This window comes from Salvia splendens, chromosome 15 (assembly GCF_004379255.2).
Source record: "Salvia splendens isolate huo1 chromosome 15, SspV2, whole genome shotgun sequence".
Taxonomy (NCBI): domain Eukaryota; kingdom Viridiplantae; phylum Streptophyta; class Magnoliopsida; order Lamiales; family Lamiaceae; genus Salvia; species Salvia splendens.
Window position 1 is genome coordinate 26,274,805 of NC_056046.1, and position 72,089 is coordinate 26,346,893.

The 72,089-nt window shown below is 39.6% G+C and overlaps 1 protein-coding gene across 1 annotated transcript; it reads left to right on the top strand.

Moving 5' to 3' along the window:
• Window positions 1-31,539: 31,539 nt before the first annotated feature.
• LOC121766928 (activity-regulated cytoskeleton associated protein 2-like) lies at window positions 31,540-32,007 on the top strand. The gene has a single exon (XM_042163156.1). The coding sequence runs from the start codon at window positions 31,540-31,542 to the stop codon at window positions 32,005-32,007; it is 468 nt and encodes a 155-aa protein (XP_042019090.1).
• Window positions 32,008-72,089: the final 40,082 nt, after the last annotated feature.

The window sequence follows — 72,089 nt, forward strand, 5'->3', positions numbered from 1 at the left end:
GAAAATTATGACATGGTAAGTCATAATGAGATATACATTACAGAACAATATACCTATATTTTTTAAAATGACATTTGTATATAATGTTTTGAAAATTAGATATTCTTTCTGATCTGGGCTTACGAATATTTTTATATCATCTGTTTCAATCTCAAAATGCAAATGATGGATGTGATTGACAATGCTCTGATTAGTGAAGAGTTGATTGAGAAGAAATATGGAGATGCACCAAGTATTCTGGTATGTTTAGTTAAATGCATTCAATATTTATTAGTTAAAATGCATTGAATATCATTTAGTATGGAACATAATATCATTTTTACCAGTAATAAATATCATTTTTAATCAACCTCATGTATGTTTTGTGTTATTTGAATAGAAACATTTCTTCCAAATTTATCTTGGAAATGGAGTTAATCCATCAATGGGGAGAATTGTCAAACTGTCAAAAATCAGACACATGAATATGCCATGACAGAACGATACAAATAAAGTTGACTGTGGAGTTTATGTTATGCGCTATTTGGAGACTTACATGGGTGGTACTGTTCATAACTGGAATTCGTGTTTAACGAAGAAGGGGACAGAGTCTTTCACAAAACTCCGTGCCAAATATACTGAAGCATTGCTTATTGGAGATACTAAGAAGAAGGCTTTTGAGACATTTACAATGATACAAAAGAAGTTTCAGAATGATAGCAAAAAAGGGGAAATCGATGTTGAAAAGATGACTAGAGAATTTGAACCCCCTAAAGAGAGCTAGTAGTTGTAATAGTAACTTGTATGACTTGATACTAGTGTTTTGTAATAGTGGTTTTGAATATAATCACCCAAGATTATCATTTTATCAGTAAGAAGTATCATTTTATCTGCTGCAAGTATCATTTTGTCATTTTATAGGTCAGAAGTATCATTTTATCTGCTGCGAGTATCATTTTATCATTTAATCATTTTATCATTTTATCTGCTGCGAGTATCATTTTATCATTTAATCATTTTATCATTTTATAAAGTTATTGGCATATTATCTGCTGCGAGAATCATTTTATCAACTTATATATCACTTTTTCAGGTTAAAGTATCATTTTATCAGTTTATATGTCATTTTGTCAGGTTAAAGTATCATTTTATCAACTTATATGCCATTTCTTCAGCTTATATATCATTTTATAAGGTTGCTGTCATTTTATCCGCTTAGAGTACCATTTTATCAGGTTAAAGTGTCATTTTATGACCAATGTATCATTTTATAAACAAAAGTATCATTTTATGCGCTGAAAGTAACATTTTGTTAACAAAAAGAGTATCATGTTATCAGCCAAAGTGTCATTTTATAAGCCCAATGTATCATTTTATTAAACAAAAATATCATTTTATACACCAAAAATACCTATCATTTTATCTGCTGCGAGTATCATTTTATCAGCTGAAAGTGCCATTTTATATCAAATGGCTTCAATCTGCCTTCTCATTGACTCTACCACAATTTCTTTAATCATGACGACCCATCTCATGACATTTACCACACCGTCGTAGAGGCTTATTTTCTTTCTTTATTGCACTCTCCCTCTTTGATACCCTGTCACTAGCTGATCCTTTGGTACTAACAACGTCTGGAGGATGTACATCAATTACATCAGGTACTGTCATTCCATAAAAATCCTCAACCATCTTTTTCTTTTCAATGACTGAAGGTGTTGCACAATTTCTAAATATATGCTCTTCCAAATCATTAAGACCAGCACATAACAAAGACAGACGATCCATACTTCCCTCAGACTTTTGGACTAATCGATAAAAGTTGGAGAACAACTTTTTCTTAACTTCCTGCTTTTCATCCAAATGTGCAAGGTAAAAGATAACATTATTACAATAAATATTATCATTTCTCTGACTGAAAAATAGAGTTTTTACAAATAAGGTTAAAAATGGAACACACGTTCAAATGGTTGTTGCTCCTCAGATGGTAGACCATGGGCTGACTTTAGTAAAGAGTTCTTCAACCACCTTCGACCAAAATATTTCTCAGGAATGAGATTAGCAGACTTATTCTTCAACAAACAAAATATATGACAATATAATAAACCAATTCTGGAAAACTTCTTACAACTACAGTCGAATGTGTCTTGCTTACAATCATACTTAACATCCCATGTTCTACCATATTGGTCCTTGACCTTATTCATCTTGATGTTATCCTTAACAGTTATAGAAACAACCTCACATACCACACTTATTTCCTGTTGTACATGTTTGAATATAGAATCAGTGTAGATTGTAGATGCATGCTTCTCAATAGGCAATAGGGTTGACGAATCAGGAATAGTTGAGTAATCCAAGTAGTTCAATCGTGAATTGGCATTCCTTTGATCTCCCACAGCACAGTTAAAGTAATTGATGAAATGTACAAGATTTGCACGAGGATTTGTGAGTTTTTTAAAAAGTTATTCTCTGATTCAGACATCGATGTAGTCCTAAGAAGCGACCCCATGGGAAAATCTTGAAAATAAGCAGGAACCCAAAATTCTCTATCTTCAAACATTGATCCAAACCAGTGCACGTCTTCTAATCCATACCCTTCCATTATATCATTTCATATTATATCAAACTCATCAGGCTCAAAGAAATCAGACCAAACACATGCATTCAACTCTTTTTTGAAATCTTCATTACTAAGCAAGGATTTGGGCAACTTATTTGACACCTTAACCATAATATGCCACATGCACCATCGGTGCCTTGTTTGTAAAAGTACTTGTTGAACAACAAGTTTGATCCCCCAATCTTGATCAGTGAAAATCAATTTGGGTGCTACCCCCATACATCGAACAAAACAGCCAAACAACCAAGAATATGAGTCTCTACCTTCACTTGATAGCAAGCTAGCTCCAAATGCAACTGCTCTGGAATGGTTATCTTTTCCAGTGAATGGAGCAAAAATCATGCAATACCTTCAGAACATAACATAAAAATGAATTATATTTTCATACATATAGAATATTATCACTTTATCAGCTATGAATATCATTTTATCAGCCAACAGTATCATTTATCCACTGAAATATAATTTAATCAGCAAAAGTATCATTTTATGTCTTTTAGCAACAAAAGTAATATACCTGTTAGTGTTGTAATGAACCAAATCGGAAGAAAATCTGGAGCCTATGGAAAATAAAATAGCCGAGAAATATGGAAACAAAATCGCTGAAAAGAAGAGAGAATCGTACTGAGATAGAGTGAAAGAATGGAGCGATAACCTTTTGAGAACGCATATAATCAAAAATCATTTGAGCATCTGAACCATCAATATTGGACATAATATCACGATAACCATTTCTAATATCAATAATATCACATCCAACATTTTCAGGTCCACCCATTAGCTCCTTCAAAAGTTTGAATGTGAGAGTGGGACCAATATTACACCTGTCACAATCCTCCATAAACCTCCGATGGATAGGATCCAGACTGTGATTGGGCGTCATAAAATGCCTATGCTAATCCGCAACCATTAAGTGATTATGATACTCAACAAACTGATAAACCTCATACCCTTTGCTCATGCCATCTGAAAAATATCTCAAGTTAAGCTTAGCAAGACATTCACACCTAAATGACCGACACCTACGCTTCTTAACAGACACTTCAGTTGATTGGGATGCATCACCAGGTATAAAATTCTTAGAGCCTTGTCTGCTGCAAGCCAAATAGTGCCACTTAATAATACCATGAACTGATTTGTTGCCCAGTTTACGAATACCAAAACCAACTGAACGAGCATAATGTTCATAGAAATCAGTTGCTTCTACTAATGTATTGAATTTCATACCAATCATTGGCTTCAAAGCATCATCACAAACAGGAATGTACATACCTACAAATCAGTTAAAGTATCATTTTATCAACTCAGAGTATCATTCTACCCGGTAAAACTATCATTTTATGCAGTAAACCTAACATTTATAAGCCAAAAGTATCATATTAACACATAATCGGCAATACATAATATAATTAAATAAGAAGTTCAGTACATCAAAAATATAAACCAATCGACAACTAATATTAATCTAAAATCAAATTCAATACATGAAGCAAAACAATCAATAAATTAAAATATGAACACAATAAATAAGCTAAATAATAGATAATGATTGTTACCTTCGTTATATGCTACAGACTCCATCGAAGCAAATTCTGACAGCAATTGAACAGGTAATCAATGAAAATAAGAACGCAAAATTGAAAACATCTTCCCGGTCACAATTATGCGAGAAATATGGAAACAAAATCTGAAGATTATGGAATAACGAACCAAATCGGAAGAAAATCTGGATCCTATGGAAATAAAATCGCTGAGAAGAAGAGAGAATCGAACTGAGAGAGAATGAAAGAATGGAGCGATAACCTTTTGAGAACGCATATAATCAAAAATCATTTGAGCATCTAAACCATCAATATTGGACATAATATCACGATTACCATTTCTAATATCAATAATATCACATCCAACATTTTCAGGTCCACCCACTATCTCCTTCAAAAGTTTGAATGTAGGAGTGGGACCAATAATACACCTGCCACAATCCTCCATAAACCTCCGATGGATAGGATCCAGACTGCGATTGGCCGTCATAAAATGCCTATGCTCATCCGCAACCATTAAGTGATTATGATACTCAACAAACTGATAAACCACATACCCTTTGCTCATGCCATCTGAAAAATATCTCAAGTTGACCTTAGCAAGACATTCACACCTAAATGGCCGACACCTACGCTTCTTAACAGACACTTCAATTGATTGAGATGCATCACCAGGTATAAAATTCTTAGAGGCTTGTCTGATGCAAGTCAAATACTGCCACTTAAGAATACCATGAACTGATTTGTTGCCCAATTTACGAATACCAAAACCAACTGAGCGAGCATAATGTTCATAGAAATCAGCTGCTTCTACTAATGTATTGAATTTCATACCAATCATTGGCTTCAAAGCATCATCACAAACAGGAATGTACATACCTACAAATCAGTAAAAGTATCATTTTATCAACTCAGAGTGTCATTCTATCCAGTAAAACTATCATTTTATGCAGCAAACCTAACATTTATTAGCCAAAAGTATCATCTTAACACATAATCAGCAATACATAATATAATTAAATAAGAAGTTCAGTACATCAGAAACATAAACCAATCGACAACTAATATTAATCTAAAATCAAATTCAATACATGAAGCAAAACAATCAATAAATTAAAATATGAACACAATAAATAAGCTAAATAATAGATAATGATTGTTACCTTTGTTATTTGCTACAGATTCCATCGAAGCAAATTCTGACTGCAATTGAACAGGTAATCAATGAAAATAAGAACGCAAAATTGAAAACATCTTCCCGGTCACAATTATGCAAGAAATATGGAAACAAAATCTGGAGATTATGGAATAATGAACCAAATCGGAAGAAAATCTGGAGCCTATGGAAATAAAATATCCGAGAAATATGGAAACAAAATCACTGAGAAGAAGAGAGAATCGAACTAAGAGAGAGTGAAAGAATGGAGCGATAACCTTTTGAGAACGCGTATAATCAAAAATCATTTGAGCATCTGAACCATCAATATTGGACATAATATCACGATAACCATTTATAATATCAATAATATCACATCCAACATTTTCAGGTCCACCCACTATCTCCTTCAAAAGTTTGAATGTGAGAGTGGGACCAATAATACACCTGCCACAATCCTCCATAAACCTCCGATGGATAGGATCCAGACTGCGATTGGCCGTCATAAAAAGCCTATGCTCATCCGCAACCATTAAGTGATTATGATACTCAACAAACTGATAAACCTCATACCCTTTGCTCATGCCATCTGAAAAATATCTCAAGTTGAGCTTAGCAAGACATTCACACCTAAATGACCGACACCTACGCTTCTTAACAGACACTTCAGTTGATTGGGATGCATCACCAGGTATAAAATTCTTAGAGGCTTGTCTTCGCAAGCCAAATACTGCCACTTAATAATACCATAAACTGATTTGTTGCCTAGTTTACGAATACCAAAACCACTGAACGAGCATAATGTTCATAGAAATCAACTGCTTCTACTAATGTATTGAATTTCATACCAATCATTGGCTTCAAAGCATCATCACAAACAGGAATGTACATACCTACAAATCAATAAAAGTATCATTTTATCAACTCAGAGTGTCATTCTATCCGGTAAAACTATCATTTTATGCAGTAAACCTAACATTTATTAGCCAAAAGTATCATCTTAACACATAATCGGCAATACATAGTATAATTAAATAAGAAGTTCAGTACATCAGAAATATAAACCAATCGACAACTAATATTAATCTAAAATCAAATTCAATACATGAAGCAAAACAATCAATAAATTAAAATATGAACACAATAAATAAGCTAAATAATAGATAATGATTGATACCTTTGTTATTTGCTACAGACTCCATCGAAGCAAATTCTGACTGCAATTGAACAGGTAATCAATGAAAATAAGAACGCAAAATTGAAAACATATTCCCGGTCACAATTATGCGAGAAATATGGAAACAAAATCTGGAGATTATGGAATAATGAACCAAATCAGAAGAAAATCTGGAGCCTACGGAAATAAAATAGCCGAGAAATATAGAAACAAATTCGCTGAGAAGAAGAGAGAATCGAACTGAGAGAGAATGAAAGAATGGAGCGATAACCTTTTGAGAACGCATATAATCAAAAATCATTTGAGCATCTAAACCATCAATATTGGACATAATATCACGATAACCATTTCTAATATCAATAATATCACATCCAACATTTTCAGGTCCACCCACTATCTCCTTCAAAAGTTTGAATGTGAGAGTGGGACCAATAATACACCTGCCACAATCCTCCATAAACCTCCGATGGATAGGATCCAGACTGCGATTGGCCGTCATAAAATGTCTATGCTCATCCGCGACCATTAAGTGATTATGATACTCAACAAACTGATAAACCTCATACCCTTTGCTCATGCCATCTGAAAAATATCTCAAGTTGAGCTTAGCAAGACATTCACACCTAAATGACCGACACCTACGCTTCTTAACAGACACTTCAGTTGATTGGGATGCATCACCAGGTATAAAATTCTTAGAGGCTTGTCTTCGCAAGCCAAATAATACCATAAACTGATTTGTTGCCTAGTTTACGAATACCAAAACCACTGAACGAGCATAATGTTCATAGAAATCAACTGCTTCTACTAATGTATTGAATTTCATACCAATCATTGGCTTCAAAGCATCATCACAAACAGGAATGTACATACCTACAAATCAATAAAAGTATCATTTTATCAACTCAGAGTGTCATTCTATCCGGTAAAACTATCATTTTATGCAGTAAACCTAACATTTATTAGCCAAAATTATCATCTTAACACATAATCGGCAATACATAGTATAATTAAATAAGAAGTTCAGTACATCAGAAATATAAACCAATCGACAACTAATATTAATCTAAAATCAAATTCAATACATGAAGCAAAACAATCAATAAATTAAAATATGAACACAATAAATAAGCTAAATAATAGATAATGATTGTTACCTTCGTTATTTGCTACAGACTCCATCGAAGCAAATTCTGACAGCAATTGAACAGGTAATCAATGAAAATAAGAACGCAAAATTGAAAACATCTTCCCGGTCACAATTATGCGAGAAATATGGAAACAAAATCTGAAGATTATGGAATAACGAACCAAATCAGAAGAAAATCTGGAGCCTATGGAAATAAAATAGCCGAGAAATATGGAAACAAAATCGCTGAGAAGAAGAGAGAATCGAACTGAGAGAGAGTGAAAGAATGGAGCGATAACCTTTTGAGAACGCATATAATCAAAAATCATTTGAGCATCTGAACCATCAATATTGGACATAATATCACGATAACCATTTCTAATATCAATAATATCACATCCAACATTTTCAGGTCCACCCACTATCTCCTTCAAAAGTTTGAATGTGAGAGTGGGACCAATAATACACCTGCCACAATCCTCCATAAACCTCCTATGGATAGGATCCAGACTGCGATTGGCCGTCATAAAATGCCTCTGCTCATCCGCAACCATTAAGTGATTATGATACTCAACAAACTGATAAACCTCATACCCTTTGCTCATGCCATCTGAAAAATATCTCAAGTTGAGCTTAGCAAGACATTCACACCTAAATGACCGACACCTACGCTTCTTAACAGACACTTCAGTTGATTGGGATGCATCACCAGGTATAAAATTCTTAGAGGCTTGTCTTCGCAAGCCAAATAATACCATAAACTGATTTGTTGCCTAGTTTACGAATACCAAAACCAACTGAACGAGCATAATGTTCATAGAAATCAGCTGCTTCTACTAATGTATTGAATTTCATACCAATCATTGGCTTCAAAGCATCATCACAAACAAGAATGTACATACCTACAAATCAATAAAAGTATCATTTTATCAACTCAGAGTGTCATTCTATCCGGTAAAACTATCATTTTATGCAGTAAACCTAACATTTATTAGCCAAAAGTATCATCTTAACACATAATCGGCAATACATAATATAATTAAATAAAAGTTCAGTACATCAGAAACATAAACCAATCGACAACTAATATTAATCTAAAATCAAATTCAATACATGAAGCAAAACAATCAATAAATTAAAATATGAACACAATAAATAAGCTAAATAATAGATAATGATTGATACCTTTGTTATTTGCTACAGACTCCATCGAAGCAAATTCTGACTGCAATTGAACAGGTAATCAATGAAAATAAGAACGCAAAATTGAAAACATATTCCCGGTCACAATTATGCGAGAAATATGGAAACAAAATCTGGAGATTATGGAATAATAATGAACCAAATCAGAAGAAAATCTGGAGCCTACGGAAATAAAATAGCCGAGAAATATAGAAACAAAATCGCTGAGAAGAAGAGAGAATCGAACTGAGAGAGAGTGAAAGAATGAAGCGATAACATTTCGAGAACGCATATAATCAAAAATCATTTGAGCATCTGAACCATCAATATTGGACATAATATCACGATAACCATTTCTAATATTAATAATATCACATCCAACATTTTCAGGTCCACCCACTATCTCCTTCTAAAGTTTGAATGTGAGAATGAGACCAATATTACACCTTCCACAATCCTCCATAAACCTCCGCTGGATAGGATCCAGACTGCGATTGGCCGTCATAAAATGCCTATGCTCATCCGCAACCATTAAGTGATTATGATACTCAACAAACTGATAAACTCATACCCTTTGCTCATGCCATCTGAAAAATATCTCAAGTTGAGCTTAGCAAGACATTCACACCTAAATGACCGACACCTACGCTTCTTAACAGACACTTCAGTTGATTGGGATGCATCACCAGGTATAAAATTCTTAGAGGCTTGTCTTCGCAAGCCAAATAATACCATAAACTGATTTGTTGCCTAGTTTACGAATACCAAAACCAACTGAACGAGCATAATGTTCAAGAAATCAGCTGCTTCTACTAATGTGTTGAATTTCATACCAATCATTGGCTTCAAAGCATCATCACAAACAGGAATGTACATACCTACAAATCAATAAAAGTATCATTTTATCAACTCAGAGTGTCATTATATCCGGTAAAACTATCATTTTATGCAGTAAACCTAACATTTATTAGCCAAAAGTATCATCTTAACACATAATCGGCAATACATAATATAATTAAATAAAAGTTCAGTACATCAGAAACATAAACCAATCGACAACTAATATTAATCTAAAATCAAATTCAATACATGAAGCAAAACAATCAATAAATTAAAATATGAACACAATAAATAAGCTAAATAATAGATAATGATTGTTACCTTCGTTATTTGCTACAGACTCCATCGAAGCAAATTCTGACTGCAATTGAACAGGTAATCAATGAAAATAAGAACGCAAAATTGAAAACATCTTCCCGGTCACAATTATGCGAGAAATATGGAAACAAAATCTGAAGATTATGGAATAACGAACCAAATCGGAAGAAAATCTGGAGCCTATGGAAATAAAATAGCCGAGAAATATGGAAACAAAATCGCTGAGAAGAAGAGAGAATCGAACTGAGAGAGAGTGAAAGAATGGAGCAATAACCTTTTGAGAACGCATATAATCAAAAATCATTTGAGCATCTGAACCATCAATATTGGACATAATATCACGATAACCATTTCTAATATCAATAATATCGCATCCAACATTTTCAGGTCCACCCACTATCTCCTTCAAAAGTTTGAATGTGAGAGTGGGACCAATAATACACCTGCCACAATCCTCCATAAACCTCCGATGGATAGGATCCAGACTGCGATTGGCCGTCATAAAAAGCCTATGCTCATCCGCAACCATTAAGTGATTATGATACTCAACAAACTGATAAACTCATACCCTTTGCTCATGCCATCTGAAAAATATCTCAAGTTGAGCTTAGCAAGACATACACACCTAAATGACCGACACCTACGCTTCTTAACAGACACTTCAGTTGATTGGGATGCATCACCAGGTATAAAATTCTTAGAGGCTTGTCTTCGCAAGCCAAATAATACCATAAACAGATTTGTTGCCTAGTTTACGAATACCAAAACCAACTGAACGAGCATAATGTTCATAGAAATCAGCTGCTTCTACTAATGTATTGAATTTCATACCAATCATTGGCTTCAAAGCATCATCACAAACAGGAATGTACATACCTACAAATCAATAAAAGTATCATTTTATCAACTCAGAGTGTCATTATATCCGGTAAAACTATCATTTTATGCACTAAACCTAACATTTATTAGCCAAAAGTATCATCTTAACACATAATCGGCAATACATAATATAATTAAATAAAAGTTCAGTACATCAGAAACATAAACCAATCGACAACTAATATTAATCTAAAATCAAATTCAATACATGAAGCAAAACAATCAATAAATTAAAATATGAACACAATAAATAAGCTAAATAATAGATAATGATTGTTACCTTCGTTATTTGCTACAGACTCCATCGAAGCAAATTCTGACTGCAATTGAACAGGTAATCAATGAAAATAAGAACGCAAAATTGAAAACATCTTCCCGGTCACAATTATGCGAGAAATATGGAAACAAAATCTGAAGATTATGGAATAACGAACCAAATCGGAAGAAAATCTGGAGCCTATGGAAATAAAATAGCCGAGAAATATGGAAACAAAATCGCTGAGAAGAAGAGAGAATCGAACTGAGAGAGAGTGAAAGAATGGAGCAATAACCTTTTGAGAACGCATATAATCAAAAATCATTTGAGCATCTGAACCATCAATATTGGACATAATATCACGATAACCATTTCTAATATCAATAATATCGCATCCAACATTTTCAGGTCCACCCACTATCTCCTTCAAAAGTTTGAATGTGAGAGTGGGACCAATAATACACCTGCCACAATCCTCCATAAACCTCCGATGGATAGGATCCAGACTGCGATTGGCCGTCATAAAAAGCCTATGCTCATCCGCAACCATTAAGTGATTATGATACTCAACAAACTGATAAACTCATACCCTTTGCTCATGCCATCTGAAAAATATCTCAAGTTGAGCTTAGCAAGACATACACACCTAAATGACCGACACCTACGCTTCTTAACAGACACTTCAGTTGATTGGGATGCATCACCAGGTATAAAATTCTTAGAGGCTTGTCTTCGCAAGCCAAATAATACCATAAACTGATTTGTTGCCTAGTTTACGAATACCAAAACCAACTGAACGAGCATAATGTTCATAGAAATCAGCTGCTTCTACTAATGTATTGAATTTCATACCAATCATTGGCTTCAAAGCATCATCACAAACAGGAATGTACATACCTACAAATCAATAAAAGTATCATTTTATCAACTCAGAGTGTCATTATATCCGGTAAAACTATCATTTTATGCACTAAACCTAACATTTATTAGCCAAAAGTATCATCTTAACACATAATCGGCAATACATAATATAATTAAATAAAAGTTCAGTACATCAGAAACATAAACCAATTGACAACTAATATTAATCTAAAATCAAATTCAATACATGAAGCAAAACAATCAATAAATTAAAATATGAACACAATAAATAAGCTAAATAATAGATAATGATTGTTACCTTCGTTATTTGCTACAGACTCCATCGAAGCAAATTCTGACTGCAATTGAACAGGTAATCAATGAAAATAAGAACGCAAAATTGAAAACATCTTCCCGGTCACAATTATTCGAGAAATATGGAAACAAAATCTGAAGATTATGGAATAACGAACCAAATCGGAAGAAAATCTGGAGCCTATGGAAATAAAATAGCCGAGAAATATGGAAACAAAATCGCTGAGAAGAAGAGAGAATCGAACTGAGAGAGAGTGAAAGAATGGAGCAATAACCTTTTGAGAACGCATATAATCAAAAATCATTTGAGCATCTGAACCATCAATATTGGACATAATATCACGATAACCATTTCTAATATCAATAATATCACATCCAACATTTTCAGGTCCACCCACTATCTCCTTCAAAAGTTTGAATGTGAGAGTGGGACCAATAATACACCTGCCACAATCCTCCATAAACCTCCGATGGATAGGATCCAGACTGCGATTGGCCGTCATAAAAAGCCTATGCTCATCCGCAACCATTAAGTGATTATGATACTCAACAAACTGATAAACCTCATACCCTTTGCTCATGCCATCTGAAAAATATCTCAAGTTGAGCTTAGCAAGACATTCACACCTAAATGACCGACACCTACGCTTCTTAACAGACACTTCAGTTGATTAGGGTGCATCACCAGGTATAAAATTCTTAGAGGCTTGTCTTCGCAAGCCAAATACTGCCACTTAATAATACCATAAACTGATTTGTTGCCTAGTTTACGAATACCAAAACCAACTGAACGAGCATAATGTTCATAGAAATCAGCTGCTTCAACTAATGTATTGAATTTCATACCAATCATTGGCTTCAAAGCATCATCATAAACAGGAATGTACATACCTACAAATCAATAAAAGTATCATTTTATCAACTCAGAGTGTCATTCTATCCGGTAAAACTATCATTTTATGCAGTAAACCTAACATTTATTAGCCAAAAGTATCAACTTAACACATAATCGGCAATACATAATATAATTAAATAAGAAGTTCAGTACATCAGAAACATAAACCAATCGACAACTAATAATAATCTAAAATCAAATTCAATACATGAAGCAAAACAATCAATAAATTAAAATATGAACACAATAAATACGCTAAATAATAGATAATGATTGTTACCTTCGTTATTTGCTACTGACTCCATCGAAGCAAATTCTGACAGCAATTGAACAGGTAATCAATGAAAATAAGAACGCAAAATTGAAAACATCTTCCCGGTCACAATTATTCGATAAATATGGAAACAAAATCTGAAGATTATGGAATAACGAACCAAATCGGAAGAAAATCTAGAGCCTATGGAAATAAAATAGCCGAGAAATATAGAAACAAAATCGCTGAGAAGAAGAGAGAATCGAACTGAGAGAGAGTGAAAGAATGGAGCGATAACCTTTTGAGAACTCATATAATAAAAAATCATTTGAGCATCTAAACCATCAATATTGGACATAATATCACGATAACCATTTCTAATATCAATAATATCACATCCAACATTTTCAGGTCCACCCACTATCTCCTTCAAAAGTTTGAATGTGAGAATAAAACCAATAATACACCTGCCACAATCCTCCATAAACCTCCGATGGATAGGATCCAGACTGCGATTAGCCGTCATAAAATGCCTATGCTCATCCGCAACCATTAAGTGATTATGATACTCAACAAACTGATAAACCTCATACCCTTTGCTCATGCCATCTGAAAAATATCTCAAGTTGAGCTTAGCAAGACATTCACACCTAAATGACCGACACCTACGCTTCTTAACAGACACTTCAGTTGATTGGGATGCATCACCAGGTATAAAATTCTTAGAGGCTTGTCTTCGCAAGCCAAATACTGCCACTTAATAATATCATGAACTGATTTGTTGCCTAGTTTACGAATACCAAAACAACTGAACGAGCATAATGTTCATAGAAATCAGCTGCTTCTACTAATGTATTGAATTTCATACCAATCATTGGCTTCAAAGCATCATCACAAACAGGAATGTACATACCTACAAATCAATAAAAGTATCATTTTATCAACTCAGAGTGTCATTCTATCCGGTAAAACTATCATTTTATGCAGTAAACCTAACTTTTATTAGCCAAAAGTATCATCTTAACACATAATCGGCAATACATAATATAATTAAATAAGAAGTTCAGTACATCAGAAACATAAACCAATCGACAACTAATATTAATCTAAAATCAAATTCAATACATGAAGCAAAACAATCAATAAATTAAAATATGAACACAATAAATAAGCTAAATAATAGATAATGATTGTTACCTTCGTTATTCGCTACAGACTCCATCGAAGCAAATTCTGACAGCAATTGAACAGGTAATCAATGAAAATAAGAACGCAAAATTGAAAACATCTTCCCGGTCACAATTATGCGAGAAATATGGAAACAAAATCTGAAGATTATGGAATAACGAACCAAATCGGAAGAAAATCTGGAGCCTATGCAAATAAAATAGCCGAGAAATATGGAAACAAAATCGCTGAGAAGAAGAGAGAATCGAACTGAGAGAGAGTGAAAGAATGGAGAGATAACCTTTTGAGAACGCATATAATCAAAAATCATTTGAGCATCTAAACCATCAATATTGGACATAATATCACGATAACCATTTCTAATATCAATAATATCACATCCAACATTTTCAGGTCCACCCACTATCTCCTTCAAATGTTTGAATGTGAGAATAAAACCAATATTACACCTGCCACAATCCTCCATAAACCTCCGATGGATAGGATCCAGACTGCGATTGGCCGTCATAAAATGTCTATGCTCATCCGCGACCATTAATTGATTATGATACTCAACAAACTGATAAACCTCATACCCTTTGCTCATGCCATCTGAAAAATATCTCAAGTTGGCTTGGCAAGACATTCACACCTAAATGACCGACACCTACGCTTCTTAACAGACACTTCAGTTGATTGGGATGCATCACCAGGTATAAAATTCTTAGAGGCTTGTCTGATGCAAGCCAAATACTGCCACTTAATAATACCATGAACTGATTTGTTGCCCAATTTACGAATACCAAAACCAACTGAGCGAGCATAATGTTCATAGAAATCAGCTGCTTCTACTAATGTATTGAATTTCTTACCAATCATTGGCTTCAAAGCATCATCACAAACAGGAATGTACATACCTACAAATCAGTAAAAGTATCATTTTATCAACTCAGAGTGTCAATCTATCCAGTAAAACTATCATTCTATGCAGTAAACCTAACATTTATTAGCCAAAAGTATCATCTTAACACATAATCGGCAATACATAATATAATTAAATAAGAAGTTTAGTACATCAGAAACATAAACCAATCGACAACTAATATTAATCTAAAATCAAATTCAATACATGAAGCAAAACAATCAATAAATTAAAATATGAACACAATAAATAAGCTAAATAATAGATAATGATTGATACCTTTGTTATTTGCTACAGACTCCATCGAAGCAAATTCTGACTGCAATTGAACAGGTAATCAATGAAAATAAGAACGCAAAATTGAAAACATCTTCCCGGTCACAATTATGCGAGAAATATGGAAACAAAATCTGGAGATTATGGAATAATGAACCAAATCAGAAGAAAATCTGGAGCCTACGGAAATAAAATAGCCGAGAAATATAGAAACAAATTCGCTGAGAAGAAGAGAGAATCGAACTGAGAGAGAATAAAAGAATGGAGCGATAACCTTTTGAGAACGCATATAATCAAAAATCATTTGAGCATCTAAACCATCAATATTGGACATAATATCACGATAACCATTTCTAATATCAATAATATCACATCCAACATTTTCAGGTCCACCCACTATCTCCTTCAAAAGTTTGAATGTGAGAGTGGGACCAATAATACACCTGCCACAATCCTCCATAAACCTCCGATGGATAGGATCCAGACTGCGATTGGCCGTCATAAAATGTCTATGCTCATCCGCGACCATTAATTGATTATGATACTCAACAAACTGATAAACCTCATACCCTTTGCTCATGCCATCTGAAAAATATCTCAAGTTGGCTTGGCAAGACATTCACACCTAAATGACCGACACCTACGCTTCTTAACAGACACTTCAGTTGATTGGGATGCATCACCAGGTATAAAATTCTTAGAGGCTTGTCTGATGCAAGCCAAATACTGCCACTTAATAATACCATGAACTGAATTGTTGCCCAATTTACGAATACCAAAACCAACTGAGCGAGCATAATGTTCATAGAAATCAGCTGCTTCTACTAATGTATTGAATTTCTTACCAATCATTGGCTTCAAAGCATCATCACAAACAGGAATGTACATACCTACAAATCAGTAAAAGTATCATTTTATCAACTCAGAGTGTCAATCTATCCAGTAAAACTATCATTCTATGCAGTAAACCTAACATTTATTAGCCAAAAGTATCATCTTAACACATAATCGGCAATACATAATATAATTAAATAAGAAGTTTAGTACATCAGAAACATAAACCAATCGACAACTAATATTAATCTAAAATCAAATTCAATACATGAAGCAAAACAATCAATAAATTAAAATATGAACACAATAAATAAGCTAAATAATAGATAATGATTGATACCTTTGTTATTTGCTACAGACTCCATCGAAGCAAATTCTGACTGCAATTGAACAGGTAATCAATGAAAATAAGAACGCAAAATTGAAAACATCTTCCCGGTCACAATTATGCGAGAAATATGGAAACAAAATCTGGAGATTATGGAATAATGAACCAAATCAGAAGAAAATCTGGAGCCTACGGAAATAAAATAGCCGAGAAATATAGAAACAAATTCGCTGAGAAGAAGAGAGAATCGAACTGAGAGAGAATGAAAGAATGGAGCGATAACCTTTTGAGAACGCATATAATCAAAAATCATTTGAGCATCTAAACCATCAATATTGGACATAATATCACGATAACCATTTCTAATATCAATAATATCACATCCAACATTTTCAGGTCCACCCACTATCTCCTTTAAAAGTTTGAATGTGAGAGTGGGACCAATAATACACCTGCCACAATCCTCCATAAACCTCCGATGGATAGGATCCAGACTGCGATTGGCCGTCATAAAATGCCTATGCTCATCCGCAACCATTAGGTGATTATGATACTCAACAAACTGATAAACCACATACCCTTTGCTCATGCCATCTGAAAAATATCTCAAGTTGAGCTTAGCAAGACATTCACACCTAAATGACCGACACCTACGCTTCTTAACAGACACTTCAGTTGATTAGGGTGCATCACCAGGTATAAAATTCTTAGAGGCTTGTCTTCGCAAGCCAAATACTGCCACTTAATAATATCATGAACTGATTTGTTGCCTAGTTTACGAATACCAAAACCAACTGAACGAGCATAATGTTCATAGAAATCAGCTGCTTCTACTAATGTATTGAATTTCATACCAATCATTGGCTTCAAAGCATCATCACAAACAGGAATGTACATACTTACAAATCAATAAAAGTATCATTTTATCAACTCAGAGTGTCATTCTATCTGGTAAAACTATCATTTTATGCAGTAAACCTAACATTTATAAGCCAAAAGTATCATCTTAACACATAATCGGCAATACATAATATAATTAAATAAGAAGTTCAGTACATCAGAAACATAAACAATCGACAACTAATATTAATCTAAAATCAAATTCAATACATGAAGCAAAACAATCAATAATTTAAAAATAAACACACTCAATAAGCTAAATAATAGATAATGATTGTTACCTTCGTTATTTGGTACAGACTCCATCGAAGCAAATTCTGACAGCAATTGAACAGGTAATCAATGAAAATAAGAATGCAAAATTGAAAACATCTTCCCGGTCACAATTATGCGAGAAATATGGAAACAAAATCTGGAGATTATGGAATAATGAACCAAATCGGAATCAAATCTGGAGCATATGGAAATAAAATAGCCGAGAAATAAGGAAACAAAATCGCTGAGAAGAAGAGAGAATCGAACTGAGAGAGAGTGAAAGAATGGAACGATAACCTTTTGAGAACGCATATAATCAAAAATCATATGAGCATCTGAACCATCAATATTGGACATAATAACATGATAACCATTTCTAATATCAATAATATCGCATCCAACATTTTCAGGTCCACCCACTATCTCCTTCAAAAGTTTGAATGTGAGAGTGGAACCAATATAACACCTGCCACAAACCTCCATAAACCTCCGATGGATAGGATCCAGACTGTGATTGGCCCTCATAAAATGCCTATGCTCATCCGCAACCATTAAGTGATTATGATACTCAACAAACTGATAAACCTCATACCCTTTGCTCATGCCATCTGAAAAATATCTCAAGTTGAGATTAGCAAGACATTCACACCTAAATGACCGACATCTACGCTTCTTAACAGATACTTCAGTTGATTGGGATGCATCACAAGGTATGAAATTCTTAGAGCCTTGTCTGCTGCAAGCCAAATACTGCCACTTAATAATACCATGAACTGATTTGTTGCCCAGTTTAAGAATACCAAAACCAACTAAACGAGCATAATGTTCATAGAAATTAGTTGCTTCTACTAATGTATTGAATTTCATACCAATCATTGGCTTCAAAGCATCATCACAAACAGGAATGTACATATCTACAAATCAGTAAAAGTATCATTTTATCAACTCAGAGTATCATTCTATCAGGCAAAACTATCATTTTATGCAGTAAACCTAACATTTATAAGCCAAAAGTATCATCTTAACACATAATCGGCAATACATAATATAATTAAATAAGAAGTTCAGTACATCAGAAACATAAACCAATCGACAACTAATATTAATCTAAAATCAAATTCAATACATGAAGCAAAACAATCAATAAATTAAAAATGAACACAATCAATAAGCTAAATAATAGATAATTATTATTACCTTCGTTATTTGCTACAGCCTCCATCGAAGCAAATTCTTACAGTAATTGAACATGTAATCAATGAAAAGAAGAACGCAAAATTGAAAACATCTTACCAGTCACAATTATGCGACAAATATGGAAACAAAATCTGGAGATTATGGAATAATGAACCAAATCGGAAGAAAATCTGGAGCCTATGGAAATAAAATATCCGAGAAATATGGAAACAAAATTGCTGAGAAGAAGAGAGAATCGAACTGAGCGAGAGTGAAAGAATGGAGCGAAATTCAAAAATTAAACGAGGGAAATGACATATTTACCCTCTGTGCCTTTTTTATAAAGTAAATCTAAGTTTGAATCTCATCCACAAGATTAGAAAATATGTGTGGTTCATATTTGGTTATAGGGTTATTATGTGATTTGGGGGTTATCATATGATTACAACTCTATATATATTGATAGGGCTAATTTCATGCATTGGTTAAAGGGTAAAATTCATGTGTTTGCGGGGTCTAACGCATATTTTAAGCCAGGTGTGTAGAAGGTTTTCGCCAAATCCAGGAAAGAAGATGACAATTATATGGTCCAAGGAACTGGCGAATAAGTGAGCAATAAGGAGGGAAAACGACTAGACGGAGGAGATAACGAAGCTGAATGGTAGAATGGAGATTTCTACGAAGGCTTCTAGAAGATCAACTCCGCACCTATATAAGGAGGAGAGCATGCAAAAAGAAAAAAAACTTCGGAGGGTGGAGGACTTTTGACCAGATTGTGGCTCGTAGCTCACTCACTTTTACACACTTGGGGGGGAAATGTTCGGGAGATCGTAGGGTAGTTTTCGGGTTACTTTATGCTATTTCGTAGTTGGGCAACACCGTCCTCACAGAGGGCGAAGAAACAATTTAATCGCTTTCATTTTAATTTCCGTCGTGAATTTCACCGAGCTTCGCTGTTCGAAGCTCGGCTTTGTTTTCGGTTGAATTTCTGTTGGTTTATGAAGTTTCTGTTTCCGTATTTGAGTTATTGTTAATTTCGAGCATGGATGCAATTGGTTTTAAGTTTGTCGAGGTACTTTGATTTTTGCGCTGTTCTACTGAGTTTGCGCAGAATTGTTGAAGGCTTGTGTTGTCGGGATAGATCGGTTGAATCAGAAGTTATGGAGTTGAATTTGTTGATTGATGGGTTCAGAATGCTTGGATCCAGAGTGGATTAAGCATCCGACGTTTGGATCTGAAACAGGGTGATCAGAGTTGATGCCGGATTTTCGTGTTTTCATTTCATTCCGTCTAAAGTATGTAGATCTGTTTTATTTCCGGCTAATTGCAAGTTTCCGACGTCCACACTTTTACTTTCTGTTTGAATATGGGTTTGTGCTCTGTTTCTACATGTTCGCATTTTATACAGGTAATGAGATGTGCGACAGTGTTGGTTAATCCTTTAGTTGTTATTTGCAGCTTTAATACCATACTTTCAGTTTACGGAAAATAGTCTCCACCGTTTTCCTGTTTTCTGTGTAGTCAAATTAGGAAGTTTATTGCTCAGTCTAAGAAGTTAGTTTAATGTCTAGCAGTTATGAGAAAGTTTAATGTCGGCACGATGTTTTCAGTTTCCTAGGTCCGGTGTTTACTTCGTTTCTAGGTCTAGTAGTAGTTACACCTCAACCCAAATTTGCGTGGCAGCAGCCGTTTTCTAATCCAGAATCTTATAAATGCTTTCTTACGCATCCATCTTCGTGGGATCGACCCCTTGCTTCTCTATACTAGTCTATAGTATAACGGGTTGAAGGATCTTTGAAATGCGAGAGTTGTGTGTCTGATAAGGCTCATTTCATGCATCGTTTTAAGGGTGAAATACATGCTACTTGATCAGTTTATCGCGCAAAATAAGTGTGTAATGTGCAGAAATACCACTTAACCAAGGCAGCAAGGTCGAACTGATCAAGCAAGTACAAAAGGCGATAAAAGGCCAAGAATCGGGGGAGTTGATCAAGGGGGAGCGATCAAGCAGTTAGGTGGGGACCTTTGGCTTTTAGAAGAAGAAGACGTGAGGAAATGAGCTGGACGTACCGCACCATTCGGTTATCAAGGACGACGTTCTAGAAGGGGACACGTGCTGGAATATGACACGCAAGGACGAAGCTGAGTTACGAATCTGTTACCAAAAAGCGTCGTCATTCTAGAAGAACAGCACGTAGCAATCAATGAGTCGCTCACTCTCAGAATGAGCGAATATTCCCTGTCAAGATCGTTATCCAGCTGGCGGACGAATCGAGCTTATAAATAGAGGTTGTGCCACCACAAGAAGGCATCGGAGACTTTACTTTCTATCTAGTTTAGCTTAGCTTAGTTATTTAGCGTAGTTCAGCTCTCTAGCTTAGTTTAGTTCAGCTCTCTAGCTTAGTTTAGTTCAGTTCTCTAGCTTAGTTAGATAGCTTAGTTTAAAGGGCGACCAAAAGGGAGCGCTGCAGAATACACATTTCTGTTAGCGTTATCTTAAGTTTCCTGCTGAGATTTTTCTCAGTTTTTACCGTTTTCTTAGATTCCAAAGTGTTAGCTTAGTTTAAATTTCACGTTGTACTCAGCTTTTAGTTTAATCAAAGTTATTTTCGCTTTTAATCCATGCATTTACTTTTCTGTTATTACCTGCAATTCACTTGATCCAGTAGTTAAATTTCCATTGATCAAGCTAGCTAGTTTAATTCTGTCTAGATTAAAACAGTAGTTAAAAACTCCCAAGTTAAAGCGTGGCAGCAGCCAACCCCCCTGTTCACTACTCACACACTCGACACACCAACTTCTCTGTGGGATCGACCCCGAACTTGCCGCTTTACTGTTAAAGTTGTGCAAAATTGGGAGTTATAATTTACTTTGGCAAGGCGGAAAGGGCGAGAGGTAGATTGCATTGATTAAGTGGCAACGACATTTACTAACTGATCCAATCGGTTCGGTTATCATTCCATATAACTTGATCTGTATTCTATTCGTGTTTTCGACCTCTTTCCAAGTCCTTCCAAAATGGCGCCGTTGCCGGGGAAGCATGGTGTTACTTTATGTTTGTGCGTAGTGTGTAGGTGTATATAATTTTGTTTCTCATTTTTTTTGTTTTTTCCTGCTGTTGATGAGAAGGTACCACCAAGGCGATTACTGGAATCATCCCTTGATATACAAAAGAACTAACACTCAGTGGAGAGTCTAGGAAGCCGGCGTTGTCATCACTCGTCCCAGAGCCGCATTAGAAGCAGCAGCAGCCACCTAGCAGAAAACACAACCACCACCACTAGAACGAACGGAAGCAGAGATGGCTGTTGTCGCTGACGACTCGGGAATCGGTTCTCTACACGCTCATGATGAGAGAAAGCCCACACATGCCATCGCCGCTACTCCTGGAATGCGGACCATCGCAATCAAATCAGGAATACTGGTCGTTTTGTCCCATTTCTATGGCTTTTCGAAGGAATGTCCGTATGCTTTCCTGGAAGAATTCTACAGATACTGTGATATTCAGCCCGTGCCAGCTTGATCCACATCCGAAGATTACATGCTTAAGGCTATTCCCTTCATTTTGAAGGGCGATGCGGGTGTCTGGCTGTCAAGGCGGCCGGAAGGATCCATCAGGATGTGGGCTGAGTTCCGTATGATATTCCTCGATCGTTTCTTTCCAACATAAAAAACAAGTGCCCTAAAAAGGGAAATTACAGAAGCTAGACAGGAGTATGACGAGCCCCTCAGCCAGTACTGGGATAGGTTCCAAGGGCTGCTTCAAGCATGCCCTAACCACAGGCTGGGAGAGAAGGAAATCTACTCGATCTTCTATGGCGGACTCACGGTGGACAGCAAGAACGACCTCAACCTCGCAGCACAAGGGGATTTCCTAAAAACCCTTTTTAGCCAAGCTAAGAATATTTTGGAGAGGCTGATTGAGGCTAAGCGGTCGTACGAAACATCTCGAGGGCAGTACAGAAGAGGAGCAGTGCACGCAGCTGAGGCGCGCAACGATGAAAAGCTGGAGGCTCGATTTGAGCAGATGGAGAAGAAACTGCAGGAAGCAGTAGAAAAAACGAGACCGCCGCCACCGCCTGCACTGAAGGAGACACAGTATGTGCTGCCGCCGCCACCGCCACCTCCAGAAGAGCATCATTACTATTACTGCGAGTTTCCCCCTGAGGTAGAGTAAGTAAACGCCGTAGGCCACTGGAACACAAATGGCAACTGGATCCAGGGGAAGCAGAGAGATGCTCCGTGGAGGGACCACCCCAACTTCAGATGGACTTATCAGAATCAAAGCCAACCACAACAGGTACAGCCCTCTGACGGGCAGTCCAACTGGCCAGCTCGAATCTTGGATAGACTAAACACTGGAGGGAATAGAATGCAAGGAGGTCAGGCAGGTTGGTCAAGTGGACCTCAAGGGAACTGGTCAAGTGGAGGACCTCAAGGGAACTGGTCAAGTGGAGAACAGCCTAACTGGTCAAGCCGACAACAGGAAGGAGAATGGGGGTACCAACACCAAGCCCCTCAGTATAGCAACCATGGTAGGCAACCAAGTAATCAAATGGTAAGTTATGTCCCGCAGTACCACAGGGGAAACCAGCAATCCCAAGGGAACCAACATTACTTCCAAGGAAACCAACAAATCATTTGTCCCAGAACCAACCAGAGCAGTATGGGTCTTCCGGTTTTTACCAGCAAGGCCATGGAGGAGGCCGATTTAATCAGAGAAATAACAGGCAGCAAAATGAAGGTCCAGGGGATATGATTCCACACCAATCCCATGATGTTGTGCGAGAAATGCAGGAAGCCTAGAGAGAACAGAAAGCTGCAATAGAAATGCTTACGAAACAGTTATCTCAGGTCGCCATGTCACTGGGCGAGCTAAGAGGTAATGAAGGAAAGATTCCGGCTACAGTGCAACCTCCAGCAGGGCGAGAGAATGTCAACACAGTCTCTCTGAAATCAGAAGGAGTTTATCAGAGCTCAACTGCAAGTTTTCCAGCATCCAGGACAAGTCTTAATAAAAGCCTTGAATCCAGAGCCCTTGATCAAGTCATAGCGAAAGAAGAGTCAAACATCTGTGAACAGGGTGCTGAAAAGAGGAGGAAGGTCGAAGTAGAGGAAACCTAGTGATCTTCCCTCCAAGAGAACTGACCCAGGGGTATTTACGCTCCCAATTTCCATCAGAAACGTTCAAATGGAGCACGCAATGTGCGACCTAGGGGCTTCCATCAATATTATGCCATATTCTATATACAAGAGGCTGGAGAATGCTAAGCTCATCAAAACCAATATGGAAATACAGCTAGCAGACGGGTCTTGCATTTACCCCGAGGGAGTTCTGGAAGATGAAATCGTCAACGTGAACAGATTCATGTATCCCGCCGACTTCTTTGTTTTGAAAATGACGGAACCAGGAGCAGAGGAATCTATTGGGATCCTTTTGGGGAGACCTTTCTTATCCACCGCCAACATAGTCATTGACGTCCGCCATGGGACAATTAATCTGGAGTTTAAAGGAGAGCGACTTACGGTCGGCATTAATGAAGCGGCAAAAAAGCCACAGGGCAGAGAGAGCATACAAACAGTAAACGCTATCAGCCCTCGAAAACAGGAGTATTCGAAAAATGAATCCTTTGAAGAGCCATCCTCTGGTTACACTGAAGATGAACAGCTGAAGAGATAGGCAGCAGAATGGTTTGATACAACAGTGAATGGAGCAATGGATGATCAAGCCATTAGAAGGGCAATTATGGAATTTTGCCAGCCGTCACAACCAGCCGAGGCAAGAGAGATTACTCAACCAAGAAGGGTCGAGAGACCACCTGACCAAGCCGCTCCATTAAAAGGAATGCTGAAGAAGGAATCCTCGTTTACAAGGCAACTACCTGAATCGCCAAATGCCATCAAGGACATGCCCGACCAGGCGTATCACAGTTCAGTTGAACCAAGTCTACATGGACAGGAGGTACAATCAAGAAAAAAACTGAGGCTGGGTGAAGAAGGCGCCAAGTTGAAATCAGCAAACCCGATGGAAATAAATCCGAATTTATGGATGCACCCAGCCACGAAAATAAAGGAAGTGACCAACTTCTCCTCGAGAAAGGAAGAACTCGTCGGTAAACAGAGAAAGCTACCATTCCAGAGTCAAATCAAACTAATGACAGGGAAGCGGAATTCAGAATGGGCAGATCCTGAAACCATCAAGGCGAGCACGCACCAAGGAGACACCCCCAGTTCGTTCTTTTTCGAGGTGAATGGTCCTCGTGTTGAGCCCTACAGAGACAGACCAAAGTGGGAGTGGTGGAAGAAATTCCACTAACCTTCCCCAATCTCAACCATTGACCAGGTATAAGGAGTGATCGGGTACTCCTGGGCAGTCTGCTTGATCAAACAACACATTTCAAATTCATTGAAATGATCAAGTGACAACCTAGGGGAACCTGGTCAAGTCCTTATAGTTAGTGTAATTAGTTTTTCTTGTGTTAGTTTTTTTTTTATTTCAATTCTTAAAGGGTTAAAGGACAGAAATAAAGGCGAGAAACTGATTAAGTGGAATTATTGAGTTTTCATCTGGATATAATGGACCACTTGATCAGTGCAACAAGGGCTAACCGATGGCCACATTGATTTAATTAATCATGGACAGGTGGCAAAATGACATATGCAGCCATTGGAGGGGTGTCAGATAGTGCCAACTGTTGTAGTGAAAAGATGTCCTGAAGAGAAGCGTGTAGGAGAAGCTAAGCCAGCTGGCATTCTGAAAAGATGCGCATGTACGCAAAGAGTCGCATAGATTTGAACAGTCACGGAGATCCCAACAGCCGCGATATCAGTATAAAAGGACGCTTTATGACCCGTACCCTACTTTTTACCAACTACCTACAGCACTCCTTTGTTTGCTCTCGCCTATTTATCAAAACCTTTCTCAAATCGCCATTCACTCCACGGAAATCACCTACGACTTTCAAATGGACTCTCCTTCAACCGAACAAGATGAGAGAACGCTGAGGAGAACGGTCCGCCGTAGTATTCCGGTATACACACCGGTGGAAAGTAGCGAATCAGAAGAGGTGTAGTACTTGCGCTATCATTCTGAGCGCAGACGAAAAGGAAAGCAAGTGGCTAAAACTCCTACAAAAAAAACCAAGGACGGCCTTCCCTACTGCGGAGATCAGGGAACCTATTAGGGTACCGTTCACCGAAGGAGAAGAGGTAGCTGGAGAAGACAGTGGAGAAGAAGCGGAGGTCGACAGGTGAGGAGAACCTACCTACGAGAGGACGGAGGTGTTGGTCACGGAAAAACTCATGAAGGAAATGGCTAGAAAAAGATTTATGCGGAACGCGGGGCAAAAGGGAAACATACTAAGTCAGGAAAGCGCTACCACCCGGAATCTCTTCAGGAGATAGAATCAGATGACAATTTCCTGTCTTACATACGCACAATCGGGTTCAACTGGTTGCTCAATCACAACACAGCAAAGGTAACGGTTGCCCTGGCGAAAGAGTTTTTCACTTCTTTCACGTTCGAACAAACGGCAGACATATCTGTTGAGTCTATCTCTTTCCGGTTATTTAACAAGGAGGTATCAATGAGCATTCGAGAATGGTCGATGAGGATGGGGCTCCTCACAATGGATGAGGATATCCACGGCATTTGGGAAAAAAGACAGATTGGGCCACCCGGGGACATGCCGGGATTCACCCTGCAAGCGGCTTGGGACTTGCTTACTGAGAGGCATGGTGGACGTTTCAAACCCAGTGTCTCAAAGGGAGTCCACATTGCCGACCGACTCCTTCGTTTTGCCCAAACCTTCATCGCCTACAACTTACTGGGACAGGTAACTGCCACTCTCACCACAACTGAACTCTATTTCCGCTGGTGCATGTTCAAGGGGGTGAAGGTCCACTTGGGGTACTGGCTGGCCCAAGCCTGCCATTCACTGACCACCCATACATCCCGCCATCTATATCTCTGCCATCTGCTGGGTGCCTATCTACAGAGGAATATAATCATGAAAATACCTAAGCCCGCCCCCATCCTCCTAATGTGCAATCCCCCAGAGCTATTCAACTTGATTTTCTTTTTCAACAAGGGACTCTTGTACATGAAGGACGATGCCGTCCACTTCTACGATGTAGAGGATGAAAGGACTGAGGTAACCGTCAGAACTGGGAAAAGGAGCAAGGCCGACGCAAGTACAGAAGTTGCAGAACAGGGCAACCCAGAAGCGACAGCAAAAACTGACGGAGATAGCAGGGCTAAGGGCCACTTGGACACAGAGGGAATAGTTCCGACAGAAACGGCAATGCCAGAATAGAAAGAAGACATGGCAGCGCTATGGAGCGCCTTGAAGGACGAAATGACTGCCATAAGGAGCACCATAACAGAGAAGACGACGACCACGGGGACCAATGTAGCGCAGGCGCTGGCGACTATAAGAGGCGACATTGCAGAGGAAATGGCCGCTATAAGGAGCAACATCCAGGAGATTCAAACAGGTATCGCGTCCCTACATTCTGCAATTCACAGCTTTAAGGAACGGCTAGTAATCAATGTCTAAAGGATGGTTGAGGCTCTGCTGCTGATGATTAAAATGGTAAAGTTTGTCTAGCAACAAACGTTTCAAACCCAGTTGAGCACTCCTACATAGATCCCTGGAGCAACTGCCCATGGAACTCAATCGGTTTTTCCTTCCCCATCGGCCCCTCCAAGTAGCAGCATGCAGCACTCCCCTACCGAAACTGCACAGACGACAATGTCTGATGATCCCCCACTTCTACCCTCCAAGCGCCCAAAGGCGTTACCAAGGAAGTCAGGTCCATGAGGGACCGGAAAAAACAGTTGAAGTACCCCTCACCCCATTTCAGCTCACGTTAATTTCAAAACAATTCAGTTTTATTTTGTTTATGGTATTTATAACTGTCATTCTATTCCGTATCACACTTAGATCTATGTTGGGTCTAAGTGTGAGAAGTATGCATGCCCTTTTTTCTATGTTGTTAGTCTGCCTATATCTGTTTTATTTTCATATTTTTTGTGTGGTTATTAGCATGTTTTGATTGCTGGCACTGCCTCACACTTAGCCCAGTGTCTGGTCTAAGTGTGAGAAGTTCCTTTGATTGTTGTTATGCCATCGCCTGTGCCTAACCCTTCTTTCCACTGCGTACAGTCCCTCGAGGACGAGTTCATATGCAGTGGGGAGGGGGACGGGTTAGTTACAATAAAATCATACATGCTAAATTTTTTCTCAAAAATAACAAATTCCAGGTAGTAATATATAGGCAATATGCATGAAATTGGATAAATGGAAGACTTGATTACTTTTTGGGAGAGATAGAAAAATGATTCAGTATGCTCACATGTAAAACTTGATTGCAAAAACTTGATCAATTTGAATGACGCAAGTATGATGGAAACGCTCAATTTCTAAACCAACTGTGAAGCCTCTCTATATGTGAGTTATAACCCAAAAGTAGAACACTTTCTACTATTTTTACAAAAGAAAAAAATTACGAGAGGCTGACTTTTAATATTGAGATGAAAATTGCACAAGTAGTAATGACTAAAGGCATTAGGACTTAACCATTTGAGTCGTGTTCTTCTTTCATTCCACAAACCCGCCTCATTAGTCAAGGCACCCCCTAGTAGCCAATTCGAGCCCATACATTCTTTTCATTTCTTTAAAGCCTTAAAACCAAATTCAAAGTTCCATATCACATAAGGAAAGATGATCAAAGAAATGAAGTTTGTCAAGGGAAACAAAAGGAGGATAGCAATAAGAATGGTAGGAATAAAGGGTAGCCGGGTTGATCAAGTTAGACAATCAGGTTGATCATATGAAAAGAATCAAAAAAAAAGAGAAAGGGCAGGAAATAGTTGTAACCTGACCCAGGAAATCAAAAGTAAAAATAATAATAAGCCGAAGGTTATAAGGCTAAAGGTCGAAATCTGACCAAGATGGAGCACCAAGAAATAAATATCCCAATTCTAATCCAGCGAGTTTAGTCAAATCTTTGGCCTTTCGATCCATGTGATTTTTCTTTAAAATTTTTTATTTTTAAACTTAGAACCCCTAGGACCTTAACCTAACACGTTACTACCCTTGAGCCCCGTTACAACCTTAAACAAAGACCTTAAGGAACTATCTTGTGTAGTCCGATTCAAAGTATTAAATTTGTGGCAACACCGATTGAACAGTCCTAACATCTCTGGTGAGAAAGGAGTGACTGAGTGAATCCAACAGTGGTTTTTAAATTGAGCAATCTTGACAAGCTGACACCTTGATCAAGCAAAGGCGAAAGAGAAGGAACACAAGCTACTGACAAATGGATTGACCTTGACCTCGGGTATGATTGTGGGAAAATTATTCGGTCTAATGCATACATGTGAATACGTGTTTTTATCTTAAAAGTTTTATTTTTCTTTTTGTTTTCCTTTACTATTGAAATAAGTAAACCATGCCTGAAATCTACCTTATCTTTTTCATTTATTTTTCTTTATACTTGAGGACAAGTATGTTTTAAGTGTGAACAGCTTGATAAGGCTCATTTCATGCATCGGTTTAAGGGTGAAATCCATGCTACTTGATCGGTTTATCGCGCAAAACAAGTGTTAAATGTGCAGAAATACCACCTAACCAAGGCAGCAAGGCCGAACTGATCAAGCAAGTACAAAAGGCGATAAAAGGCCAAGAATCGGGGGAGTTGATCAAGGGGGAGCGATCAAGTAGTTAGGTGGGGACCGCTGGCTTTTAGAAGAAGAACACGTGAGGAAATGAGCTGGATACAGCGCACCATTCTGTTATCAAGGACGACGTTCTAGAAGGGGACACGTGCTGGAATATGAGACGCAAGGACGAAGCTGAGTCACGAATCTGTTACCAAAAAGCGTCGTCATTCTAGAAGAACAACACGTAGCAATCAATGAGCCGCTCACTCTCAGAATGAGCGAATATTCCCTGTCAAGATCGTTATCCAGCTGGCGGCCGAATCGAGCTTATAAATAGAGGGTGTGCCACCACAAGAAGGCATCGAAGACTTTACATTCCGTCTAGTTTAGCTTAGCTTAGTTATTTAGCGTAGTTCAGCTCTCTAGCTTAGTTTAGTTCAGCTCTCTAGCTTAGTTTAGTTCAGTTCTCTAGCTTAGTTAGATAGCTTAGTTTAAAGGGCGACCGAAAGGGAGCGCTGCAGAATACTCATTTCTGTTAGCGTTATCTTAAGTTTCCCTCTGAGATTTTTCTCAGTTTTTACCACTTTCTTAGATTCCAAAGTGTTAGCTTAGTTTAAATTTCACGTTGTACTCACCTTTTAGTTTAATCAAAGTTATTTTCGCTTTTAATCCGCGCATTTACTTTTCTGTTATTACCTGCAATTCACTTGATCCAGTAGTTAAATTTCCATTGATCAAGCTAGCTAGTTTAATTCTGTCTAGATTAAAACCACTAGTTAAAAACTCTCAAGTTAAAGCGTGGCAGCAGCCAACCCCCCTGTTCACTACTCACACACTCGACACACCAACTTCTCTATGGGATCGACTCTGAACTTGTCGCTTTACTGTTAAAGTTGTGCTAAATTGGGAGTTATAAATTACTTTGGCAAGACGGAAAGGGCGAGAGCTAGATTGCATTGATTAAGTGGCAACAACATTTGCTAACTGATCCAATCGGTTCGGTTATCATTCCATATAACTTGATCCGCATTCTATTCGTGTTTTCGACCTCTTTCTAAGTCCTTCCAGTGTCCAACGACCGAGTCTTCTATATTCCCCTGAGTTCTTAGACCGAGTGATCTAGTGGGTTCATTGGACTTAGTAGCTCGACCTAGAACATTAGAACGCCCACACACTCTACTCCCGCACACTTCAAATGGTGCCGTTGCTGGGGATGGAAGGCGTAATTTGTGATTGTGTTTAGAGATTTTGACGTACATGGTTTTGATTTGCTCTTTTCTTTCTTTACAGATTCAGTTTATGAGCAGCAGCTCACGGTTTGGATACTGGGGTAACTCATCTGAGTGGAGGAGCGATTAGTTTATTTGGCAAGTCAAGGACACAGCATCTACGGTCACCACCAGATCAGGGTTATCTACGGGAGATCCATTTCCATTTGGTTCAGGAAGCGACGAAAGTTGGAGTTCGTCAGGAAGGGAGGATCCTAAGTCGTCTTCAGAAACAAGTACAGAGGAGGTAGAAATCGGGGACATGGCACACGTAGTCGATCCAGATCCGGAGATTGGTTCGCTCACTGCCCATCTAGACAGTGAGCCAGCCCAGGCTATAGTGATGAACCCGCGCCAGAGAACCATAGATATCAAAACAAATGTATTAGGCATTTTACCAACATTCTCTGGACGAAGGAACGAGTATCCGTATGAGTTCTTAAATGAGTTCAGCAAGTTGTGCAGTATTCAGAAAAGGGCCAACGGCACAACAGAGGAGGAATACCGTCTACGTGCGATTCCGTTCGCCTTGAAAGGAGAGGCCAATACCTGGTTACTAAGGTTACCTTCAGATTCCATTCGTACATGGAGAGATTTCAAGTTGGAATTCCTGGATTACTTTTTCCCGTCAAACAAGACGAACGCCCTCAAAAAGGAAATCGTGGAGTGTAAGCAAGAGTATGACGAGTCTCTGAGTCAGTATTGGTCGCGGTTTAAGGGATTGTTGGATGCCTGCCCGAATCACAGAATGATCGAGGCAGAGATTTATTATCTGTTCTATGAAGGGGCAAACCCGAGTCGAAGGATTTGATGAATTCCTCGAGCAAGGGAAATTTCACAAAGAAAAAGGGGAGTGAAGCCAGAGAGATCTTGGGAAAGTTGATTGAAGCTAAAAAGGCATACGACAGCCCGAGGAATGCTATGAGGAGAGGGTCAGCAAATGCGCTGAGAGAGCAAGATGACGAAAGAGTTGAGGCGAGAATAGATAGGCTTGAGAAAGCACTCCTGAATGCAATCGAGAAGACTAATTCAACAGCCTCACAAGAAAAAGAAAAACCTCCAGGTCCATGAGAAATTTCATCCCAGCAATACTATGGCCCTCAAGAGGGAGATTACCAGGCCCAAGTTAATGCGATGGGAAGTTGGAACCTAGATGGAAGTTGGAATCTGGGGAGACAGAGGGATGCACCCTGGAGGAACCATTCCAATTTTAGATGGTTTTACAACGATCCGAACCAGCCACCCCCACAACCAGAAAGACATACTAATTGGTCTGGGAGAAATCAGGAGGGGCAGAGTAACTGGAACAACCGGAACTAGGGAGACCACTCTAATTGGGGGAATAGGAATCAGACACAGGGAAACTCTTATGTGCCGCCACACTAGAGGAACCACATTGGAAATTATAAGAATTCCCAACCACCTTACCAATGGAACCAAGGCCAGGAAATCAGTACAACAACAATTTAGGGGGTCAGGGAAACTTTCTCCATAGTCAGGGAAGTGGACCACATCTGGGTTCAGGACCAAGTTCAGGCTAGTCGAGTTCTAAAACACCAAGGAATCTAGATGACATGGTACATGATTTAGTCAGTTCTCAACAGCATATGCAGAACAACTTGCAATCCAACAACGACGTATTGCATAAGCTTCAGGACGCGCAGTTGGAGCAGAAGGCAGCAATGGATATGTTAGCAAAACAAATGTCCCAGATTGCAACATCCTTGAGCGAGATGCGAGGAAACGAAGGGAAGATTCCTGCCTCAGTAAGGCCGCTAGACAGAGCTAACATCAGTCAAATCACTTTAAAATCTGGGCGAGGTTATGAAGGTCCAGCGATGAGGAAGGAGGAAGAAATGCCTTCCGTGAAGGGCAATGAAAAGAAGGATCTAATTCCTGAGTCCAAGAATTCGGAAGCAGAGGGTTCGAGGAACAGAGATGACCTTCAGGCAGGTGATCTGGGGAAACCGCTACCTAGAGAAACTGAACCATTCTTCCTAGACCCAGAGCTGGAAGCAAAGAAGGAATTAGCAGAGGAAAAAATGGACGGGTTTCCAGCTGAAGGATCTGCAAGACCAGGGAGGCAAGTGAAACCGTTCCCGCACCGAGGAGAGGCTAAGAAGAAAAAGGATGGGCATCTTTGGAAAATTCAAGATCAACCTACCATTTTTGCAAGCTTTGAAATTACCGGTGTTCAGCAAATTCATCAAAGAGTTCATAGCGGGCAAGACCAAACCCAGTGGGAAGATTCTGATTGGAGAAAATGTATCAGCAGTAATTCAGAAGGGAAGGATGCCATCGAAATGCACTGGCCCAGGTATGTTCACCATGCCCATTTCAATCGGTGATGTCAAAATTGAGCATGCCATGTGTGCTCTAGGGGCATCGATAAATGTTTTACCGTTGTCCATATACAAAAAGTTGGTAGGAGTAGGGATGGTGAGTACAAAGGTGGTGATTCAATTGGCGGATAGGTCGTGCATTTGTCCAGAGGAAGTTTTGGAAAATGTTATAGTCAAGGTGCATGATTTTCTGTATCCAGCCGATTTCCATGTTATCAAAATGAGCGACAATGAGTCTGCTGAGTCTAGCAGCGTACTTCTAGGGAGACCTTTTCTCCGAACCGCTAAGACCATAATTGATGTTTTTGATGGAACCATATGTTTGGACTATAATGGGGAGAAGTATACGTGTAGCATAGATGAGGCAATGAAGAAACCTTTAGATGTTGAAAATTTGCATGCTATCGATGTTGTTAACCCCCTCGTCCAGGAATATCTTGAGACGAAGTTAATGCAAGAACAGATGGATAATTCAGAGTCGAGCCACTCTATCGACAGAGAAGTAGCTGGATGGTGTGAGGCAATGCACACAAGGGAATTATCGGATGAAGAGCTGGCCGAAGCTATTTCGGAATTCTGCATGAATCCGGAGGCAGCAATATCAAGAGGATCAGCTCATGTGGCTAGTAAGGAAAATACTCCAGGGTCTGGGAAGAGAATGAAAATTGCTGAAAAAAATGATCGCTTGCCCCAGGAAACAAGCACTCCCAAGAAGGAATTGAAAACGCTTCCACCGGGACTCAAGTATGCCTGTCTAGAAGAAAACGAGGCATTTCCAGTAATCATCAACAGCAACTTGACCAAGGAATAGGAAAAGAAGTTACTGGAGGTAATCGGAAAGAACAAAAAGGCGATAGGATGGACTCTCTCAGGAATCAGTCCGGATCTTTGCATGCATCACATTAGACTAGAGGAGGGAGCAAAGGCCTGTAGAGACCCCCAACGCAAGCTGAATCCAAACATGAGAGAGGAGGTTCTGAAGGAGGTTCTGAAGCTGCTATCCTTAGGAATCATTTACTCTATTCCAATGGGTCAGTCCGGTTCACATGGTAACTAAAAAGTCAGGGATACAAGTAGTTAAGAATGATAAGAATGAATTGGTGCCGATTCGACTTGTCACTGGGTGGAGGATGTGCATCGATTATAGGAAACTGAATGAAGCAACCAAGAAAGATCATTTTCCTTAACCTTTTATTGATCAGATGCTAGAGAGGTTGGCTGAAAAGCAATATTTTTGCTTCCTTGACGAATACAGCGGATACTTCCAAATTTTTGTAGATCCCGAAGACCAGGAGAAAACTACATTTACGTGTCCCTTTGGCACGTATGTTTATAGAAGAATGTCGTTTGGCCTGTGCAATGCGCCAGGCACTTTTCAACGTTGTATGATGAGTATCTTCTTGGATCTACTGGAGGATTGCATCGAGATCTTTATGGATGATTTCACGGTGTATGGGAATTCTTTTGACTCCTGTTTAGCTAGTTTGGATATAGTGTTAAGGAGGTGCCAGGAAAAGCATTTGGTCCTGAATTTCGAAAAGTGCCACTTTATGGTCCCTAAAGGAATTGTCCTAGGGCATGTAGTTTCAGAGAAGGGTATACAGGTAGACCCAGCAAAGGTCGGTGTGATTTCAAAACTACCTTACCCTACAAATCAGAAAGGAGTTAGGGGATTCCTAGGGCATGCTGGGTTTTACAGAAGATTCATAAAGGATTTCGCGAATATTGCTCAGCCGCTCACCCATCTGTTGCATAATGATGTTGATTTCGTTTTCGGCAAGGAGTGTAAAGATGCTTTTCAACTACTGAAAGATAAATTAGTATCTGCCCCTATTATCAGAGCACCTGACTGGAGTCTGTCGTTTGAAATATTGTGTGATGCAAGCGACTACGTAGTAGGGGTAGTGCTAGGTCAAAGAATCGATGGTAAAAGTTACGTGATCTTCTATGCCTCGAAGACACTCAACCAGGCCCAGAAGAATTATGACACCACGGAGAAGGAAATGCTGGCGGTCGTGTATTCCTTTGAAAAGTTCTGACCATACTTACTGGGGTCGAGGGTGATAGTTTTTACCAATCTCGCAGCTATTAAGTACTTACTGGCGAAGAAAGAATCCAAGCCAAGGTTAATCCGTTGGGTGCTACTCTTGCAAGAATTTGATTGGGATGTAAGAGACAAGAAAGGAACGGAGAATAAGGTAGCGGACCACCTGAGTCGGATTTTTCAGGGAGAAACAGACGAAGCTATACCTGATGCATTCCCTGAGGAGCATCTGTACTACACAGGAAAAATTCTTAGACCTATCAGCTGGGAAGCGATAATGGCGATAACAGGTCTAGGAGATACTGAGATAGGGAAATGTCAATTGAACGATGAACCATGGTTCGCGGACCTAGCAAACTACTTGGTCACTGGAGAAGTACCTAGTTCTCAAGAAATCACCCGGGCCCAGAAGATGAAGCTCAAAAGCGAGGCCAAGTATTACTACTGGGACGACCCTTACTTGTGGAGAATGGGAGCTGACCAGGTGATTCGGAGATGTATCCCCGAATGGGAACAGATGGACGTGTTGAATCATTGCCATGCGTTGGCATGTGGAGGTCATTTTGGACCAAGGAAGACTTCGAGGAAAGTTCTAGACAGAGGATTTTATTGGCCTACGCTACACAAGGACGCTTTTGAATTCTGTCAGAACTGTGAAAGGTGCCAGCAAACAAGAGAAATTTCTAAGCGAGATGAAATGCCGCAGGTACCAGTGATTGTCTGTGAGATTTTTGACGTCTGGGGGATAGACTTCATAGGTCCATTTCCATTTTCACATGGGAATACTTATATCCTTGTGGCTGTAGATTATGTTTCGAAATGGATAGAAGCAAAGGCTACCACTTCATGTGAAGCCAAAGAGGTGGCCAAGTTCCTTAGAGCTGACATCTTTGAAGTGTCGCAGAGTTTGTTATGTGTTTTGGTTTGTTGTGAAAATGCGATGCTAGATCGAGACACCAAGTCCTATGAATCCACTAGATCACTTTGTCTAGGAACTCAATGTAACAAGGAATACTCTGTCGTTGTACACACAAACTCCCCTTCAAAGATCCCTCAACCCGAACACTATACTAGTATAGAGAACCAGGGGTCGATCCCACGAAGATGGATACGTAAGAAAGCATTTAGAGACTCTTGACTAAGCGGCTGCAGCCACGCAAATAGGGTTGAGGTATAACTACCACTAGATCTAGGCAGGAAATATACACGCTAGACCTAGAAAGCTGTAAACATGCTGAGATCAAACATCATCAAGACTTTGGTGTATTAAATTCACTTCCTAGACCGTGTAAACGACTACCTAATTTAGCTAGACAGAAAACAACTAACAGTGGGGACCATGACCCAGAAATAGCAAGTACGGCAGAAAAGCTGCAAATAACTAACTGAGCATTCAACTCACAACGGCATGCATTTTTCAACGGAATTAAACACGAACATGAAGTAAACAGAGCACATACCTAGATTCGAACATAATGTAAAAGTTTGGTCGTCGAAAACTTACGACAAACCAGAAATAACTCAGATCTACATATACTAGACGAAGTGAAATGAAAACACGAAGACTAGGCATCAAAATAAACCAACTCTGCTCAGATCTCATGTTGGACGCTTAATCCACTCCGGATCCAAGCAATCCGAAACCAACAACAACTAGATTCCACTCCATAACTTCCGATCTAACAGATCTACTCCGATCAACTCCAATTTCCAGCAATTGCACACAACTTAGCAACAACACTAAACTTAAATCTCCGATTCAACCACCAGCAAACTCTGATCACCCAGATTCAACCATTAACCTGCATAAGTTCAGAAAACAATTGCGAAACGCATCCAACACAGGCAAACTAATGCAAACTCCAGAAAATCTCGACAACCAAATCAGAAATCAACACCAACGTCATAATAGAAAATGAAACTTGCATTAAACACAGAAATATTTGGCGAAATCGGAAGGCCGAGCTTCGAACAACGAAGCTTGATGAAATACGAAATACGAAAGCAGTAAAGTGGAGCTTGTTTCTTCGCCCTCAACAGGACGGTGTTACAACCCAACAACAAATGTATGGAAGCTAAAGGTGAACCCAAGTGCGAAACCCCTGAATTTTTCTCTAAGAACCCAAGTGTATAGAAAAGTGAACTAACTGCAGACTGTTAGTGAGGCCTCCCCCCGAGAAGGTCCCTCCAAAATGCATGCATCCTTCCTTTTATAGACACGGACATAATCTTCTAGAACCTTCGTAGAAATATCCATTCTACCCTTCAGTTCTGAGATTTACTCCGTCTTGCAATTTCTTTCACAACGTTCACTTATTCGCCAGTTTCCTCGGCGTGTGATTGTCTCCTTCTTTTCCTGGACCTGGCGAATTTCTTCTATACACCTGGCTTAAAACATGTGTTAGACCCAGCAAATTCGCGGATTTATCCCCTAGACCTATGCATGAAATTAGCCTTATCAAACTGCTCACACTTAAACCATGCTTGTCCTCAAGCATGAAAGACAAGAAAAAGGAATAAGGTGAATTTCAATGCACGATTCTCAAGTACGACTCTACATACAAGACACTAACAAAGAACAGACTCCTAGACCTAGACAACTACAGACTCATAAAAGAAAACATCACACAAAGAGAAAAACAAAACACAACAGATAAGCATGCACTAGTTTCAACTTTTAGGCGACTGTCCCCACAAGCTCAAGTTCTCTCCGATCGTTTACAGTCTTCAAATCCTCCCCCTTCCTTCTTCTACCTAAACGGTCCGTCAATTCGTCAAGATAGCCTATTGATTTCCCAGCGGTTAGGTTCGCTCGATCACTCATGCCTCACCATGGATGTTAGGATCAAAACGCTCCAAAGTTAAAGTTACACCACTGATGCGTCGGGTTATGAGAGTTTCTCCATTCTATCGTCTCCCTTTTTTCTATATATTTTTTTTCATTCCTGGGTCAGGTAATTTTTACTTCCTGCCCTCAGGTAATTATCTTCTTTTTTCCCTCTTTTTTTTCTATTTTCCCCCTGGACTTCGTCCAGCTTATACCTCATTTTCCTGGACTTCGTCCAGCTTATACCACCAGTTCTGGACTTCGTCCAGCTTATTCCTCCATAACCCATTTTTTCTCCTTTAGACTCTACTCCCTAAACATCAAGTGGCAGCCCATTTTTTACATGTTAGCTCAAAGTGTTTAGGCTTATAACTCGCTCTTATAGTAGGGCTGCACAACTAGGTTATCTAAGGCATTTTCTATCGTCCTTACTTCATTCGGACCGCTTTTAGTTTATTAAGGAAAAAGGCATCAAAGTTGACGTGTATCCTTTCTTGAATCGCTCTAGCTAAGGGAATTTTGCCTTATTATCTCCACCAGCTCATGCAACATACAAACACAAAAACAACCATTACACCTAAGCTATACCTAAAGACTCTAAGACACAAAAACAGACACAGTACTTACTCCCACCTCCTCCCATTTCACTCAAGCTTGTCCCCAAGCTATCCTTGTGAAGGGGGAAAAAGGGAAGTATGAACAGCAGACATAAACATTAAACACAAACAAAACGCACAGACAAAACAAACTTCTCACACTTAGACCGAACATCGGGCTAAGTGAGAGAAGGCGCAACATACAAAACCAAGGCATGCAAAAACAGAACAACCCCTTCTCACACTTAGACCAAAGATTGGGCTAAGTGTGGGAAGGTACAACACATATAAATAAAAATGAAGCATGCTGGCACACATAAACACAAAAAAAAATGAAAAAGAAAAGAAAAGACAAAGAAAAAGTTACTTGGTTTCGGGGAATCAATTCGGGGCTGGCCCCCGCGGGAGCCAGACTTGGGCGGGGCGGACGGTTGGGTCACTTTAGCTTTCTTCTTTGCCGGAGATTTTGGCGTCTCCTTCTCTGTCTCACTCGGTCTGGGGACTGTCTTCTTCACGATCATCGGTCTAGTAGAGGATGGGATAGTCAAGGGCTTCGATGCCTGAGGGGGTTTCTGAACAGATATACTTCCTGGACCTGGTGATTTGGAAACGCTGTCAGGTCCAAAAAGCGACTTCAGTGCTTCAGGGAATCTCTCACGAAACCACTTCGTCATCATCATCATTAGTGAGACGGCTTCTGCCATCCTATCAGTGTGCCGGGACGACGTTGCCACAAGGTCAGTAATACGCCCCTTGAGGGCCACGACCTCCTCTCTGACCTTCCCGACTTCCATTCTCATCTCGTCTACCTCCGTTCTCACTCCTACAACCTCTTTCCGTACTCTCTCAACCTCGATGATGTCCCTTCCTTTACCCCGTAGGGCCAGAATTTCCTCTCTAACCATATTAATTTCTGACCTCATCCATCCTACCTCCTTCCTCATTTCTTCCACTTCAATCTGGGCTCCTGCCTTCATACTTGCTTTTACGTCCACCACATCCGGCTCCTGTTTCGCCTGTGCCTCTGACTTGCCAAAAATCGTAAAAACATACCTCCTTTCCATGCGTGATTAGCAGCCCCTTGTTGAAGAAGTAATCCATATTGAAAACCTCCGGGGGTAGACACATTTCCACATCTCGGCAAGCTTTGTTGATCTTTATGATCACGTTGCGCTGCAGATAAGCACCTAGGAGATGGCATGTGTATAGGTGCCTGGAAGGGTTGGCAGTTACTTGGTGACAAGCTTGGGCAAGCCAATAGCCTAGATGGACACAGACCCCCTTGGCCATACACCAAGTAAAATAAAGGTCGGGGGTTGTCAAGGCGTTGTTGGCGGTGCCCATCAGGTTATAGCTAATGAACGTCTGCGCAAATCGCAGGACTCTGTCCTCGATGTGGTGGGCTTTCGAAAAACTGGTCTTAAACTGACCCACCCTTGGGTGGGTAACAAACTCCCAAGCACTCTGCGTCTTGAAACCGGGTGTGAATTTAGGTGGACCTACCATTCTCTCGTTCCACAAACCTTCGTCATCCTGTGTACGTGTCAGCAAACCCATCCGGAGAGTCCACTCTCTGATGCTCATCTCGTGCTCTTCATTGAAGAGGCGAAAGTTAATGGAGTCAGCATCCAAGTCAGTGGTGGACTTAAACCGGAAGGTCGAAAAGAATTCCCGTGCTAAAGCTATCGGAACCTCAAAGGTGTTGTGCTTGAGCAGCCACTCAAAACCGATTGCATCTATGTATTCCCGAAATTCGTCGTTGGACGCAATCTCCTTGAGCTCCTCTGGGTCATACACCTTCCCAAACTTAGCATACTTTCCCACGGCACTCTTCTCTTTGTACGTCGCTGCACGTTTTGGGTCATTGAACTTTCTCACCGCGTCCAGTAATTCCTTGGTAATCCAGATTTCTGTAGGCTCAAAATTGAGCTCCTCTTCTTGTTCATCTTCGGAGTCTCTAGACCCAGCAGCGTATGGTACCTTAGCAGGTGGAGGAAGAGAGGGTTCAACGGACTTCCCTTTTGCTTTCTTGGTCGAGGAAGGAACAACCTGTTTTCTCTTCCTCGTTCTCTTGGTCGCGTGGCGGCTTTCCTTCTCTTCGCTCTCCCCACTGCTAGGTTTGGGAGAGTTGTCTTTTTCCTCCGCTGCGGCCTCTTGACCCAGCGCTTCCCTTCCCGTATCGTCAACTTCAAAGACATGGGCCTCACTGCTCCCAAATACTTCCAGGGTTTCCCCCTCCACAGCCTTCTCGGAAACTAAGGCTTCGTCGCCCTCCTTCTGCTCTAGGGTTCTTTCCTCCGAAACACTCTCACAAACACCAGGGATCTCCCCCTCTTCGAACTTCTCAGCAACAGGGGTTTCCCCCTCAACGAACGAATCTAACCTCGGGTCGCTTCCAGCCAACAGTTCCAACCCCGCTGCCAGATCTGCCTCCTCTCCTCATATTTCTGCGGTGGTTGTTTCTGCGACAGCGGAGGCGGGTTCTGCAACGGCATGAACGGCCTCTGGTTGGGGTGGTGAAGCCTCTGATATTTTTGGTGGTTGTGGTGTGGCCTTCATCGCCTCCTCTGGCCCTCCAAGCTTCTGTAATAGGTCGGCCATGAACGCCGCCGCGTTAGATTCGGCGGTTCCATAGGTGCTTCATGTGTCCTTTATGTTGTCCATGCCAGATTTTCTAGAATTTTAACAAGAACTCGGAAGAAAATTGCTCCGATTAGGGTTAGAGAAAAATAGGGTTTGAGAGAGAAATTGGGGAATTTTTTGTAGAGAGAGTGGATATGATGTGGGAAATAAAAGCTAAAGCACTGTTATAGCCTGTGGGTATGGGAGAGGACGGTTTGCAGGCAGTTGCATGTGTGACGCTAGCAACCTTACGCCTCCCCATAAAGATACCTTTTGAAATTCGAACCGGTGCTAACTCCCTCCAAAATTTTACTCCTCAACTCCCTGCCCCATGTGAATATCTCTGCAATACCATACTTAGAAAAACATCAAAGTAAAAATTAAACGCCAGACTCCCAGGTCAAGGATATGACAGTATAAAAATTCCCCTAAGGAGTCTGGTATCCGAAAAATATTTTTGGAAGATTATTTTTTTTCTGATTTGCTTGGGTTTTCTTGATTTAAAGAAAGCGATTAAATGTTTACAAATTTTATTTCCAAGTGCCCTCAAGATTCCCTAGGTCAAGGTATATATAAAACCTTCTTAGTCACCTGACCCAGGAAATCTCTGAGAACACTTCCTTCCCAGACCGGTTAGGCGATATCAGGGAGTGCGCGTAGCGGCACTTCGTCCGCTACACACATCTCCGAGTTATCCCTAAATACCTTTACCCTATGACCATTGACAAGAAAATGGGTAGAGTTTGAAGCACTTCCCTGGATCTCTACTGCTCCATTTGCACGAAGACTCACAACAGTGTACGGTCCAGTCCATTTGGACTTCAGCTTACCAGGCATTAACTTGAGCCGGGATTGGAACAGGAGAACTTTTTTCCCAACTTGCAGTTCCTTGGTCCGGAGATTCTTATCATGCCAGAGTCTCGTCTTTTCTTTGTACCACATTGCCGATTCATATGACTCCAGCCTTAGCTCTTCCAACTCCTGTAGCTGCAATTTTCTCTCTTCTTCGCAGGATTGGGGTCTCATGTTGATCTCCTTGACCGCCCAATATGCTCGGTGTTCTACTCCCACGGGCAAGTGGCACATTTTGCCAAACACAAGCCTGTAGGGTGACATCCCAATAGGCGTCTTGTATGTTGTCTTGTAAGCCCATAGTGCATCTCCAAGCCTCTTGCTCCAGTCCTTCCTAGACGGATTAACCGTCTTCTCCAGTATCGCCTTTATCTCCCTGTTGGAGACCTCCGCTTGCCCATTTGATTGAGGATGGTACGGTGTGGAAAGGCGGTGGTGAACTCCGTACTTTCTCATTAGAGCTTCAATAGTCCGGTTACGGAAATGCGTCCCATTATCAGATATTATCGCTCTGGGCACTCCGTACCTGTTAAAGATGTTAGCTCTAAGAAATTTCGCTACCTCTTTAGCTTCACAAGATGTGGTCGCTTTGGCCTCTATCCATTTCGAAACATAATCAACTGCCACAAGTATGTATGTATTCCCGTATGAAGACGGAAATGGACCCATGAAGTCCATCCCCCAGACATCGAAGATCTCACAGACAATTACTGGGACTTGCGGCATTTCGTCTCTCCTGGAGATTCCCCCTGTCTGTTGACACCTTTCACAATTCTGACAGAACTCGAATGCATCCTTGTGCAATGTAGGCCAGTAAAAACCGCTATCTAACACCTTCCTTGCAGTTTTCCTAGATCCAAAATGACCTCCACACGCTAGGGCATGGCAATGATTCAGTACATCCCTTTGTTCCCACTCCGGGATACACCTCCGGATTACTTGGTCAGCTCCCATTTTCCACAAATATGGGTCGTCCCAAAAATAATACTTGGCTTCACTTTTAAGCTTCATCCTCTGGGCCCAGGAAATTTCCTGTGAACTGGGCACCTCTCCAATAACCAAGTAATTTGTCAGGTCTGCGAACCATAGCTCATTGTTTATACGAAATTTTCCTTTCTCAGAATCTCCTGGGCCTGTTAACGCCATGATCTCTTCCCAACTGATAGGTCTAGGAAATTCTTTCATATAGTACAAATGTTCCTCGTGGAATGTATCTGATATTGCTTCCTCGGTCTCCCCTTGGAAGATGCGACTCAGGTGATCAGCCACCTTGTTCTCAGTTCTTTTCTTGTCCTTAACCTCCCAATCAAATTCTTGTAGCAGTAATACCCAACAGATTAATCTTGGTTTGGACTCCTTCTTCGCCAACAAGTACTTAATAGCTGCGTGGTCTGTGAAAACTATCACCATCGACCCTAGCAAGTACGGGTGAAACTTCTCAAATGAGTATACTACCGCCAGCATCTCTTTTTCAGTGGTGTCGTAGTTCTTCTGGGCTTGATTTAACATTTTCGAAGCATAGAAAATCACGTAGCTTTTTCCATCCACTCTTTGACCTAGCACTGCTCCCACTGCGTAGTCACCTGCGTCGCACATTATTTCAAACGGCAAACTCCAATTTGGTGCTCTGATAATGGGAGCAGAAACTAATCTATCCTTCAACAACTGAAAAGCTTTCTTGCACTCCTCATCGAATACAAAATCAACATCGTTATGCAACAAGTGAGTGAGTGGTAGAGCAATCCTTACGAAATCCTTTATAAACCTCCTATAGAATCCTGCGTGCCCTAGGAATCCTCTCACTACTTTCTGATTCGTTGGGTAAGGCAGTTTTGAGATAACATCGATTTTTGTATACTAGAAATCACCTTTCGAGTGATTGCATACTGTAAAACTCTAATGGTTATTTTCCAATAAATGCAACAGATTATTTTTGTCATAATGTTATTATGTTTTACATTTAATGGTTGTTAATTGCATATTTAAATGTATAAGCAAACGTAACAAAGTCTAAGTCTTTGTTTTAGTAGACCGGTTGTGGGCGTCGTCCAATTTAAGGTAACACGGTCAGTTCTAAACAAAGAAAAATAAGAATTTCACAACCTAGATAGGGCTAGACTACCTATCGCGAAAGGTTGCAATGTCAGTCCGATTATTTCTAAGCCTTATTGAAATAAGATGACGTTGGTGTGGTATAGCACTAAATTGATCTAACAGCAAGACGAGTCTTTATGTTATCTACTGAAAGACGAGGTCTTGACTTAATCAATGTACATTAGCATTGAGCACACAACATTGAGTATCCACTACTTCGACTTACCAAAGGTGCGGGTTTTTCGTAACCCAACGATCCAGGTATATTGGGTAGTGGTGATCATTATCTAGCGGTGCTAGGATTGCTATTATGTTGAAACGTGCGCGAGGAGAGTCTCGTTTGATAACATCCACAAGAGGAGCTCGAAACGAGGTTTTATTATTCGGAACCTAGCTAGTTGAAGTTTGATTACTCTATAAATAATAAATAAGAGTTTCTTGCTAAGTCCACTCTTGGAATTCAAAATATGTTAATTAATTAAGTCTATAGCAGACATTAATTAATTATGGATGTTTCTATCTTAAGCGCGGGAAATAAATCAAATGCAATTAAAGGAAACCCGGAATACTTGTAATTTCAGATTTGGAAGGCAGTGCAATATTACTTCTGTAGTGGCTGCTCGTAATATTCCAATATAAGCTTATATTAAATTGTGGGTTCAATTTAATTAGTAAAAAACTAATTGGGTGAGGCCTGTTCCAAATTCTTCCTTAGATCCCTGACTGGGCCCAATATGTGACTTATATAAATAGGAGAATAAAGGAGACAGAAGATACACTTTTTAATATACAAAATTTTCATCCCCCTCTAGAAAGAGAGAGCTCGAAATTTGTGCTCTCTCCGTTAGCAGTTTCTGTCTTCCATTATTCGAGTCCTAGTACGTTGGTAAGATTTGCCCACACAAATATCGGCGTATAGTCCGGGACACCAGTTACAAGATCCGAGGTCTTGTATTGAAGATATTCACGTGGAGACGGAGCAAGCCATCATCGATTCTTGATTGAATCTACGAGGTAAATTGGCTAATTCCGTAGTAAGCATGCTTTAGGGATTTTATGTGCTAAAGCATGTTTTTAATTCAAGTTATGAGCATGATACATGTGATATTACGCGAATAGAATTTGTCTAAATAATCTGCTAAATAGATCAAGTTTATATGATCGGTAAATCACACACGCTTCCACTGCCAACCCCTTCAATTGGTATCAGAGCCAGTCTTTGGCTCTGATTATTTGGATTTAAATTTCGCGAAATTCATGTATGCATGTATTATTTGATTGCGAAGCATGTTCTTGATGTTTTGTTTAATAAATTATGCATGATGAACTCAAGAACTATCGAATCAAAGAACTTGAATTACTCGATCGTACGCGACATGCGAACCGTCGGTGCTTGCGCCGAGACGGATTGCACCACGCGCGATCGTAAAATAGGGTTGTCGATTGACTGGGAGCCAAGGGACGACGATCACGGGGTGACGCGCAGTCGAGCGTAAGCTCGAGCGCGATGCTGGCCGAGAGGCATTCCCCGCACCAAGGCCGACGTGAATGCTGGCAAGGAGTTGTGGTTCGTCCGAGAACCACCGAGACACCAAGCGCCGAGAGCTGGAACCCTAGGCGGAAGGAAGGGTGGTCGAAGCTGGCCGAGAGCGGGCGCGCCACCTTGAGCGTCGCTGGCCGAGAGCTCGCGCCACCCGACGGCTCGGATGGTCGAGACGAGCAACAGCAACTGGCAGAGAGCAGCGCCACCGTCGTGCGCGCGGCTGGCCGAGGACCGCGTCACCCGACGTGCTCAGCTGGCCGAGACGCGGACGGCCAAGACGGGCGCTCGCTAGTGTCCGAGACGCTGCGTGCGTCGTGATTCGACGACGAATTCGTCGGATCTTCGTCGTTCATTGTTCGTTCGAACCTCGTACGATGAGATAACGATGAAGGATTATTTTAATGATTATTTAATTATTTTATTAAAAGATATCATTAAAATATTATTATTTAATGGAAATAAAATCTTTTTGGAAGATTTGTCTAGATTTTAGGAATATTTTTATTATTATCTATATCTATGTAAATAAATAATATTATTTTATTCCTATATGATATAGATGAGAATAATTTAATAGTTTCCTAATATTTGTCTAGATTTAAGGAATATTTTTATTATTTTCTATATCTACGGAAATAAATAATATTATTTTGATTCCTAGATGATATGGATAAGAATAATTTAATAGTTTCCTAATATTTATATATCTAAGATCCTAAAAAGGATAGATATGTATGAATACATTAAATAATGAAATATCTCTTCCTAATCTTGAAAACGGAATTAATTTGAATTTAATTTTTCATGTCTTATTAAGAATTAAATAATTTATTTGTTTTAGACATATCTTATAGTAGACATGGATAAGAATTATATTCTAGAACAATAATTTCCTAAAGGAAGATACCAATTAATAAAAGATTTAATTATCCAGCAAATTAAATACCAACAGAATTTAATGAAAGCCTTTCTCTGCCCTAAGGCTAAGGATAATTAAAGAAAAACCATAACCCAAAATATCTAAGCTATAATTACGAACTAGAATGTAGTTTCCAATATTATCGCCACCTGCTCTGTGGGGACAATAATCCTAAGAAAATAGCAAGTTCATGAGGGCGGACTTCTCAAATATAAATAGTATGAACTAGAATGTAGTTTCCAATATTATCGTCGCCTGCTCTATGGGGACAATAATCCTAAGAAACTACGAGATTCAGAAGTTCACACAGGATTTATGAGATAGCTTGATCTTGTTAGCAGCACATGAGCATTGTTATGGGAGTGTGTTGTAGAAATGAGACTCTGTAATGCTAAAGAGATGGTCTTGCTTAGGCAACATTAGGCGGCCATGCCACTCTGTGGTCTCTGGACTATTCGTCGGTGTTGTGACCAGTAAAATTGTAAGATTTTAATGCGTATTGACTTTATCTGGAGGGTACAAAATTTTAATTTTACAGTTGTAAGATTTTGAAAAGTTTTATGGTTAATCTAATCAAACTTCTTACATAAGTTTATGACAATAGTAAAATACTCTGTTTTGCAGTACAAATCAAATAGTCAATATGTCGTTCAATCCTCTTTCTGCAATTCTCAAAGAAAATAAACTCGAGGGCCAAAATTACATAGAATGGAAACAAAATTTGGACATCGTTCTCACAGCAGATGAGTACATCTTTGTGCTTACCACCCAGCGACCTCCAGTGCCACCGGCTAACGCTGCGGTAGGAGTCAGAGATGCACACAGACGGTGGCATAAGGCGAATGAGATGGCTAAGTGCTACATGTTGGCATCTATGTCATCAGTACTCAAGCATCAGCATTCTGCTATGGAAACTGCCACCGAGATTATGCAGAATCTCAAGAATCTTTTTGGTACTCAGAATCGAACGGCTAAGTCTCAAGCCTTTCGGAGTATCATGTCGAAGACAATGAAGGAAGGCTCGTCTGTGAGGGACCACGTCCTCGAGATGATTGGCCACCTCAATCAAATTGAGGTCTTGGGAGGGACGATCGATCCCGAGTCCCAGGTGACTATCATCCTTCAAAGTCTTCCCCCTAGCTTCCAACAATTCAAGCTCAACTTCGAGATGAACAAAAGGAATTACACCTTGGCAGAGGACCTTATGGTCCAGGCTAAGGCGGCCATGATGATTTCGGCGCCTCATTCATCTGGCTTAAAGCCTAGCAAAGGAAAAAGACAGGCACCGAACTCAGGACCGGCCAAGATAGCTAAGGGAAAGAATAAGAAGAAGATGGCTAACAAGAAGCCCACAGGGAAGTGTTTCAAGTGAGGAGAGAAGGGGCATTGGAAGCCAGACTGTCCTAAACGGGGCAAGGCTACAGGTATGCACCAGGCTCTAGTTGTCGAGTCTTGTTTGACTTCGACATCAATTTGCACTTGGGTTATTGACACATGAGCCACTGATCATATTTGTTTTGATCATGACTTAATGCAGGTGACAAGACGGCTACATGATCATGAGATCAAAGTCCAGCTGGGCGACGCTACCAAAGTGGCAGCCGTTGCAGTGGGAGATATTTATTTGCGTTTTAGTAGTGATAGATTTTTTATTTTGAAGAATGTTTTGTTGATACCTTCTTTTAGAAGAAATTTAATTTCAGTTTCTAAATTGGTTTATAATGGATATTCGATTTCTTTTAATGACAACTGCGTTATTAAGAAAAATGGTTCTTATATCTGTCGTGGTATCATGGAAAACACTCTGTATACAATCACTTCTACACAGTTTAATAATCGCAAATCAGAACTCAATACAACATCGAAAATTTCAAAGAAACGAAAGGAACCTTCAAGTTCAATGAACAAAACGTACTTGCGGCACCTTAGACTTGGTCATGCCAATGAAAGGAGGATCCATTCTCTTGTTCAACAAGATCTTATCAAAGGTCTAGAGGAGGAACCTTTTCATAAGTGTGAGTCATGCTTAGAAGGCAAGATGACCAAGGGGCCTTTTAAGGCTAAGGGCAATAGGGCCAAGGAAGTACTTGAGCTCGTTCATTTCGATGTATGTGGACCAATGTATACTGAGGCAAGAGGTGGTTTTCGATACTTCATCACTTTTATTGATGACTTCTCGAAAATTGGATATGTCTACTTGATGCGTCACAAGTCAGAGTCTTTTGACAAGTTTAAAGACTTTAAGACTCTTGTGGAGAAGTATCATGGGAAGAATATCAAATGCCTACGATCTGATCGTGGAGGCGAATACCTCAGTGCCGAATTTTTGGACTACTTATCGGAAGTGGGAATTGAATCCCAACTGACTGCGCCGGGCACGCCCTAGCAGAACAGCGTGGCTGAAAGAAGGAACAGGACCTTATTAAACATGGTTCGATCGATGATGAGTTATGCACGTCTGCCTATTTCGTTTTGGGGACATGCCTTGCTTTCTGCAAGTCACATTTTAGACAATTCACCATCAAAATCCGTACCTAAAACTCCATATGAGTTGTGGACTGGGCGTAAGCCCAATCTAGCACATCTCAAGGTTTGGGGTTGCCCGGCTCATGTATTGGAAAATGATCCAACTAAGCTAGGATCTAGGACGGAGGTATGTTTGTTTATAGGATACCCCAAAGGGACGAAAGGTTATGAATTCTTTAGTCTCAGAGATAAGAAAGTCATTGTGAGCACTCACGCGACATTCTTAGAGGAAGACTATGTAATGAATCATAAACCCAGCAGTGAAGTGGCTCTTGATGAGCTAACTTCTGTCACAAGTTTCATTAACCAAGAACAAGTACCAAGTGTACAAACAATTCCCGAAACTTCAACTTCTACTCAAAATATTGTAGTGCCGCGCCGCAGTGGGAGGGTCTCACATGAGCCCGATAGATACACTGGTTTGGGGGAATCTATGGATCACTCCTCGGACAGCAATGTATTAGATCCCTGGAACTTTGCGGAAGCGCTGGCAGATGTCGATCATTGCGAATGGGTGAAAGCAATGGATTCGGAACTACAATCTATGATAGACAAAGACGTCTACGATTTGTCCGTCCTACCCGAAGGTTGTACTGCCATTGGGAGCAAGTGGATATATAAACGTAAACGTGGACCCGATGGACGAGTTAAAGTCTTCAAAGCAAGACTAGTGGCCAAGGGGTATACCCAAAAGGAAGGCATCGATTATGATGAGACCTTCTCCCCAGTGGCCATGCTCAAATCGATCCGGATACTGTTGTCTATTGCAGCTTATATGGATTGGGATGTATGGCAGATGGACGTTAAGACTGCGTTTCTCAACGGCAGTCTTGAGGAGACCATCTACATGGAACAACCCGAAGGATATGCCATAAAGGGCAAAGAACACATGGTTTGGAAGCTTAAGAAGGCCATTTATGGCCTCAAGCAAGCATCTAGATCGTGGAACCAATGTTTCGATCAAACTGTTTCCAAGTTTGGATTCGAAAAGTGCCCAAGTGAAAGCTGTGTGTATAAGAAAGTTGACAAGGGGAATGTAGTGTTCTTAGTTTTATATGTAGATGACATTCTTCTAATTGGAAACAATAAAAAGATGTTGTCATCAGTTCGAACATGGTTGGCGAACCAGTTCGAGATGAAGGATATGGGAGACGCGGGACACATCCTCGGGATCAAGGTTCTTCGGAATCGAGAGAAGAAGATGTTGTGCTTATCTCAAGAATCTTACATCGAAACAGTACTTAGTCGTTTTAGCATGCAGGATGCCAAGAAAGGTTTCTTACCTTTTAGACATGGCATCCATTTATCTCAAGAGATGTGCCCTAAAACGCAGTCTGAGATACAGGAAATGAGAAGGATTCCATATGCTTCGGCAGTTGGAAGTCTCGTGTATGCTATGCTTTGTACTAGACGTGATATTTGCTTTGTTGTTGGCATGGTGGCAAGATATCAGTCGAATCCGGGCCAACGACATTGGACTGCCGTAAAGAACATACTCAAGTACCTTAAACGGACTAAGGACTATGCTCTAGTTTACAATGCAGCCGAGCTCTGTCCTTTGGGATATACTGACTCAGACTTTCAAGCTGATCAGGACTCGAGAAAATCTACTTCAGGATATGTGTTCACCTTAGGAGGTGGAGCCGTAATTTGGAAGAGTGTGAAGCAGAAATGCATCGCGGACTCGACCATGGAAGCCGAGTATGTGGCTGCTTCGGAGGCTGCAAAAGAGGCGGTATGGTTCAAGAACTTCCTTATGGATTTAGGTGTGGTTTCGAATCTGCCCAAGAGCATCACCATTTATTGTGACAATTCTGGTGCTGTGGGAAACTCGAAAGAACCAAGAGCTCACAAAGCGAGCAAACACATAGAGCGGAAGTATCATATCATTAGAGATATAGTGCAGAGAGGAGACATAAAAGTGGTCAAGATTGCGTCAGAGAACAACCTGGCAGATCCTTTCACAAAGGCTTTGGCGGTGAAACCGTTCGAATGCCACGTTGAAGGGATGGGAGTTCGACTCATTCAAGACCTCAACTCACTTTCAGTATAAGTGGGAGAAATTTAGACGTGTGCACTACCATTTTGTATATTCGAAAGCTGTTTTGAGTATAAGTGGGAGATTGTTAGGGTTTTGTATACTAGAAATCACTTTTCGAGTGATTGCATACTGTAAAACTCTAATGGTTATGTTCCAATAAATGCAACAGATTATTTTTGTCATAATGTTGTTATGTTTTACATTTAATGGTTGTTTATTTCATATTTAAATGTATAAGCAAACGTAACAAAGTCTAAGTCTTTGTTTTAGTAGACCGGTTGTGGGCGTCGTCCAATTTAAGGTAACACGGTCAGTTCTAAACAAAGAAAAATAAGAATTTCACAACCTAGATAGGGCTAGACTACTTATCGCGAAAGGTTGCAATGTCAGTCTGATTATTTCTAAGCTTTATTGAAATAAGATGATGTTGCTGTGGTATAGCACTGAATGGATCTAGCAGCAAGACGAGTCTTTATGCTATCTACTGAAAGACGAGGTCTTGATAATTAATTTCTTAATCAATGTACGTTAGCATTGAGCACACGACATTGAGTATCCACTACTTTGACTTACCAAAGGTGCGGGTTTTTTGTAACCCAACGATCCAGGTATATTGGGTAGTGGTGATCATTATCTAGCGGTGCTAGGATTGCTATTATGTTGAAACGTGCGCGAGGAGAGTCTCGTTTGATAACATCCACAAGAGGAGCTCGAAACGAGGTTTTATTATTCGGAACCTAGCTAGTTGGAGTTAGATTACTCTATGAATAATAAATAAGAGTTTCTTGTTAAGTCCACTCTTGGAATTCGAAATATGTTAATTAATTAAGTCTATAGCAGACATTAATTAATTAATTGATGTTTCTATCTTAAGCGCGGGAAATAAATCAAATGCAATTAAAGGAAATCCGGAATACTTGTAATTTCGGATTTGGAAGGCAGTGCAATATTACTTCTGTAGTGACTGCTCGTAATATTCCAATATAAGCTTATATTAAATTGTGGGTTCAATTTAATTAGTAAAAAACTAATTGGGTGAGGCATGTTCCAAATTCTTCCTTAGATCCCTGACTCGGCCCAATATGTGACTTATATAAATAGGAGAATAAAGAAGACAGAAGATACACTTTTTAATATACAAAATTTCCGTCCCCCTCTAGAAAGAGAGAGCTCGAAATTTGTGCTCTCTCCGTGAGCAGTTTCTGTCTTCCATTATTCGAGTCCTAGTACGTTGGTGAGATTTGCCCACACAAATATCGGCGTATAGTCCGGGACACCAGTCAGAAGATCCGAGGTCTTGTATTGAAGATCTTCACGTGGAGACGGAACAAGCCATCATCGATTCTTGATTGAATCTACGAGGTAAATTGGCTAATTCCGTAGTATGCATGCTTTAGGGATTTTATGTGCTAAAGCATGTTTTTAATTCAAGTTATGAGCATGATACATGTGATAATTACGCGAATAGAATTTGTCTAAATAATGTGCTAAATAGATCAAGTTTATATGATCGGTAAATCACGCACGCTTCCACTGCCAAACCCTTCAGTTATTCCCTTCGTGGACTCAGTAGAACCTTCCATGCTTGCCACATAAGGTGTCCTCCTTGATCTAGCTAGCTCCGAGTTCGTGCAGAATTCTAGAATCGTTTCAGCTAGTTCATCATCTGATAACTCACTCGTCTTCATGGCTTCACACCAACTAGCTACTTCTCTATCAATGGCATGACTCATCTCGGAATTCTCGATCTGTACCTGCATTAATTCTGTCTCAAGATACTCCTGGACCAAGGGGTTAATAACATCTATAGCATGCAAATTTTCAATGTCAAGAGGTTTCTTCATTGCCTCATCGATGCTGAATGTATATTTCTCCCCATTGTAATCAAGGCAGATGGTGCCATCAAAGACATCAATGATAGTCTTAGCGGTACGTAGGAAAGGTCTCCCTAAAAGTACTCCGCCAGACTCTGCAGACTCACTATCACTCATTTTAATCACATGAAAATCAGCTGGGTACAAGAAGTCATGTACCTTTACTATCACGTTCTCAAGCACTCCCTCAGGACAAATGCATGACCTGTCTGCCAATTGGATCACAACTTTCGTGTCCACCATGCCTACCCCTACTAACTTCTTGTATATAGACAGTGGTAACACATTTATGGATGCATCCAAGTCACACATAGCATGCTCAATTTTTACATCACCAATAGAGATGGGCAAAGTAAACATACCTGGGTCATTGCGTTTCGAAGGCATCCTCCTCTTTTGAATCACCGCGGAGACGTTCTCGCCTATTAAAATTTTCCACTGGGTCTAGCCTTCCCAGCTATAAATTCCTTGATGAACTTGCTAAACACTGGCAATTTCAAAGCCTGTAAGAATGGTAGATTAATCTCCAGCTTCCCAAAAATATCCATGAAATCTACCGGCTCTTCCTTCTTCTTCTTGGCTTCTCCCCGGTTTGGGAAAGGTTTCGGTCGCTTCCATGCTCCTGTAGAACTTTCAGCCGAGAACTCTCCAGTTTCCTCCCCTACTGCCTCGTTCTCCAACTCCGGCTCTGGATCGAGGAAGAATGGTTCAGTTGACCTAGGCAAGGATCTCTCCAAGTCTCGTGCCTTAAGGTCATCCTTGAGCAAGGAATTATCGCCCTCCAAGTTCCTGTTGCCTTCCTTGGGATCTGTCGCTTCCTTCGTTCTTACCACTGGCCCCTCATATCCTCTCCCGGATCTCAAGGTAATCTGACTTATATTCGCTCTATCAGGTGGCCTTACTGAGGTGTGAATGTTTCCTTCATTTCCCCTCATATCACTCAAAGAGGTGGCTATCTGGGATAATTGCTTTTCCAGCATATCCATTGCTGTCTTTTGCTCCTGTTGAGCGTCTTGAAGCTTGTGCACTACGTCATTGTTCGATTGCAGGTTGTTTTGCATATGTTGCTGAGAACTGACGAGGTCGTGCACCATATCATCGATACTCTTTGGTGGCTTTGGTGGCTGACTGGGCCCTGGCCCTATACTCAGAGTCGGTCCACTCACTTGATTCTGACGAGCGTTTCCTTGACCTCCTGAAGAGTTGTTGTACTGATTTCCTGGACCCTGGTAATTGTTTTGAAAATTCCTTTGGTGTGGTGGTACATAAGAGTTCTGTTGATTGTTCTGATTTCTGTTTCCCCAGCTCGAGTGGTCTCCTTAGTTCCGATTGATCCAGTTGCCATGCCCGTCTTGGTTCCTTCCTGACCAGTTACCTTGTCTCTCGGGCTGAGGTGCAAACTGTTGATTCTGTTGTGGTGCTGGCTGGTTCTGTTCGTTGTCGGTCCATCTGAAATTTGGATGGTTCCTCCAGGGTGCATCTCTTTGTCTCCCTGGATTCCAGCTCCCATCGGGATTCCAACTTCCCATTGCATTGACTTGGGCCTGATAATCTCCTTCCTGGGTTCCGTAATATTGCTGAATTTGATTATCTCCTAGACCAGGAGATTTCTCATTCCCTTGTGAAGCTAGTGGAATTGTCTTTTCAATCGCGTTCAAAAGAGCCTTCTCGAGCCTGTCAATCCTTGCTTCTACTTTATCATCTTCTTGCTCTCTTAGGCATTCACCGATCCTCTCATCAATGCATTCCTAGGGTTATCGTACGCCTTCTTAGCGTCGATCAACTTCCCCAGGATTTCTCTTGCTTCACTTCCCCTCTTTCTTGTGAAATTCCCCCAACTCGAGGAATTCATTAAGTCTTTCGACTCAGGAGCCGCCCCTTCGTAAAACAGAGAGTAGGTCTCTGCCTCTATCATTCGGTGATTCGGGCATGCATCCAACAACCCCTTGAATCTCGACCAATACTGACTCAAAGATTCGTCGTAATCCTACTTACACTCTAATATTTCTTTTTTTTTCAGTGCATTCGTCTTGTTGGATGAGAAGAAATAATCTAAGAATTCTAACTTGAAATCCCTCCATGTGCGGATAGAATCCGGGGGCAACCTCAATAACCATGTGTTGGCTTCCCCCTTAAAGGCAAACGGAATTGCACGTAGGCGATAATCCTCCTCTGTTGCATCATTCGGCCTCTTCTGAATACCACACAACTTACTGAATTCATTTATGAACTCGTACGGACACTCATTTCTACGCCCAGAGAACGTTGGCAAGATGCCGAGTACGTTTGTCTTGATCTCAATAGTCCTCTGGCGTGGATTCATCACTATAGCTTGTGCTGGTTCTCCATCTAAATGGGCGGTTAACGAACCGATCTCTGGATCTGGATCTACTACTTGCGTCATGACTACTTCCTCTGTTTCTGACTCTGTTTCCGACTCTGTTGGTAACTTGGGATCCTCCCTTCCGGATGAACTCCAATCCTCTTCACTTTCCGAACCGAACGGAAATGGATCTCCCGTAGATAACCCTGATCTGGTGGTGACCGTGGATGCCGTATCGTTGATCTGCCAAATAAATCTATCGTCCCTCCACCCAGATGAGTTACTCCAGAATCCAGTCCGCGAGCCTCTGCTCATAAACTGAAAACAAAAGAAAAATAAATCAAAACTATGTACGCCAAAAACCTCTAAAAACAATCACAAAATACGACATCCATCCCCAGCAACGGCGCCATTTGAAGTGTCGCAGAGTTTGTTATGTGTTTTCGTTTGTTGTGAAAATGCGATGCTAGGTCGAGACACCAAGTCCTATGAATCCACTAGATCACTTGGTCTAGAAACTCAATGTAACAAGGAATACTCTGTCGTTGTACACACAAACTCCCCTTCAAATATCCCTCAACCCGAATACCATAAATTAGTATAGAGAACCAGGGGTCGATCCCTCGAAAATGGATACGTAAGAAAGCATTTAGAGACTCTTGACTAAGCGATTGCTGCCACGCAAACAGGGTTGAGGTATAACTACTACTAGACCTAGGCAGGAAATATAAACGCTAGACCTAGAAAGCTATAAACATGCTGAGATCAAACATCATCAAGACTTCGGTGTATTAAATTCACTTCCTAGACCGTGTAAACGACTACCTAATTTAGCTAGACAGAAAACAACTAACAGTGGGGACCATGACCCAGAAATAGCAAGTACGGCAGAAAAGCTGCAAATAACTAACTGAGCATTCAACTCACAACGGCATGCATTTCTTCAACGGAATTAAACACGAAGATGAAGTAAACAGAGAACATACCCAGATTCGAACAGAATGTAAAAGTTTGGTCGTCGGAAACCTACAACAAACCGGAAATAACTCAGATCTACATATACTAGACGAAGCGAAATGAAAACACGAAGACTAGGCATCAAAATAAACCAACTCTGCTCAGATCTCACATCGAACGCTTAATCCACTCCGGATCCAAGCAATCCGAAACCAACAACAACTAGATTCCACTCCATAACTTCCGATCTAACAGATCTACTCCGATCAACTCCAATTTCCAGCAATTGCACACAACTTAGCAACAACACTAAACTTAAATCTCCGATTCAACCACCAGTGATAGAGGGAGAAGATGAGACTATGACTCTGTGTGTGTGTGTCAACTGGCCAGGAGAGTACCTAGACCTAGCTATGTCGTTGGGTCTGTGTCTATCTTCCCTATCAACAAAAAAATACCTCAACCCACTTCTACTGGCTAGTATAGTAGAGTAAGGGTCGAATCCCACAGAGATGGACGTAGGCGAGATACACTTGCGATGACATTTTGGGAGCGGTTGGTTAGCTACCACGCTTTTTTGGGGTTGAGTTTTACCTAGTCGGAAAATGAAATGGAACCTATACCCCTCCTGACCAGTAGGTCAGGGTGGGCTCTAAATGCTGCATGCTAAAAGAAATTAAAATGCGTGTGTAAACTAAGGTGCGAGTGTGCATGTGAGAAGCTACTAGACAAAACTTACTAAAAATGGCTAGACAAAAGGTAAAGAGAATCAAAGGACATGCTGGCAGACTGTCAGCTGGGTGTGCAGAAAAGTAGAAAAAGTGCAAGTACAAAAGCATAAAGCAACAAAAGCAACACAAGTGGTCCCATTCTTGGATTGTGACATTTTCTTCTTCACCAAGCTAAACTAACAAGATCTGACAAACTCCATTGATGAATGCTCAAGCTTGAAAATTCGTGAATGCAATAATTAACTTGAAATCAAGAACGAAAGCTAAGAAAACTGAGATCTATGCAAACTGGTCAGCGGGACAGGGTGACAGAAACAAGCAGAAACGAATTCCATGCATTTTTTAGGAACTTAACCTGATTAAAACTTGTAAGCACTTGAGGAAAAACTAGATCTAACTAAGCAAAGCAGATTCAAGCACTTAAACAATAGAAATCAACGTAAAACTACCAGATCTAGCTACTAGGCAGAAAGAGATAATAAGCAAGCTGAAACACAAACTAAAACCACAATAAATTGTTGGAGTTTGGTGCCCATTGCTCAGCGGAAGACATGCATTCACAAATAAATCATACATATGGATCTATTTGACCTATTATGAGATTAATTGATTCACATGTTAAACATTGAATTGCATACAAAAACGCACAAAAATCATGCTTAAGGAATTAAAATCCTAATTCATGATATTCTACGGTTTAGGATTACCGATCCGATTCTCCAAAGAATCGACGATTGCTTGCGCCTTCTCCACGTGATGTTCTTCGTACTCAACCACGAATCTTCTAATCTGTATCCCGAACTCAGAATCTGACCTTTGGGTGGGCAAAGCTTATCAGAATCGAAAAGGGCTTGATTAGAAAGAAGACAGAATATCAGTTTTCTCAAAAACTGATTTTTCGTCCACTCCCAGAGGGGAGCACGAAAATTAATGGTTGATTCACATTAAATCTCCTTTCTAATCTCCTTTATATAGAGTTATGATGGGCCAGATTAGGGATCCATGGAGGTTGGACTTGGGCCAAACCTGTTGGACTTTTACTAATTAAATTGTGCCCCAATTTAATACAAGTCCAACAGAATATTGTTATCAGCCACTACAGTAAAATAATATTGACTGCCCGTCCAATCCCAAATTACGAGTAATCCGGGCTTTACCTCTTTAATTTATTATTTCCCGTGTTTAAGATATAAATATCCATTAATTAATTTAAGTCTGCTATATGACTTTAATTAATTAATATCTTTTTCCAAGAGTTGTCTAGTTCAAAATCTTTATTTATTATTCTGGAATAAATTCCAACCGGCCGGGTTTCTGAATAATAAAACCTTTTTCGAACACCTCTTGAGGATATTATCAAACTGGACTCACCCAGCACACGATTCATTGCAATAACAATACTAACACCTCTAGACATTGATCACCACTATCCAAGTTACCAGGATTCTTGGATTGCGAAAAATCCGCACCATTTGATAAATCAAAGTAGTGCATAATCAATATCGTATGCTCAATGTTATGTCAACAATGATTAAGAAATAACAATCACCGAGACCTCGTCTTTTAGTAAATAGCAAGAAAGACTTATCTCAACTGTTAGATCCTTTAGTGCTATACCACACCAGTGTCGTTTATTTCCTAAGGTAAGGAAACATGCGGACAGACACTGCAACCTTTCACGATAGGTAGCCAAAGCCTATCTAGGTTGTGAAATTCTATTTCTCATCTACAAAGAACTGACTGTGTCACCTTCTGTGAACGTCGTTCACGACCAGTCTACTATGCAGAAGAATTAGACTTATTTGCTTCTTATACATTTAAATGTTTGAGAAACATCTTATAAATGCACAAACAAACACCAATGCGATAAAATTACTTCTTCTCGCCTTGGGTCATAAATGGATTGTAGAATATATTGTATACAAGCAATTATATCCGTGCAACATGCTCGAAATATGCTTTTTAGTATACCAATCCTAACAATCTCCCACTTATACTCAAAACATGCTTTCGAGTATACCCACTGCCAAAACTCTCCCACTTATACTCTAAGCAGGTCTCGGGCCATGATACATCGAACTACCATAATTTTCACCTCATGTGTAAAACATGTTGCCATATAGGCATTTTGTGAAAAATTCTGCCAGGTTGTTCTCTGATGATATCTTGGAAACCATAACGTCTTGCTGCGCAATTAATCCTTAATTAATTTCATACTTCCTCTCTATGTGATTGCTTAGCTTTATCAGATCGTGTTTCTCTCGAGTTAGACATATGACTAGAGTAATTATAACAAAATATAATACTCATACACATACTCGGAATCACAGTCAAAGCTATTAGGAAGTTACTGAGATTAACAACTACCTTAGTAGTTTCTGATGAAACCATATTTGTAAATTTTCATGATAGAGTCTGTGATGTAATCACACTCCTTCATGACTCAGTTTTCAACTCCTAACGTTTACACATAGTCAAAGGATAACTCGATCACCGATCAATTATAAAATCGAGTCGATGTAACCTAAAGGACATAACATGAATGTCTGGTAAACTAGAGCAAACCGTTTAGTCTTTTTCAAGTACTATAGTATATTCTTTACCAATCCAATGTCCTTGGCCATGGTTAAAATGATATCATGCTTCTATGCCAACGGCAAAGCGAATATCTAACTTAATACACATCATAGCATATAAGAGACTTCCAATTATGGAACTTGTCTCATTCTTTTTTTATCTCATTCAATGTCGAAAAACACTTGACTAGAGATAAAATAATTCCATCTAGAAAAAGAAAAACTTTTTCTTGGAATTTTCAATGCTAAAGTGTCTAAGTATTGTGTAGATGTAGGATTCTTTAAGAAAACATACATTCTTTTTCTAGCAATCTAATGACACAGGTGCTTAGAATGTAACTAGATTATCTTAAATCCATCATCCTTAAACTGGGTAGACGACCAGTTTCCTACGCTAGATAACCCTCTTAGTTGTTTATCAACTTTTATAGATGCCATCATCGTAGAGTACCAAGAATACCAAATATAGTGCACTTTCAACTTTCTTGCCCTGTATTACATAACCATTAAGATGTTCCATGCAGATGATCTCCTCAAGACTTCTACTTAAAGAAAACTGTCTTGACAATCATAGTACATACATTCTAATTTATGTAGGCTACAATAGAGAATATACAGATCGACTTAGGCAAAAATGGCAGGCGAGAATATAATTCTCTCTAGGTATAAACCTTTGCCATTATTCTAGCCTTTTGAGATCCATGCTTACACTTGCAGGTCCACTAGCTCCCACTGACTGAAATAGTCTATGGGTAGTATCGCAAGTCTTGCAAACATTCTTGTTTATTTAAGATTGTTATTCAGAATCTATCATCTTATCAAGAATGATTATCTGAATAAGTCATTGCGTCCTTGTAGTTACAGGGATTATGTTCAAGTTGATCTAAGACAGAGTCTTAAGACTCTTTTAGACCCATGAACTTATTTTGTTCGCAAAGAACGCTCCCACTACGACACGACTCTTACAATCTTAGGTACAAACGTTGATTTTCTTAGTGCATAAGTTTCTAATGGTATGACTTCTTGGTTAAGATGGAAAATAGATATTCTCATTATCTTGAGAATTATCATGTTTGTTAAGCTTGTAGTTCTCCTCATAATCTTCATCAAAGAATCTAGTATTCGTATAAACAAACACATATCTTGCCGTGAAGATTATAGAACTTGTACCTTTCTATCATTTGGGACAACCTTAAAACCTACCTCAGTACACAACTCCAATTACTTGGATACATTTTCCAAAACATGTCTTGGAATAATTCCACACCTTGAGATGTGCTGGACTAAACTTACCTGTAGTCCACAACTCGTGTGTTGTAGAAGGTAGTGATGTTATGGTAGTTTCTTTAAGGTATAACTCGTTGTTTCCAACGTATATCCCATCAATGATAAGGTGTTATTGAGTAAAACTGTTCACTTATCGAACTTGTCTTCGAGAGACTTCGATATCTTTTTATATGACTATCCCATTCTTTAGAAGAATGCTTGGAGTAGTCAACTAGGATTTAACTCCCACTACTGATCTTAACTCATTTGCTCGTCTCCCATGGTATAAACCATTGAGACTTACTAGTCTTTCTATGTTGCATCTCTATAAGTATTCTGAATCCCTTGAACCACCAAAGGATTCTAACTTTTAGTGCATCAACCAGACTTTCTTGACCTTCACGCTATTTAACAAGCAAGTTGTTAAAATCTCGATAGTCACTTGAGTTAGACAAAATCAGTTTGAACAATTACTAAGTACTTTCTTGGCCTTAAGTCTAAGTGCCATAAATACTTTATTGTTCATTGTATAAGAAGTTGAACTGTTGTGTTAAACTCAATCTTGTTGCAATTACATTGTTTAGATACTATGATGTATAATTTGTTTTTCTATGGTACCATGATTGATATTCAATCCACATTTCCCAATAATGCAAGCATTATAAAATGAAATTGAACATCGTAGAATCATAAATGAGTTTAGAAACTGAATATAAATTCATTCTAAACAAGACTGTACCAATAAAACAAAATCTCTAACATCAAAACAAAATAATAAAGTGAGCATAAATAAATAGCTCCCACTGCAACAACTGCCCAACTGGATCTAGATCTCTCTTTTAGAAATTGCATTGTTATCTAAGTCATTGTCCTTCTTTATAAGATGTCAATCCAACTTACAATGCATCTTCTCTTTGCCTTTTCACCAAATTTTTCTTGCCTTTCTTGCTTTCAGCAGGCATTGATGACAATTCAGCTCTTCCCTCTTTCCATTGCTAGTCTTCTGTTTGATTGAACTAAGACATAGGAAAGATGCAGCTTTAACGAATTTATCACCTATCATGTTATCTTCCTCTATTAGTAATAAAGTGAATATCATGTAGAAGGTTTCCAACTTTTAAGTACCAACCTTCATATAATCACTTCCTATTATATTTGGCGATGAACTGAGTGTAGAAACTATTTGAGTAACTGAATCAGAAGATTCCTCAAAACATTCTATCTCTTGTGGATATTCCAATAGAATCTGGACAACGTCCTCATTGGATATCCCTCTTTCATCAATATAAACCAAGACGTGTCTTACTACTTAAAAGAAAGTAGTTTGACCTTCTATCTCAAAGAACTTATCGAGTACATGCATAAAATGCATTCTCAAACTTTCTTTTTAGAATTTTGTCGAGGAAATGGAGGACGTGAATTGGTGAGTACAAACTTTAAGTTTTCAGCAATGAGAATCTTATCCATTTAATATTTCCAGTCTACATAATTTTGGCCTTCGAGTTTGATTTCTTTAAGGTTCGCAGACATTAATAAGAATTTGGCTGAGAAGAAATAAAACTATTTATCACATACTATGCTTAATACATAATCGCAAACAACCACAAAACAATTTATGTATCTCGCAACCGTGAAAACCAAAATAAGTACGCCTCTAGGGAGGTCATACAAATTTGGATTCCAACAATTTCCTGGTCACAATACCGACGGATAGTCCAGAGACCATTAAGGTGGCATGGCCGCCAAATATTGCCTAAGCATTTACCATAAATATTTGCATCTAGGAATTTCATTTCTGTTTTGATACTCCTTCTAGGGAAGGTCGTACGCCAGTAACAAAATTCCATAGCTATCTTATAAATATGTTTAAACACATGAACTTGCAATTTCATTAGATTATGGCTCCCACTAGGGTGGGTCGCGATAATATTAGAAACTCGCTTCTAGTTTAAACAATATACTATTAAGAAGTCTAATCTTATGAACTTGCTATTTCGTAGGATTATTGCTCCCACTAAGGTGGGTCGCGATAATATTAGAAACTGCTTCATATATAGACCCATTTATGGAGACCATATACAACACATTGTTGTAATTATCGCTTAGTCATTTTAAACCTGGTTTTTGCATAATTATCACATAAGCAGAAAAGGCAGATAATCCACTTTAACCAGATTAACACCAAATAAACAGATAAATCTATTTACTTCATGGTAATTAATCACACTGGATAATTATTGAAATTATTTAATAAATCTAGGGAGATTTAATTAAATAATTAATTCCTTATCTTATCTAAAATAGGAATTTCGGATTTGATACGATTTATTTGGATAATGACTATCCAAATTAATTTAGGATTTATCTAGATAGAATGGAATCTATCTAAATCATCTTAGGATTATTCTAGATTTTACATGGATAAAATCAAATCCTAAAATTCAAGATAAAACTGACCTTGGATTATCATTATCTAAATCGTACTAGGATATTTCAGGATAGAAACAAATCTATCCAAACCCATAAGATAAAATCCAATCACTCTAAGATTTAAGAAAATCTTAAATTATTTAGAATAAAAACTAGAATATATCATATCTATTAGGATTTATTCTAGATAAAATTAACTTTATCAAAATCCAATTAGATTAGGATTACCTTGTATTATCTTTATCCAAATTTATCTAGGATATTTTCTAAATAGAAATAAATCTATTTATATCCATAAAATTTAGGATAAACTAGAATTAATATTAATTCATTCAACTAGGATTTAACTAGATAGAACTAAATCTATCTTAAATCCAAAAGATAATAACAATACTGGATTAATAATTATCTAAATCTACTAAGATATATTCTAGATAGATATAAATCTATCAATATCTATAAGATATAGAAAAATTTAATTATCTAAATCTATTAGGATATTTTCTAAATAGAATTAATTCTATAAATATCCACAAGATAAAGATAAATATGGATTTTAATTATTCAAATCTACTAAGATATATTCTAGATAGATATAAATCTATCAATATCTACAAGATATGGATAAATTTAATTAATGTTTATCTTAGTCTATCTAGGATTTATTCACGTAGAATTAAATCTATATAAATCCATAAGACAATAAAATTAATTGTTATCCAAATTTATCTAGGATTTCTCTAGACATAATTAAATGTATCTAAATCCATAAAATAAGGAAAAAATCCAAATTAATTAATTATTTAACTAGTCTATCTAGGATTCATTTTCATAGAATTAATCTATATAAATCCATAAGACAAAAGAAAATAAATTAATTATTATTATCCAAATTTATATAGGATTTATCTAGATAGAATTAAATCTATCCAAAAATCCATAAAATAAGGATAAATTAAACTAATCCATTATTTAACTAAAAATTAAATTGTAGATAATCCACTTTGATATATTCAAATATTATTCAAATTATATCTTGAATTATTTCCAAATTTAGTTACAAAGGTTTAGGAAAACCTAACAAAATTAGGAAATTTCTCCAAAATTAGTTCCAGGGTTGAGGAAACCCTAACTAATCTGGAAATCTGATGTCACGGGTCGAAGACCCGCGCGAGCGTCGCTGTTGTCACAACAGCCTGCTCCGTCGACCGTCTTTCGAGTCCAGGAACTGCCCACGAAGGGCTCCCACTCGCACAGCTGTTGTCAGCCTCAGCATCGTCTCCGGCGCTGCTGCTGCGTCGTTTCTACAGCGTTCGCTGCTCTGCGTTTGCTGTCCAATCGCCGCTGCTGCATATGGACTCACGAGGATCTCCAGTCTGCTTCAATGCCGACTGCCTCCGGTAGCCGCCGCTGCTGCGCAGCCACCTTCATGGTGTTGCTTCTAACGCGAATGTCACGTTTTGCAGCAGCGCTCACGGACCGTGAGTCACGGTGACTCCAAGAACACATATTTTTATTGTTGAAACAATTCAGCGCATGGAATTCTCGTGATCAGACGTGTTCACAATTCGGTTTATTTTGGAGGCCATGTAATCATTGTACGAATAATTAAATTCCCAATTAATCACTTTAAGGAATCACATAAAGTACAAGATTAAACATCACGCAAAGATTCCAAGAATGAATCAGGACAAATTGGTCACATATTTTGGAAACAGATTCCACGAAACATACGCCTCCAATATTCACGAAGAAAGATAAACGCAATTTTGGTGGAAATTGGTTTTCGCAAAATATTCGTGCACAAACAGCCACTCAGCGATTGAAACATGCATTCAAGCAATTCATAATATGAAATTAATCCACATAATCAGAGCCAAAAATTGGCTCTAATACCAATTGTTGGAGTTTGGTGCCCCTTGCACAGCGGAAGACATGCATTCACAAATAAATCATACATATGGATCTATTTGACCGATTATGAGATTAATTGATTCACATGTTAAACATTGAATTGCATACAAAAACGCACAAAAATCATGCTTAAGGAATTAAAATCCTAATTCATGATATTCTACGGTTTAGGATTACCGATCCAATTCTCCAAAGAATCGACGATTGCTTGCGCCTTCTCCACGTGATGTTCTTCGTACTCAACCACGAATCATCTAATCTGTATCCCGAACTCAGAATCTGACCTTTGGGTGGGCAAAGCTTATCAGAATCGAAAAGGGCTTGATTAGAAAGAAGACAGAATATCAGTTTTCTCAAAAACTGATTTTTCGTCCACTCCCAGAGGGGAGCACGAAAATTAATGGTTGATTCACATTAAATCTCCTTTCTAATCTCCTTTATATAGAGTTATGATGGGCCAGATTAGGGATCCATGGAGGTTGGACTTGGGCCAAACCTGTTGGACTTTTACTAATTAAATTGTGCCCCAATTTAATACAAGTCCAACAGAATATTGTTATCAGCCACTACAGTAAAATAATATTGACTGCCCGTCCAATCCCAAATTACGAGTAATCCGGGCTTTACCTCTTTAATTTATTATTTCTCGTGTTTAAGATATAAATATCCATTAATTAATTTAAGTCTGCTATATGACTTTAATTAATTAATATCTTTTTCCAAGAGTTGTCTAGTTCAAAATCTTTATTTATTATTCTGGAATAAATTCCAACCGGCCGGGTTTCTGAATAATAAAACCTTTTTCGAACACATCTTGAGGATATTATCAAACTGGACTCACTCAGCACACGATTCATTGCAATAACAATACTAACACCTCTAGACATTGATCACCACTACCCAAGATACCAGGATTCTTGGATTGCGAAAAATCCGCACCATTTGATAAATCAAAGTAGTGCATAATCAATATCGTATGCTCAATGTTATGTCAACAATGATTAAGAAATAACAATCACCGAGACCTCGTCTTTTAGTAAATAGCAAGAAAGACTTATCTCAACTGTTAGATCCTTCAGTGCTATACCACACCAGTGTCGTTTATTTCCTAAGGTAAGGAAACATGCGGACAGACACTGCAACCTTTCACGATAGGTAGCCAAAGCCTATCTAGGTTGTGAAATTCTATTTCTCATCTACAAAGAACTGACTGTGTCACCTTCTGTGAACGTCGTTCACGACCAGTCTACTATGCAGAAGAATTAGACTTATTTGCTTCTTATACATTTAAATGTTTGAGAAACATCTTATAAATGCACAAACAAACACCAATGCGATAAAATTACTTCTTCTCGCCTTGGGTCATAAATGGATTGTAGAATATATTGTATACAAGCAATTATATCCGTGCAACATGCTCGAAATATGCTTTTTAGTATACCAATCCTAACATAAACTTCATTGCATTCAAAATTATCACCCAAAAGATGTTCCAACTAAGTGGCTACTGGAATCCAAGTCAAACGCAAGCAAAAAACAGTACTTAAACTAAGAAATCTTAAAAACAAAGCAAGTAAAAGATTGTTTGGCTCATCGGAAACTGAAACTGGAGGAATTTCTGGAACTACGGCGGCTGGAATGAATCAGGCATGATGCTCCTCGCCGGCAGGTGGCCGGAATCTTCAAGTCAGGCTACTGGATTTAGATGGAACTAAGAGCTAGTGGAGCTATTCTCCTCAAAAGTAATGTAGTAGTGATGATAAGTCCTAAGTGAAGTGGTGTCAAATTCCCCCCTTTTCTTTATGTTCAAATCCTATTTATAGGGTGGCTTGCCCTAATTTCTATGGCTTTCTCTTCATGTGGAATGACAATTTTGCCCTTCTTTAGATAGGTGATTATTCCAAGCAAGTCCCTTCTCGTGTCCAGTTCTGTAGCATCCATCCTGACCAGTTTGCGTATTTTCTGCTCATACTAACCAGTTTGCACACTTTTTGCAGCTTTTTCACTCGAATTCCTTCTGAACCTTTTCTCCTGATTTAGTACTTCAACCTGCACACTTTAACAACTATTTTGCAGATATTATCCAATAAAGCACCTTATACTGACCAGTAACCAAGGCCGAGAACGAGACTCATCAAACTGCTCACACTTAACACATACCTGTCCTCAAGTATGAAGAAACAAGCTAAATAAAAATAAAGAGTTGAGTTCGCAAGCCTGGTTACCTCCCTTCACCGACCTAAGACTCTAAAACTTAAAAGACTCTTCAACACATAGATCACTCACAGAAAACAAAAAAAACAAGAAAACGGACAAAAGAAAAAAAAACTCATAAACACATTACACAGGCTATATTTTCAATCAATCCTCCCCCTTGGGTTGAATTAATCCGGCTATAAACAACTTTGAAATTCTGTCGCCCCTCTTTTCCTTCCCAGTCAGTATATCTGCTCGTCAAGATCACCCACACTCTCGGCCAAACACCAGATTCACTGTCGCTCATTCCTCACTAGGGATGTTAGGACTGATTTCTCTCAAAATGCTGAACCACAGATGCTTCAGACTCAGATCTCACGTGCGGCTCCTGAAGGGTTTTAAGGCTTGTAACGGGGCTATTGGTTTGTAATGTATGGGGTAGATGTTCCTAAGGCTCTAAGGTTCAGAAACTACTACTTTATTTCGATGTGGGGGAACTGTGTGTATTTGGGCTCTTGGTTGTTGCTTCTCTTCGGCTTGACGTTTTCTGATATTGGACTCCAACTGGTCAGTAGCTTCTTTGTGGCTTCGCCACCCTTATTCCTTCTTCTTTCTTTTTGTGGACAAGTGTTTTCGACCATTTTCTTCAACATTTCTTTATGTGGCTTCGCCACCCTTATTCCTTCTTATTTTTTTTGGACCTGGGATTTTTCCTGGTCAATTTTCTCCTTTCCTCTCGATTTCTTTCTCCAGTTGGTTTTTCTTGTATGTCCTCCTGGCCAGTCGCCTTCTTGCCTTATGCCTCGCACTCACACAGTCCATGTGGTTATTGGGTTATATCTGGGTATAGATTTGGCTAGAAAAAGGGGTTCTAAGGGATGTTTTTTTAGGAGGGTTTCTACTCCCTTCAGGACTTGCTACACGCGGTCACCTTACCCTAGGCATCATGTGGTAGCCACTCTTTTCTTTTCTAAATTGGTGGAAAGTGGTTCCACTTAGGCTTATACTCACCATTTAAGAGGGCTTTTGTATCTGGCTCTAAGGATGGGTTTTTCTCTCATACTTGCATCATCCATACTGACTAGGAGATACTAAGAAAGGTGGTTTCTACTCTTGGTGTGTTTTATTTCCATCGATCATCTCGCCTTAAGATTGGATCAGTTGAGTTTTAAGCCCGTGTTTTAATACATGTCCTAAAAAAACCAAAACTTAACCTAAACTGACTTACTAGGGACTGACTCGACACATGACAACACATATATACAATTATACTGGCCATTATCTCCTCCTCCCACTTCATCCTTGCTTGCCTTCACGTAAGTTTAGTGAAGTGGAAAACAGGATGACCAATATCCAACACATTGAAGCACAAAAGACCAGAAAACACATAACACATGGAAAACATATTATATATGAAACTTCTCACACTTAGACTATGCAATAGGCTAAGTGGGAGAAGAATAACGAACATAGAGAACACATAGACAATGTGGAACAAGAACTAATATGCAAAACATACTATGTCAACAAAAACTTCTCACACTTAGACTATGCAATAGGCTAAGTGGGAGAAGGTATAGGACTCACATAAAAAAGCACAAAACAAAGACAACTTCTAACATCCTAAACACATATTACGTTGTAAACCCTCATCTTCTCACACTTAGACTGTGGAATAGGCTAAGTTTTATGAATGAGGGTATACGCATGCTAAAACATGTACAAAAAAATATATAAACAAAACAACTAGAAAAAAACTCAAGTTTACTGAAAATAAAGCTAACTGGTCAGTTGGTAGGGTCGGTCATCTTCTCCTCTGGATCCTCTTTGGTCAGGAGCCTTGTGCAGTTTCCTTCTCGGGTTCCTTTGTTGGTACACATCTGGGGTGTCACTCTTTTTCTTATGATTCTTGAAAGTCCCCTTGATTTTCCTCTTTTCCATAGGCCGCGGATGATGGTTGTTGGGGACCTTGCTCCCGATCAGTTTGGGCACTTGTCCCAGCTTCTTGATAATAATGGCCGATAGGACCACCCTGGGCTTTTTGGTCTTCTTTTGCTTTGCTGCCCCGTTGCCTTTCCTCTTTCTTTCTTGGTTGCATTTTCCTTCTTTGTCTTGATTTTCCTGTAAGTCGGTTTCTGGTACTGGTGTCTCTTTCTGGGCAGCAGGGATGACAAGTGGATTGTCGATGTTAGCCTCCTGTGCTGGCTGGGCGAAAGTTGCAGTCGGGTTCTCCCCAGGTTTTGTAGGAGAACCCCCTTCCTGGATAGTAAGGGTCGGTGACGGATGTCCAGCAACAACAGGGGTCTCTGACTTGGTTGTAGCATGTTTTGGATCCTCCCCAGGTTTTGTAGGAGGTCCACTATCTTCCTCGCCAGTATCAGTGTCCTTGCTCTTCTTTTTATTGCAAGGAGTCTTGTCCTCCTCGCTTGAGATCTCTACAAGATCAGGAACCTTGTTGGGCCCCTTCTTTTTCTCAATCCTATGCCGATGATTTGCCTCGATGCGCGCTTCGGCCCTTGTTTTCTCTCTGCCTTCTTCTCGGCCAGTTGGTGAGCCCCAGTGGCTCTAGCGAATCTTGACTTCTGACAAATAGTCTCTTCAATATCCTCTTCATCGGGTTCTTTAGTGGTTTCCCTTGAACTCTCTTCCGGACCTTGATTGATTTGAGGTTCAGCAACTGGCTCAGTTTCATCAAGACCACTCTTCTTGGTCAGTATGTCCCTCTTATCCTTCATCTTGCTTGATTCCCCAAATGACTCCTTTCGTTCAGGCTCCTTGTAGGATGTTCCTGACCACAATGTCACCTTCCTCACATTAGCTTGTCAGGTATGTGCAACGTAACTGGGAGCCTTTCCGCATTCCCACAAACCTCGTTCATCGAACTGGTCAGGTAGGACAGTTGCTTATTCAGCATGTCCATATTTTCCTTATGCTCTTTCTGGACATTTTGCATGCCTTGCACCACTTCATTATTTGACTGAAATTCACTCCTCATGGTTTGCTAGTAAGCAAGCATCTCTCCCATCATCTCTTTCATAGATCTTCCTGACTTGTTTTGGTGTAGGAAATGGTTAGGATTTTGCTGATGGTGGGGATTATACTGGGTGTTAGGGTATGGGTGGTAGGTATAGTTTGGCTGATTTTGATGAGAGGGGTACTGGCCGAATTGGTTAGAGTTGTGGGGTTGACTGTGATTGGGATTCAGGTGGTGTATGTAGGGATTTTGCTGGTGATGGGAGTTATACTGGCCGTTGGGATGCGACTGGTAGATGGGATGGTTTTGATTGTAAGGGTAGTTTGGCTGATTTTGGTGTGAAGGGTACTGACTGAACTGGTTGGGGTGGTGATGCTGGTTAGGGCATGGGTGATTTTGGCAATGTTGGGGTGAGTGGGATTGGTAATTCTGGTTTCCCATATGATATTGTGGCACATAGGTGGTATTTTCATATGGATTTGGTGGGTGCGGATTATGCTGGTTTCTCCCTGACCAGTTCGGCTGTGAATCTTGGGCTGGGGGTCCATCGTATGCATTCTGAGGTGGGTTGGGCTGGTTAGAGTTTCCCTCTCCCCATCTAAAGTCCAGGTGTTCTCTCCAAGGCGTGTCCTCCTGCTTTTCAGGATTCCAGTTCCTATTTGAATTCCAAAGCCCAATCGTATTTGAATAATGATCCTCTTGGGCAGTTGCCATGGTGGCATTAACTGGAGGAACTTGCGGTTTACTCTTCTCAATTGCTGACAAAAGTGCCCTCTCGAGCTTGTCAATCCGACTCTCTAATTGATCATTATTTCCTACTGCTGCAGCATTCGCCATACCTCTTCTGGACGGGAGAGTACGTGGATTGTCATAGGCTCTTTTCGCGTAGAGAAGTCTTTCCATGATTCTTTTGGCCTCACTAACTCGTAGTTTGGAAAAACTTCCTCCACTTGATGAGTTCACTAAGTCCTTGCTCTCCGCATTCATCCTCTCATAGAAAATCGAGTAAATTTCTACTTCCAACATGTGGTGGTTTGGGCATGCGTCCAACAGACCCATGTATCTTGACCAGTACTGACTCAGGGTCGATGACGGATGTCCAGCAACAACAGGGGTCTCTGACTTGGTTGTAGCATGTTTTGGATCCTCCCCAGGTTTTGTAGGAGGTCCACTATCTTCCTCGCCAGTATCAGTGTCCTTGCTCTTCTTTTTATTGCAAGGAGTCTTGTCCTCCTCGCTTGAGATC

Excerpts from the sequence above, each read along its gene's own strand:
- LOC121766928 (XM_042163156.1), top strand. The coding sequence starts at position 31,540 with ATGAACCCGCGCCAGAGAACCATAGATATCAAAACAAATGTATTAGGC.